Source organism: Mauremys mutica, chromosome 16 (assembly GCF_020497125.1).
Source record: "Mauremys mutica isolate MM-2020 ecotype Southern chromosome 16, ASM2049712v1, whole genome shotgun sequence".
Lineage (NCBI taxonomy): Eukaryota > Metazoa > Chordata > Testudines > Geoemydidae > Mauremys > Mauremys mutica.
The window spans coordinates 27593671-27664295 of NC_059087.1; the positions used below are offsets into that span (position 1 = coordinate 27593671).

Here is a 70625-nt window from a genome sequence, read left to right on the forward strand (position 1 = left end):
GGACGAAAGTCGGATCCTTGTCACGGGGTAGCCCTTGAAAAATGCTGCCTAGCCCCCTCCTTTGCAGCATCCACCATGAGGCAGTTAGGTTGGTGATGGCAAAACAAAGTCCGAGTCCTTAAGGGTGCACAATACTTGCTGCCCTTTTGCATGTTGGTGGCACGGGCTCTGCCAGGCTGTCTGAGCTGGATCCACAAGAGCCTCTTTAACAGGCAGTGCCACTCTGGAGGGTGTTGCTGAGTGCCTGTGCTGCTAGTCTTTGACATCCTCCAGAGGGAGCTGTAGTGCACTCGCTACCCTTCTAATGAGGCCCTGAAATTGTTAGCGAGAGAAAGAGGGGGAAGCATGAGTGCCTCATCCAGCGGTGACAACAAAATGGGACTTTCAGGGGTGACTTCCACATCTGCCCTTCAACATCTCCTACCTTGAAAGGGTAGAGGGAGGATGTGGAACCCCAGTCTCCCTAAGGGACAGTACCAGTATTTACTGGATTGTTGCAGCTAAGCAGCCCATGGGTCCCAGTATCAGCATTGTGGGGGTCTATAAGGGAGCAGAAGTTGTATACAGGGCTGCTTCCACCACGCCTGATGAGCTGCAGAGTCCTCACTGTGTGAGGGCAGGTTCCTACAGGGCGATGTAGGAGAACCTCAAACAGAACAACGGTGTCCGCTTCTTTTTTCTCAACATCTTCCTGTGGGGGAGCTGCCACTGAGGACAGAGGAGAAACCTCTGCCAGGGAGCGGTCACTTAGAGACTGAGATCTTGGTACCATGAGATGCTCAGTACCTGACAGCAACTGGGACTCTGGTTCATCCGACACTGAGCGATCCATCAAGTATCAGAACTGTGGTACTGGAAAAGACCCTGGTACTGACACTATAGCTGAGGTTGCCAATAATGAGCATAACACAGGCTTTGTGGATGTCAAACACCGCTGCTTGCTTGGTACACAGGGTCCAGGCACCCCCAGCTGAGCTTGCATCAGTAGCTATGACTAGTGTGTCACAGCACCAATGGCTGAGCAGGACGCTTCAGTGCATGGGGGGTAAGCGTGGGCTGAATGGGCACCGGTAGCTAGAACGTTCCGATCAGGGCTTGAGGGGGACACGCACATGCACACCCATAGGGCTGGTCTACACCGGGGGGTGGGGAAGCGATCTAAGATATGCAACTTCAGCTACGTGAATAGCGTAGCTGAAGTCGAAATATCTTAGATCGAGTTACCTACCGTTCTCACGGCACGAGATCGACGTCCGCGGATCCCCCTGTCGACTCCGCTACTGCCATTCACGTTGGTGGAGTTCCGGAGTTGACAGGAGCGCGTTCGGGGATCGATATATCGCGTCTAGACGAGACGCAATATATCGATCCCCGAGAAATCGATTGCTACCCACCGATACGGCGGTAGTGAAGACATACCCCTAGGGATGCTACTCGAAGAAGGGGGAGCACTTGAGTGGAGGGGCAGAGAGTTTGGGAGGAAATTGCGGTGAAGAGCCCAGGGCAGTGGATTAGGGGAAGAACAGCAGGGGGGGGGGGTTGTGGGGGGGGAGGGAGGGAGCATCAGCAATTTGTGGGGTTAGTGAGGGAGGGGCTGGAGAAGCACTCAGGGTGGAGCAGTTTAGGATGATGTTTGTGGCTGGCTGTGGGGTAGGGGGAGGGCTATATTTGGAAGTGTTTGAGTTTTGGGTGAGCCCCCTGATCGATTGGGGAGCACATGCCTAAGGGCTGGGCTTACAGGGAGTACACGCAAGGACAGAGCAGGACAATACTTGATGTTTCAGCTCAGTGGCCAAAACAAAAAAAAAACAACCCAATTGCTTCAGTTTTTCCATCCCAAAATGAAAAATAAAACCCCCCAGTTTCAGGTCACATGAAACACTGACCGGGGATTCAAATCAACATTTTAAAACAAAACATTGATTTAAATTGACATTTCATTTAAAAATGTCATCGCACAACATTGTTTGGAAAATGTCAATTCAAACTGGAACATCAAAACTGGACATTTAAAAAACGTCCAACCAAACCCAACCGTGACTTTTCCAAACATGTTCCAGGTGAAACTATTGGCTGATCTGACCCAGATTAGTGAGTAGGTGCAGTGCCCCCCCCCCCCATGGACTTTTTGGGGCATATTTACTATTCACCAAATTTTTGTTTGCCCCCCTCTACTCCAGCAGGAACTTTGTGCAACACCTGCTGATTCATGATCAGAACCCTTAGGGTTCACAATAGTGTGACTCACAAATCAGGCTCTTCAAAATCCTGAGATTTTAAAAGCGTCAGGCTCTGCACATTGACCTTCTGGTGTTTCCATCCCAGCCTGTAGGAGCCACTCCAGCTTTTTCCCCCATGCAGCAGGGCTAAAAACTGACTCTTGTTTTAAAGGCTGGCTGAGAGGCTCCTAGATTCACAGGAGTTCAGGAGCTGGGGTTTCACGGAATTCATCACAGATCATGAGACTCTCACTAACCCTGAGACACAACCTTTCACTCTTGTCTCTCTCACCAACAAAAGTTGGTCCAATGAAAGGTATTAACCCCCCCACCGACCCCATCTCTCTGATGTCCTGAGACTGACATGGCTACAACACTGATAACAGCCTGAGTCAGCCACACTAAACAGCAATTATAGGTGAGGCCTTGATAGTGGGGAACACCATGGTAGGGATGCAAGTGGGGCCCTCGGCTTCAGGGTGAGAACCACTTGCAGGGAGGGGTGGTTTTGTGATCACCAGGGGAAGCAAGCCCTCGCCCAAGGACGTTGCTTGAAGACTTGTGTGCCGAGGGGAGGAGGAGCAGGAGATGTGTGAGCAGCAAGGAGTCTTATGGGCAGGGAGACAATCACCAGCTGAGGGGGTAGACTAGCCCCCAGCCCCACAGGATCCCATCCCAGGTGAGTACCCACAGCCCAGGGAGGGTGGGCAGTGCAGCTACAACCTCCTCGGGCCTGAGCCTGAGCTGGGGCCATCACGCAGGAGCTGCAGAGCAGGAAGGGGCCTAGGGGCAGAGCCATGCCTGGCTCTTTGGGGAGGCAGATCCCCCCCTGCCCTTGATACCCACCACCCACAGAGCCTCTGGCAACCTCCGAGGGGGAACAATTGAGGGTAGCATTCCTAGGGGTTGCAGCAGGGCTAATCCGCTGAACACCTTTCAGGCAGGGGTGGCTACTCAAATCCTGGAGCAGGAGAATCAATGAGGATTAAGAGCCAGGGCTGCTTTCTCCCTTCCCTTATGCCTTGACAAAGGCAGCTCTGCACATTCTGGGGCTTTTAATGAAAGAAAGCTGCTTTAGCCTCCTCCCTCTCGTGCAGAGGAAGCTTCAGGAGCCAGGAAACCATTTCCACATTGCTTTGTTTCATACCCTGCTTGGCAGCACTTCAGCTAGTTGATTCACAAAGGGGAGGCAGATACCTCTCCTTGTTCCCAGGCACGCCTTAGACCCCCCCCCGCCCCCCCCCGGCCTGCAGCAGGGAAGGCAGGACGCCCCTTCTGCATCTGTGGGATCCGTTTTATGCCCCGGGAGCAGGTGCCAGCCGCAGCAATGGGCCCAGCAGGTACAGAGTCATTTTAAAGGACGCTCTGTGCTAGTTCTTCCAGAGGCAGCAGGACAGCTGTTTGAATGCCTAGTGCCCTTTCCCCCACCCACCTTTCAGTTGCACAGGACCCTGGACCCCCAATTTCCTCCCACCCTCCAAAACCAACCTGCATTTGAGTGCCTGCCCTCTGGGCTACTCCCTTGGGGGCCGAGGCAAAGGCTCAGAGCAGATTGCTAAGAAGTACTCACCAATCCTCCGCTAATGGACCGTGCTAGCCCCAGCCAGGACTGCTCTAAGCCAGCCCTGGGGGCAGGTCCTTCTCCCCTGCAGCCCAGGCTCTCCGGCCGAACAAACAGCAGCGACGCAGGTCTGGGAACGGGGGTCGGTTTAATACAATCTCAGTTCTTTTTTCAAACCCGGAGCTCCAAGACAACCCAGCAGCACAGACAGCTGGGCCACCTATCAAACCCCCAGTTCTAACAGCAGCACATACCGCCCCACCCCACCAAATTACCGCATTCCCAAGCACGGTGCTTCCCCTTGTGCTGCAGTCAGCACCCGCCCTTCCTCCGTCAGCTGCAGGACAAGGGAAGCGCCGGCTGGGTGCAGTCTGTGCCCAGAGACCAGCCGCACTGCCCCCCAGACTCTGTTCACAGCCAGGTTGAGCAGCCGGTGGGAGAGGCATCACCCCCACCCTACATACACATTCCAGCAGCTAGGCAGCCCCTGGGCTCGAGTGACCAGGCCTACAGGCTTTGGCTGGTGAGGGCAGGGGGGAGGCTTTGCAAGTGTCATGGACTGGAGTTCCACCCCTTGAAGGCAGCTGGCCCAGCCAGCAGAGGGAAATCCAGCTCAAGCTCGTCAAACAATCTGCACATTAGTGATCTACAACCCCCATCATACCCCCTCACAGAGCAAAGTCCACCCTCAGCTGAATCCCCACCCCACCTTAGACAGCTAGGCTGGCCCAGCCTGGGGAGGGAAGGGGGGCGGGTGATGAAGGCACTAGCCTGAGAACCAGTCCTGGCTCTACTCGACTCGTTCCTGTGTGACCTCAGGCCAGTCACTTAATCAGTTTCCCTATCTGTAAACCAGGGACACTCCCCGTGGTGAGGCCACAATTCAAGAGGTATGTAACCCCTAGCACCGTGCAGGCCACAGAGCTGCCTGGATGGAACCTCCCCCTACATTGTGAACAGCCAGCACCCACCGTCCTCACCTCACCCTGGGGAGCACCCAACTACAACTGCTTTCTGATGACAACCTTTGACCCCGGGGCATGCCATCCATCCTCCTAGAAGCCAGCAACAGGATCTTGCCAGCTCCAGGAAGATGGATGGAGTCACAAGTGGGTGGCTTTGGCCTGCAGTGACATTGAGAGTCCCACCCATCGCTGCTCTCCCGCAAAGCCCTGCCTTTAACTGGGGGCCCTTCTGCAGTTGTATTAAATCCCGGAGAGGCAACGGTGTCCTAGGGCAACATTTAACTGCATGGGTGTAAGCACGTCCTTAAGGAAACGGCTGCTCCTGAACCATCCCACATGGGCCTGCCCCATACTGGAGGGTCACTGGTGCAGGTCAGATAGTAATGCACTAGAGAATGTCTTTGCCACGGGAGAAGGCCTCTGCGGGGAGGATGGAGATTGGTGGAAAGGGGTAGTTGGAGAAAAACAGCAGCAGTTCTATTAGAAAGCCGCTAGGTCTGCCTGTCTGGGACATTTGCTGCAGCATGGCAGCGGTTCTATGTCTATATCCCAGCCCAAGGCAGGGCAGGTTAGTGGCTTGGATTACAGAAGAGGCTGCCAGTGATCAGTCTTCTCTTGAACTCACTCCAGAGGAGCTCCCGCTCGCGTTTGGCTCTCTTCATGAAGCCCCTGTTTTCCAGGGCCCTTCTGGACAGGTACGGCAGCACTTCGTTCACAGGGCCGTAGGGAACGTATTTGTAGACGGGATAACCTGCTTGCCCTGAGGACAGAAATCAAGGTAACTTACATGATACAGTGGGCATGAATCTGTGCTAGTGCAAATCAACCCCACTCCATCGGCTGCTGAGACACCAGTTCACACCAGCTCAGGATCTGGCCTCCCAGAGCAAGACTTTGGAACTGCTCCTAGTGCAGCTAGACCAGAGGTGGGCAAACTACAGCCCGCTGGCCACATCTGGCCCACAGGACCGGCCTGCCTGGCCCCTGAGCTCCTGCCTGGGGAGGCTAGCCCCCGGCCCCTTGCCCCACTGTCCCCCCCCCCACCCCACAGCTGCACGGGCCGTGCTCTGGGTGGCGGGGGTTGCGCGCTCCTGCCAAGCAGAGCAGCAGCGTGTCTGGCTCCGGCCAGGCGGTGCAGCTGCCAGACATGCTGCTCTGAGCAGCATGGTAAGTGGTCCAGGGGGTAGGATAAGGGGCACGGGGTCCCTGGGGCCAGTCAGGGGACAAGGAGGTGGTTGGATGGGGTGGAGGTTCTGTGTGGGGGGCGGTAAGGGGACTGGGAGGTTGGATAGGCATGGGGTCCTGGGGGGCCTATCTGGGGCAGGGGTGGGGATAGTACTGGGGAAGTCAGGGGACTGGGAGCAGGGGGTCCCGGGAGGGGGCAGTTAGGGGACAAGGAGCAGGGGGCAGGAAGTGGGAGGGGTCAGATAGGGGGCAGGGACCAGGCTGTTTGGGGAGGCACAGCCTTCCCTACCCGGCCCTCCATACAGTTTTGCAACCCCAATGTGGCTATTGGGACAAAAAGTTTGCCCACCTCTGAGCCAGACCACCTCCATGGCCTCTGGAAGTTACGCACTGCAGAGAGGACTCTCGTTTCAATGTCCCAAGCAAAGGAATTTGCACCCTGGCCTTGAGGCAGCCCAGCGGGAAAGAGCCACCCTACATGACCTGCTAACACCATTTCTTCTCATTCCTGTGTTACACCCCACCACGTTCACTACAGTCTGACTGCAGCACGTTGAACCCTTTCATGCTTCATGCAGAGACCGCAAGACTGGATGCAGGGAGGAGTGAGAGCAGCCCCTATGGGGCGGAGGGACAATTCTGGAAGTGCTCTGAAGGTACCAAAGGGACTTGAGAGAATGGTTCAGACTCCAGTCTGAACCAAAGTGACTCTCCCCTGAAGCAGAGCAGAGGAAGATGAGCCATAGAGAACATGTCTCAATCATTCAGTAGTCCTGAGAGGCAGAGAATACCCAAGTTATGACATAAGCTTGGTCTTTTCCAGCCAGTGCCAGCAGGCCAGTGACTTGGCTGAAGGAGACTGGAGGGGCCAATCCCCCCTCAGCTCACCAAGGAAACTGCTGTGATTCCAGTGGGATGAAGAGCAACAGCCCAGCACTGCCACTGCATTAGTGACAGGCACGTGAACCGTTACCGAGCGCCTTGGCACTCCTCACCTGTGCCAGCCCAGGCAGTGCAGACAGCTCTGTCCCACACGCGGCTAACGCAAGGGTGGAGCAGCGCCGGGCAGATCTGCAGTGCCACGGGCAAACCACACCACACCACAACTCCACTCACACGACATTCCCATGCAGATTTAGTTCCACAGTAGCCACAGCATCATGCATGTTTCCTCCTCTTCCCCGTAGAGATAGCAGAGGAATGCTGGCGAGCGCTAACATGCTGCAGGAGGATGGGATTTGATGCCATGGCTACTTACACAGGCCAAGGGGGGAAGAAACCACTTGACTCAGCTCTTCCAATTGTCCCACAAACTTTAGTGATTCAGAGCAGCCAGTGGTTCCACCATGAAGGTGCAGCAGAGCTCCTGAAGCCAGGCCAGTGGGGACACAGGTATTGCCAGACTGGGTCAGCACTATGTCCCACTAGGCCAGTATCCTGCTTCAGGGCAAGGTGCGAGACACCTCACAATAGGTAGTGATGGGATAGGCACCTGTCCCAGGGGAGTCCGTGAGCTCCAACCCAGAAGCAGGGGGGTTGATGTCTTTTCTTGAGCTTTTTAAATTTAATTCAACTCCTCTGGCTATGTGTTACCCACAGAAGTGTCCAACAGCCTTTGAATGTGGCTAAGTTCTCTGCCTTAATACGCTGTGGCAGTGAGTTCCACAGTCTCGTTACAGCTAGAATGAAATGTTTTTTCCCCCCTAGTCTTTGAATTTGTCACCTTCCAATGTCATTGTCTTAGCACCAGAGCAAGGAAAATCCAGAGGACAAGCACACAATCTCCCTTCTCTAGATCAGTCATTTTATACACTTCTATAGTGTCCCTTATGTATGCATCTCCTTTCATAGGAGACCAGTGCCCGTCTCTTCCATCTCTTCAGCCAAAGCTTTTCCTGCCTCTGGTCATTGTCACCTGGCTCTGTGCCCTTCTGATGGTGCAATATCCTTTGAGATCGGGTGAAAGGTACAGAACGCAGGACCCAGATGCGCCAAGCATGGATTTGTATAATGACTTATGACTATATTCTCCGTCCTGTTTCTTATGCGCCTTAAGATCTTGTTGGACTTGACCACAGCCGTGCACTGAGCAGATCTTCAGTGAGCTGGCCACATACACCGGCCCATCCTGAGTTCACACAGTTCGTTACAACATGGCAAGGTGCACAAGCTAGCGTGTCCTCTCCTGCATTGCTCAGCACTGAGCTGCCCTCTTGCCTGGCCTAGCCAGGCCCCTCGGAAGTGCGACCGCGCTCATGCTTGACTTGACTAACCTAAGTTAGGGCCTCTGCAAATTGCATCACTTTGCTGCTTGGCTCCTTTCCCAGATCATTAAACCACGCGCCACAAGCAGCCTCTGGCACCTGCTCTTCACTTCTGGCCATGATAAAAGCAACTTAATTCCCCGTTTTTTTTAACTCTCAGCCAGTTTCGGATCCATGATAACACCTAGCCTCCTACCTCATGACTCGTCTCTTTAGTAATCACGCATGAGAGATCTTGTTCAAGGCCTTTTAAAAAAAAGGCAGCCAGCTGGCTCTCTACTCACTGACTGAAAACAGCACAGCAAACCCCACCCCTTCCCTCCTCGGGCCCACCAGACACTTACCCAGAGGGAAGGTGATCTGGTCACACATGCCCAGCAGCTGCCCGAAATACACCTTCTTCTCAGAGGGATGAATGCCAAGCTCTGCCATTCTGCAATGGAAGCACCACACAGTCACACCAGGAGATGCCCAGCAGGAAGGGGGGAGGGATAGCTGAGTGGTTTGAGCCTGCTAAACCCAGGGTTGTGAGTTCAATCCTTGAGGGGGCCATTTTTGCCCCAGATCCCTAAATCTGTCAGGGTACTTGGTCTTGCTGTGAAGGGAGGGGACTGGACTCTATGACCTTTCAAGGTCCCTTCCAGTTCTAGGACATAGGTATATCTCCATATAATAATAATAGTAAAAGGAAATGCTACACTAGAAGGACAGAGTGAGCTGGAGGAACAGTGAAGCAGCCTCTGGTCAGGGAATCCTGCTCCTTTTCCAGAGGTCTATTGCCCACAGGCCTGGATTAACAACTTCCCATAGGGTAAAAAAGTAGCCGACTGCAAGAGAAGCATGGCAGAGTTGGGTAACTAGTGCCCATCCCCTCAGAGTGCCTGGCACAGCTCTTCCCTGGAACAGCTGCATGCCCTCACCCATGCATCTGCTCAGCACTTAGGGCTGCCTGGAACAGTTTACCACCCCAGCACATCTTCATCCGGCCGCTGTGCAACATCTGCAGTCACTAGCCTTCATACTCCCACTGATACAAAAACCCAGGAGTCTGGCATTCAGCACCGGTCTGAGCTAACAGATTTATACCCGCAGGCCAGAAAGGTCACTGCAGAGCAAGCAAGGAAAGTCCCTTCTTGAAAGCTGCTTCTGCCAGGGTCTGACATATTTGCCAGACATTCCAGGACCCAATTCCATTTCTCCTAACTGCACAAGAAGGTACATGAATTCCATTCCATTCCATGCACAGGCCCTCTTCCTTCCAGCCCCTTTAGAATTATAGACTCTCAGGGTTGGAAGGGACCTCAGGAGGTATCTAGTCCAATCCCCTGCTCAAAGCAGGGCCAATCCCCAACTAAATCATCCCAGCCAGGGTTTTGTCAAGCCTGACCTTAAAAACCTCTAAGGAAGGAGATTCCACCACCTCCCTAGGGAACCCATTCCAGTGCTTCACCACCCTCCTAGTGAAAGTTTTTCCTAATATCCAACCTAAACCTCCCCCACTGCAACTTGAGACCATTGCTCCTTGTTCTGTCATCTGCTACCACTGAGAACAGTCTAGATCCATCCTCTTTGAAACCCCCTTTCAGGTAGTTGAAAGCAGCTATCAAATCCCCCCTCATTCGTCTCTTCTGCAGACTAAACAATCCCAGTTCCCTCAGCCTCTCCTCATAAGTCATGTGCTCCAGCCCCCTAATCATTTTTGTTGCCCTCCGCTAGACTGTCTCCAATTTCTCCACATTCTTCTTGTAGTGTGGGGCCCAAAACTGGACACAGTACTCCAGATGAGGCCTCACCAATGCTGAATAGAGGAGAATGATCACATCCCTTGATCTGCTGGCCATGCCCCTACTTATACAGCCCAAAATGCCATTAGCCTTCTTGGCAACAAGGGCACATGGTCAGCTCATATCCAGCTTTTCGTCCACCGTAACCCCTAGGTTCTTTTCTGCAGAACTGCTGCCTAGCCATTCACATTTCCCTAGCTCTGGCCAGCCCGTTCCTAGTGCTGTCGGATGCTGTGCAAACGTCACCCACACATTTCTGCTGCCACCGCTCAATGTCTTCTTGCAACAGCAGCCCCTGCTATCTCCATCCTAGGCTCCCACGCAGCTGCTCTGCTGCAGCCTCACCTCCCACCCTATTCAAGGCCTGGCACCCACTGCTCTTGCCATGCTGCCACCTACCTGCGAATGGTGAACTTCACCGTGTCCTCGTTGTGCGATGCCACCATCACTTTGACTTTCTGGCTGTACTTGATCTCCTCGAGAACGTAGTCCAGGCACCTGCAGGACAGATCACATGTGGGCACAGGGAAGTGCCCAGGGCACCACCTCCTCACCCCAGCATCCCAGCTCTGGCACCCCTACCTCTGGTACATCTCGTTGGTCTCTTCATATGTAGGGTTGAGGGGATCCTCGTAGCCGATTTGGGCAGCTCGGGCATGCTCCTGCTCCATGTACGCGCCTCTGACCAGCTTGGCCCCGAAGTGCCAGCCCTCACGGCGAGAGAGCTCCACATCTATCGTCACGTTGTCATACGCCTCCTGCAGCGGAAAGACGGAGCGGTGCCATCCGCAGCCAGGAGCAGTCGCTCCCTGCACTGATGTGCTGTCCGGGGGCGGGGGCGCGCGGGGGGAGGGGTGTGGGGAGAACAGGAGCAAGGCTCCAAGCCTGCTCCTGGAGTTCTGCCCTGAGACTGAGCTGCCATTGAAGCACCCGCTCCTCCTGCAGCGTGACCCATCTCCACCCCACTGCTTGCCACCACTGCTTGGAGCGCTGCCATCAGCACTGCATCTGGAGCCCTTCCGGCATGCAGGCTGCACCCCGCACACCGCTGGGCCCCAGCTCCCCTGCCCGCAGCTCACACCGGCCAGACCTTCACCTTCAGGTAGCACTGGAAGGTGTTAAATACGACAGCCTTCTCCATGTTGAACTTGCGCTGCATCTCCAGGGTGAGCCGGCTGATGGCTGGCTGGAAGTAGGTCTGCTCAGCGTCCACCATCAGCCTCACTCCCAGCTCCAGGGCTCTCTGCAAGGGGAAGGACACTCCTCAGGTCAGGCCACAAGCAGCGAACAGGTTCTGCTCAGGTGAAGTCTGCAGGGCCAATGCCGAGCCCACTGCTGTGTGTAGTACTGCACAGGTCCTGCAGATGGCAGCACTCTCACCTGCAGGCCAATGCCTCCAGGGAACACCTGCTAGAAGAGCCCTGTGACCCTAGCCCAGCAGCGAACAGCCACTGAGAGCACCGAGGCCATGCTGGGGTATGGGTGAGCAGGTCCATCTCCCTCCCCGTGGGGCCAGGGCCCACTCTACCTCTCCCCGGCTCGGAGAACTTCCCACCAAGACCCCCATGATGGTACAGGCAGGGCAGCTCCTAACCGTGGCCAGGACGTCCATCCTCTGCAGCATTCGCTTCATCTGCAGGTCCTCCTCTTCGGTGAAGTGCGAGAGCAGAGGCTCCAACTGGCCAGTCTGAAAGGAGAAGCACCAGACAGCCTCAGTGCTACCCCACCCCTGTGGCCACAGCCTGGGCATTACAAACCCTAAGCCCTCCCTCCCTCACCCAGGGTGCAGAGCAGGACATGGCACAAGGCATCAGGACCAGTGCTAACCCCAAGAGCCCATGCAGCTACCCACTCCCTCCCCAGGCACATGGGACAAGCATCGTGTGCTGAACTGTCTGCATCAAAGTGCAGTGGGAGGGGGCCCAGATGGGATCGGGTTCCTAGGAGTACCAGCATGCTCCAGACTAAGGGGCAGCCACCCAGCCCCATTCACCAACCCTGTGCACCTGCCACCTTCGACTGGGAGCCAGAGCTGCTGTTCCCCAGATGTTACAGAAAGGGTGTAGAGGGTGAGGTGCCTGGGGTCATGGCAGCTGCTAACTTGCCAGGGCTGGGGAAGCAGGATGGAGCCCCACAAGAAGCTGTTTGAGAGAGGAGAACCCTTGCACCCCTAGCCCTGAACCTGCCCTGGTTCCATGCCAGGGGAACGGCTCCACCGGCAGGCCTGGCTGAGAAGCCTGGTGAGTGTCCAACACATTTCTCTGCTCAGGCCAGCCCAGCAGCACTGGGCTGTGCAGAGGTGGGGCTGAGGTGGATGCTCAGGCTTCTCTCCCTACTCCACCTCCTCATCTGGGAAGAGCAGATTAGAGCACAGCTCAGCTACTGAAACCCACAAGCCCCAGCTCCCTTGCTCTAGCAGGGACATGACTGCAGCGTTGCTATGGCTCTGAGCTGCTGGAGCCCAAGAGGCAGCAATCATAGAATCATAGAACCTCAGGAGGTATCTAGTCCAACCCCCTGCTCAAAGCAGGGCCAATCCCCAACTAAACCATCCCAGCCAGGGCTTTGTCAAGCCTGACCTTAAAAACCTCTAAGGAAGGAGATTCCACCACCTCCCTAGGGAACCCATTCCAGTTCTTCACCACCCTCCTAGTGAAAAAAGTGTATTAATATCCAACCTAAACCTCCCACACTGCAACTTGAGACCATTACTCCTTGTTCTGTCATCTGCCACCACTGAGAACAGTCTAGATCCATCCTCTTTGGAACCCCCTTTAAGGTAGTTGAAAGCAGCTATCAAATCCCCCCTCATTCTTCTCTTCTGCAGACTAAACCATCCCAGTTCCCTCAGCCTCTCCTCATAAGTCATGTGCTCCAGCCCCCTAATCATTTTTGTTGCCCTCCACTGGACTCTTTCCACATCCTTCTTGTAGTGTGGGGCTCAAAACTGGATGCAGTACTCCAGATGAGGCCTCATCAGTACTGAATAGAGGGGAATGACCACGTCCCTCGATCTGCTGGCAATGCCCCTACTTATACAGCCCAAAATGCCATTGGCCTTCTTGGCAACAAGGTCACACTGTTGACTCGTATCCAGCTTCTCGTCCACTGTAAGCCCTAGGTCCTTTTCTGCAGAACTGCTGCCTAGTCATTTGGTCCCTAGTCTGTAGCAGTGCATGGGATTCTTCTGTTCTATGTGCAGGACTCTGCACTTGTCCTTGTTGAACCTCAGATTTCTTTTGGCCCAATCCTCTAATTTGTCTAGGTCCCTCTGTATCCTATCCCTACCCTTCAGCGTATCTACTACTCCTCCCAGTTTAGTGTCATCTGCAAACTTGCTGAGGGTGCAGTCCATGCCATCCTCAAGATTATTAATGAAGATATTGAACAAAACTGGCCCCAGGACTGACCCTTGGGGCCTCAGAGAGGACCCTAGAGTCCTCTCTCCATCCAGGGCAGATGGATTCTAGTCACCCCTCCCCCCAGGCCTGCTCCCATGCAGGGCTCTGCTTAGCCTGGGAGTGCACCTGCACACACCACCATGTACATCTGACCAACCATCTCTTCTATCCAGTTCAAGTTCTGTCCTCAGAGCCCAGCCTGGCATCAACCAAGGCCATTTCATCCTGTTACTGCCCTCTGGAGACAAGGGCCCTGCCACCGGCTTTACTCCTACCCATCTGGCAGCTAGCAACATTCTACCATCACCCACACTGGCACTGAGTATTGACAGGTGCCTCACCCAGTCACCCCTCCCTACCACTACCAGCTCCCGATCGCCACCTGAGCATCACTTCAATGCAGAAGACGCCTACATCCATGTCTGCTCCTGTAGGGCTCTCTTCACTTCTGCCCGGCCCCAAATTCAAGTCTTGGCTTAGCCAGAGATCTCTCAAATAGCACTCCCCCGAATGCCTGTAACAAGCAAGCAGAGTGCTTCCCAGATGGCTCCTGAAGGTGGGGTGCCCACAGTCATGTCCTAGGTCTTTGGCCCTTTCATTTGCAGACAACCTTAATTCAGTACTCCACCACGAAACAGGGTTGTGGTCATCTTCCCTCGCCTCCAATGGCTCCGTTGTAGCCTACAGGTGAAGGTACTTGCTAGGTGAGGCATAGGTGTAAGTTAAGGCAGTAATGCAATGAGCTTACAAGCCTCAACAACTGTAAAACAGTAGCTTAGCTAAACTAATCAAGGCCCAAGGCCTAAAAAGCCTTACCAGGAGTAGCTAACTGAGAATAACCCTAGATCATAAGACAGCACAAGGCAGAGTGCTGTAGGGACTAAACTGCTGTAACCATGACATGCTAGTTGATACCATCTTGGGATATTTTTAGTCAGGGACATCAGCAGATGTCTGACTCCAAGAATGTCATGGGAATTATCTGACATCTATGCTAACAAGCTTGAGGTAAAAGACTATGGGAGAAGGGCACCCAATTAGTAGGGGGAGGAACTGAATATGCATTAGGCCTAGTGGAACTGAATATGCTGAAGCCCCTCCTGAATATGCATTAGGCCTAGCGGTGTCGGTATAACACAAGTTGTATCCCAGCTTGTGTGGCTTGAGAGGTGTGGCTCTTGAGGATGGTGAGGGGGAAGATGAGGAAGATAACTAACACCCGAGGCGGTTTTTCAAAGGATGGTGAGAGTCTATGGATGCTCAGCTCCATCTGTATTATCTCTAGCTGCCTCACAGGGTTAGTGTGTTTGTGGCTCTGGACTCTATTAATAAAACTAGAAACAGTGCGATGGCTGAAGTGCGAGTGTGGCAATCCTGCCTCCTGTGGCTCCCAAACCAGGAACTCTGATAATACCAGGCCTGATCCTGGGTCAAGAACCTACCAAATTCTAGCGTGGTAACCAGGGAAAACAAATTGATCTAATCAATAGCTCAGGCAACAATTCCCTCTTGGATTTTCTTCTGCATGGCTCAGTTCTATCAAGTTCAGTGTGTCCCACCCGTGGCTCCTCTTCCACATTCAGCCAGCACACCTCAAACTTGCAATGACGCATTAATAAGAGGTCTGACTTCTCTTACCTGCCAAGACCCGAGCTCAGGCCCTCTGAGCATTTCCCCAGCTAGTGCTAGTGTCACTGACCAAGGGGAGGTCAGGAATGCAGGTCCTTGCAGCCCAGTGCATGGAGGGATGCAACAATACAAACTCTTAGCCCTCCTAACCCCTTTGTGATGATGGAGAAAGAGGGTAACCTGGTGCTGACGGGTGAAGACCCCAAGGGGAGAGAATTTATGGTGCATGGCGTAAGTAGAAGCAATGGGATGCAATCAATTTATCAGACAAGTATCAGGATGAAGTGCCTGACAGGAAGCGCCTCCCGTGTGACTGGCTGATCCCGGATACTTGGGAGTTTTAGAACTGACTGGCTAAAACATCGGCAGGCCTGATGCATGGTGCCCCCTGCCCAGTCCAGCACAGTACCATGGAGCTCTCCAGCTGCAGCGTCCCATGCCATTACCTGGGAGGAGCTCTACTGCTCAGGAGGGTTCCCTTGGGGCTCTCCCTGGGCCAAAATAGTGCTGCTCACCCACCTTCGTGTTTGGTATGAGCAGCAGTTTGGAGAGCTTCGTTCGGCTGTCAATCAGGCTGTTCCAGTCCAGCAAGTCCACAGTGCTGCAGCCACAAAGACTCGTGTTAGGGCCAGCTCCAAGCAAGCTGCAGACTGGCCCCAACCCCAGCAGGCCTCCCCAAGGCGTGTACCAGTGAGGATGGATTAGTGACCCAGAGCCCACTGCTGCCCATCATGACCCATCTTGGGGGGATTTCAGCAGAGCTCCCTGGGCATAGGTCCTGGCACTGGGATTGTCCTTGGTCACAGGGAGCCTGGCAGAGCAGCAGGAGCTGCATGGCAACTCTGGCTACTTACCCAGGCAAACTCTTCCACCCAAGCCACTCCGAGAAGTAACATGCCCCTCAAAATGCCCACAACAAACAGGGCCACCACCGCTTCTTACCCCTTCCCAGTGCAGCTCCCCGGCCTCTGAGAAAGGCAGCCTCTCCCAGGACCCCTGCCCCAAGCCATTGCTCTAGGATTTGGGAAGCTCCCCTCTCTGCCTCCTACCCCTGTCCCTCTCTGGCAGAGCACACACTGGCTGAAATGGAAGCCTTTGGGACCCCTCCACGTGCTCCTTTCTGGGGCACCCCCACCCCTCCCCACTCTGCAGCACATTCCGGGAAGGCCAGAGGGTCAGGCTGGCTGCGGCCAGGAGGGAGCTCACCCAGACACGCCCAGGTCCTCGCCGGTGAACCAGTGCTGGCTCTCCGCTTTGGTCGCAATCCCAAGGTTCGCCAGGGTCTCCTGCAATGAGAAAGGAGCAGGTCAGAGTCCCTGCTGCCACCTGCTGTCCCCAAACGCTGCAGTGAGCAGCAGCCCTGCTGCTTTTGCGCTGCAGGCCTGGACTCTACCCTGAGTCGTGACCCTGCTCCGAGGCAATGGCTGGGGTGGGACCGTGCCGGTTCCCACACACCACACAGCCCCCATGGGGTCAAAGGCACCAAACAGCCACTCAGTGCTTCCCAGAGGGTTCTCCCCTGGTGCTGAGCCATGCAGGCACATGCACCAGCAACTGGGACAGACCTCACTGGTACCAGCACAAGAGGGGCTCCTCCCATTGCTCTGCCTGGAAGGGGCAACAATGGATCTCAGGAGACTTATGGTGCACTGGGACCTATGAAGGGGGATGGGGATTGCAGCGCAACCCCAGCCCAGGGGAAGGACTGGGGGAAATGCACAGAAATGAGCTTACTTGGCTAGGGAGGAACAGGGCATGCATTTTACTGGCTGCTACATCACGCTCTTTCCGTCACTGGGCATGGAACCAGAACGATGCTCCTCCCAGACTCTCACTTTAAGGCCAGAAGGAACCATCCTGAACATCTAGTCTGAGGTCCTGCTCATCACAGGCCATAGAACCTCCCCCACTCACTCCTGCAATAGACCCCTCACTGCTGGTTGAGTGACCGAAGTGCTCACATCATGGTCTAAAGACTTCAAGTTACAAAGAATCCAGCGTTTACACAAGTTCAAGCCGGCAGGTGACCTGTGCCCCATGCTGCAGGGGAAGGCAAAAAACCCTCAGGGTCTCTGCCAATCTGACCTCCAGGAAAATTCCTTCGACCCCAGATATGGCGATCAGCTAGACCCTGAGCATGGGGGTGAGACCCCCCCAGCCAGACGCCTGGGAAAGAATTCTCTGTAGGAACTCAGAGCCCTCCCCAGTGCTTTGATCCAAGGCTCCGAGGTGTTTCACCCCCCCCCCCCCGAGAAAGGTGGGGGCACAGTCCCCCAGGAGGGTGATGCACCCAGGGCACGAGCAGCACAGATGCCCCTGGGGCAGAGTTGGGGAGGCAGCTCCTTTGGGAGCGCTGCCCCTAGCTCACCTGCAGCTTTTTCACCTCCAGCCTGGTCTCCATCACAGCCAGCCCGGCCTTGCCCTGCTCTGCAGCCATCTGGTGAAAGAACTTCCTCCACTTCATCAGCACCTCCGAGAACTGCAGCTGGGGGGGCAGACCGCAGGGTGAGCTCCCTGCTCCTCTCCCCAGCCGGGATGGCTCAGAGCTCCCCCACCCTGTGATTGTATCCTAGGGGTGCTGGGCACTCTGCCACGCCAAGTGAGCAGGCCTGGCCCTGCTGGGCACCCAACCGGACAGTGCTGGCACCTCCCACTACCCTCCTAGTAAAGATCAAGGCCCCTAAACCTGACGCTAGGCAGGGGGTCCTAGTGAGCTAACCTAGGATTTAGCTAGATCTCCATCCTCAAAGCAAGAGGCAAGCTCAAGCCCTTCTACATCAGGCGAGGCCTGGGCCAGACATCAGGGGAGCTCTGACTCTCCAGGGATGGACTGAGGCCCAAGCCGCTGCCCTGACCGGGATACCGGCCTCCCCAGGGTGTCAACTGAGCACCACGGACAGACAGTCTGTAAGCATGTGCCTGGCATGCACCCGATGGGAGGGACCATCCTGCCTGGCACCCAGCTCACTGCACTGAGCCCAGGCAGTGGGGTGCTGCCTGCGATGAGCACAACGAGGCAGATCTGGTCCCCAAAATCCCTCATCTAGTGTTAGGGGCCTCTGTCCTCTCACACCAGAGCCGCCGCCTCTGCAGCTCCTGCCACGTGGAACAGTCTCCAAGTAACTCCCAGAGCCTGTCTGAGCCTGAGCACCCCTCCCTCTGCTATCACGTGGGGGCCCTGGCACTGAGAGTCAGTCACTCACCAGGAACTGAGGCCTCCCTAAAGCCGTCAGCTTAATGGCCGAAAAGCTGTCCTCGGAGCTGCCACCTAAACAAAGGCAGAGAGAGCTGAGGCGGCTGCAGCATCCAAACTCCAGGGCAGGTAAAGGAAAGCAGCCCAGGGCAATCCAGAGAGGGAGGAGGAATTCAGAGAGCCCATGTGAGCTGGCAGATCTGCCCTCCGCCCCTGCTGGGTACCCTCCAGAGACCGCAGCAGGAGGGCACCCGGAGAGCCATGGCCCACCGATGGCAATGCAGCCTGTTGGGGGAGGGGCACAGGGCCAGGTGCTCCCAGGGGGCACAGCCGACAGGGGCACTCTGGGGGTGGCATATGCAGGGCGCCTACCTGAGGCCTCGATACAGCGCAGGAACGTCTCCATGTGCTGGTCACACTTGGTTTCGTCTGCGTAGAAGTAGGTGCGGGCACTGATGACCCTGTCCCGGCGGTCCCCGAACCCCCGATGCACAAGGTACTGCTTCTCTCTCTGGGTGGCACCTGGGGACAGGTAGGGGGAGCGTGCTGCAGACACGGCAGAGGGGAGATGGCCAAGAGCCCACATGTCCCTGGAACAAGCCCCCTTACTCTTACCAAGCCCTGCCCAAGCCTCTGTGGGGATTTCTCCCGCCCTAGGAGAAAGTCCCAGGGCTAGATTTTCATTGGGTCGAGGTCCTTCTAGAAGAAGATCTGCTCTACCTCAGCCACAAGCCAACGGGCTGGATGCAGGACTCATGGGGTGGGATTCCCTGGCCTGTGCTATGCACAAGAGCAGGTTAGATGTTCCAGCCTTAACACCTATGTGAGAACCCAGCAGCTGCCCGATCTCAGGGATCTCCGCTTCGTAGCAATGTGAGCCCCCGAGGCCCCCCCAGAGCAGTTTAAACACAGTCTGTGCCTGGGTTTTCAATTTATGAGCAGATCAAGGTACTTTCCACCCAGTGGCCACTCGAGCCCCAGGCGTTTCTGCACAACAAGGGTGTGAGGGCCAGAGCCCTGGAGCATGCTGGGGAGGGGATGGTCTGGGCTAGAGTCTCAATGGATCTGTGTCCAACTAGGATGTGTTAGGAGCGGTTGTGTCACTCACCCCCCGTCTCCTTCTCAGATGCAGAGGTACAGGAGCTAGAGGAAGGAAGCAGATGGTGAGACAGGCACCAGGGCAGTCCAGGAGCCCCCCTGGGACTACAGTGCACCCCCCTCACAACCAGCTCGCTTGGCTTCACAGGGGTCAGCTCCCTGTAGCCAAAAGGCCAGGTCTCCACGAGCCCCATATCCTTCCTGTTCTTCACTCTGGCAATGGCCATTCACAGAAGCGCTTCCCTCGGCCTCAGGGCCCAGAGCACTTTGCTGGCGGGGAAGGGGATATGTGCAGCTACCTCCTCCCACCAAATGAAAATCAGTGGGACCTTCAGTGCCTTGGAAAATGTTAGCTGAGATTCCTACCCCACCCCATGGGGCAGCCAGCTCAGAGGTGGAGAAACTGCCATAGGTGAGGAGAGTAAATTCCCCTCACGAAACTGCAGGGGAACCTGGGGAGCCAGAACATCCACACTCTAGTTCAGCTGGACACTGGGGCAAATGCCCTGACTTTTGTGACAAGTGTCACACTGATAGAAGCCCTCACCTCCCTCCCACAGGGTCTGCATACCAAACAGCACCAGCCTGAACCACCCTGGGCTGCTTATCCCAAAGCTTTACCCTGTGCCAGCAAGTTACTGTTCATTTCCCAAGCACTGACCCAGCCCTAGTTCTTCCTCCTGCCTCTGCTTTTCTTCTGCATTATTTTCAATGCCAATCGCTCAGACAAACAAGTTTGTCTACATGTACAGGAGATAATGCTGCCTGCTTCTTATGTACAATGTCACCTGAAAGTGAGAACAGGCATTCGCATGGCACTTTTGTAGCTGGTGTTGCAAGCTATTTATGTGCCAGATATGCTAAACATTCATATGCCCCTTCATGCTTCAGCCACCATTCCAGAAGATATGCCTCCATGCGGATGATGCTCATTAAAAAATAATGCATTAATTAAATCTGTGCCTGAACTCCTTGGGGGAGAATTTTATTTCTCCTGTTCTGCTTTACCTGCATTCTGCCATATATGTCATGTTATAGCAGTCTCGGGTGATCATGACCCATCACGTTTGATTTAAGAACACAAAGACAGTACCAATGTGAGATTTCTAAGGACAGCTATAGCACTCGACCCAAGGTTTAAGAATCTGAAGTGCCCTCCAAAATCTGAGAGGGATGAGGTGGGAAGCATGCTGCCAGGAGTCTTAAAAGAGCAACACTCCGACATGGAAACTACAGAACCCGAACCACCAAAAAAAAAACCCTTCTGCTGGTGGCATCTGACTCAGATGATGAAAACGAACATGTGTCAGTCCACTCTGCTTTAGATCATTGTCGAGCAGAACCCATCATCAGCATGGATGCACGTCCTCTGAAATGGTGGTGGAAGCATGAAAGGATATGAATCTTTAGCACATCTGCCACGCAAGTATCTTGCGACACCAGCTACAACGCCATGTGAACGCCTGTTTTCACTTTCAGGTGACATGGTAAAGAGGAGGGCAGCATTATCTCCCATGAACGTAAACAAACTTGTTTGTCTGAGCAATTGGTTGAACAAGAAGTAGGACTGAGTGGACTTGTAAGTTCTCAAGTTTTACATTGTTTTATTTTTGAATGCAGTTTTTTGTACATAATTCTACATTTTTAAGTTCAACTTTCATGACAAAGACTGCACTACCATACTTGCATTAGGTGAATTGAAATATATTACTTTTGTTTTTACAATGCAAATCTTTGTAATAAAAATATAAAACAAGCAGTGTACACTTTGTATTCTGTGTTATAATTGAAACCAATATATCTGAAAACAGAAAACATTCAAAAATATTTAAATAAATGGTATTCTATTATTAACAGTGCAATTTATCATGACTAATTTTAATCTCGACAGCCCTAATTTTAATGCACTTTTTTAGAAAAACCTAGTAAACTAAATACAAAAAACTACAAGTCCCATCATATGCAGCAAATGTTCTTTCACAAGCCATCAGCAAGGCTGGAAGGCACCCTTTGGTGAGATTTTGATAGGGACAGCGAGAGGGACCGCCCTCATGCAAAACTCCCTCTGGTCAATTTGACTCTCTCCTCTTGGCCAGAGGCAAGGCAGATTAGCATGTAAACAAGTGGCTAGGTCTAGCATGAAGCTGAGGGAAGGACTGGTGGGGCCCTGGGGTCAGCCATGGGTCCTGGTTGGTTTAGAAGTGGAATGAAATTCCATATGAACTAGCTACAAAGCCGTCCAATTGCAGCGAGCGCAGCAGCACGGGGTCCCCTTGCTGAACTCAGCGTTCTGCATGCTCTCTGCTATGGCCACTGGCACTGCCGAGTGCAAGAGCAATATAGGCAACACCCCACCTGCCTCTGCATTAGGCACCAGTTCAAAGGGGGGCATTAATCTGATTGTGGCAGTGAGTGGAGGAAGCACTGGCAATTCAAACAAGCCAGGAGAGCTGCAAGTACCAGCACCGCCCCTGCCAAGGGAAAGCTGAAAGAGAAGAGTCAAGAGGCAGCATTAACAGACAGAGGTACTGCCTGGAGAGAACAGCCACAGAGCTGGGAGCAAGGGACATGTAATACAGCAAGGCAGAGTCCTCCTACGAGTACGGCTGGGGAAGGGACATGCCAGGGGTGGAAGGTCCCAGATTTCATCTGTGAAGCCAATTTCTTAATTTCACTAGAAACAAGGACTTTTCAACATGCAGACACTAGGCTGGTAGGACCAGCCTACACAGGTTGTGTCCCAGTTCAGAGACTGATACAGTTAAAGCCATGCAACCGCTCAGTACAGGTGCAGTGATCCCCATACAAGATGCTCAGTGCCGTAAATTTAGCAGAATAAGCACCTTTTACACAGGCTTCACTGTACCCACACTAAGGGGCTGCACCGGCTTAACTGTATGTGCTTTCAAATCTGTACACTGTGTAGCCCAGCCCTTGGGATCTCCAAGCACAGCTGTGCTGCTAGAGGCTTAGTCGCAGGAAGTGAAACGGGCCCAGCCTGGTGTCCCAGTGCCAGGCTGAGTGAAACGCAATCCGGACCAGCAGCAAGAAGTTCACTGCTGGTTTGTTAACATGGGAGAGCGCGCTCATGTGTCGACATGCCCACCTGGTCAACATTCCTTCAGCATTATAATACAGTGCGGCTTTTCGGTTTCTGGCCCGGGTGTGTAAAGTATTAGTCAGAATGGTGCATTGATAGAACAGGTTTTGCCTTTTAATAAAGCCAAAAAGAAGAAAATCCTTTTCCCAGCTGAACAAACAGACAAGCGCCCGGCAACAGCCTGCTTTTTGGAATGTTAATCCCGGCCAGCAAAGCCATCACAGCAGATAACCCAGACTTGCTTAAATATTTGCCCACAACATCTTATAGGATGGAGCAACAAAGGAATAAACCTTGTCAGGAGAGAAAAAACATCCCGTTTAATAGAGTGCAAAGCAGCCTACTGCGACACCAACACACCCTGCACCGGAACAGCCAGCTCCGTGCACACTCAAGACAAGACTAGCACAGAGATCCAGCAGGGTTTGGAGGAATTACACACCTAACACCAGCACCCCTCATCTCCCAGGGCTCAGCTGCAGTGGTTCAATTCCTTCCCCACTTGTGAAATCCTACAGCCCAGCTCTGAAGGGGGCAGAGCTAACATGTATTTGGATCTCCTTGGGCACAGTGCCCCACAGCCTGGGACCACCCTGGGAGAGCCTCCGATCCAGTGCCAAGAGCATCACGCTGGCTTCGGAGTCTGTGCCATGATGAGGGCGGTGGTCTCTGGAGTCAGAGAGAACCAGGTGTTCTGGAGGCTTGGCTGCAGCCCAGCAGGGGCTTTAGAGATTAGGACCAAGCCAGCGACCTGAACCTGGAGTGGGCAGGGGTGGCATTCTGGTGCCACGTGCCTTGGGGCTGCCGTGAACCATGCAGGCTACAGTTAAAGTGGCCTGGACTGATGTTCCTAGTTACAATCATCCAATCTCGGAGTGACACTCAGGGTTACTAGGTTCCCAGCAAGAGGAGCAGCTGGAGCTTCCTAGGTAGCTGGAAAACGGGCAGCCATTGGTATCGCTGTGTGGCTCTCGGGAGGGGGGTGGGGGGGAGATGAGTCTATTAGTATCTTGAGGCCATGCCTGTGGGAGGCCCCCCTCGTGCGTACCAGGCACCCCAGAAGTCACTGGATTCCCAGACTCGCTGGACACTTTCTGCTGTCTCTGGGCTCGACTAACCATTGCCCGGCACCTTGTGCAGCGGGTGTGATCTGCTACCAACCAGGCCCACAGCACTAAGAGCACAAGGGAATAGTGAACTAGGCTCTTGTTTCTTACACAGCACCAAGAACGCTGTCAGGACTCAAAGGGCTGACCCAGCTCCCCTGGGAGCCACAGACCCTAGATAAACAGCCCAGGTTACAAAGCACTGTCCACACGCAGTCTTTGATTTGGCTCGTGGGTTAATTCTGACCACTCTGCTTTGGTGAAAGCCTCATGGTGAGGCAGAAGCTGAAGTTGCTCATCTGGGGAGAAAGCATGTCACTGTTGCTCCAACACAGACAGACTATGCCATAGTGTTCTGGGCAGAACTCTGCACACGAGCGATGGCCCAAGTGGATGTCACAAACATGGGAATGGCTGGAGCCTCAACTTCATGTTTTCCAAAACAGAGGATGCAAAAACGGGCACCATGAACTGAGAAAAATTTAGCATGGAATTTATGAAAAGTATTTCCACGACATTTGCCTCGCTCTAGCACTGAGCACCCCGGCAGCAAGGGCAGCCGGTTGTGTGCTAAGTGAACGGAGAGTGCTAGCCGACAACTGCTAAACACAGATCAATTTCCTTAGCTGTGGGGCTCCCGTGCAGAGCAGGGCTCCCTCGATCATCACACTTCACTGCACAGCCAACTTAGCCACACGTAAGAGAGAGCACCACCATTACCAGCTTAGCATAAGCCACGTGCCAAGTGAACTTGGTACGTCCAGCTGGTGACTGTCAAAAGTCACGGCTTTACCAAATCAAAACTAAAATTTCATCAGAATGCTCGAGATGTCCTTGGCAGTGAGAACCATCTCGTGTTCAGCTTTCTGCCCCAGCCAGCTCTGCTGTGTGCCTGGGCTGGGGTAGTCTCAAGGACTGGTAAAATACTCCCCTTCCCCCACCCACAGATCCTTGTTCTCAAGCAGCTGAACTTCCCCCCCCCAGCTTACACAAAGGAATTCTTACAGCGTCAAGGCTGGACACTTTTTACTCAAAAATGACGTTTCAAGAATTCTGAATGCCTGAAACCTGGGGCTTAGCGTGGTACTCAGTGACTCACACGAGTACCCGCTAGTCGACACTAGAAGCCCTACATCGGCACAGCTACACTGATGCTGCAATGCGTCTGGTGAAGACGCCCTATGCCGATGGAAGAGAGCTCTCCCATTGTAAGCTCTCAGGCCTTTTCTGCAACCATACTAGGAGAGCAGCAGCCATGAGCCAAGAAGCAAAGTCACCTCCTCACATTTTATCTACATTACTTTAAAACAATGTAATATCAGGCTTTTAAGAAGGCAATCCCGTACTAACAGTACCCACCACCAAACAGATCTTAGGGTGCCTAAAGAAAACTTGCTTGATAGTATTCTGTCTAGCAAGGAATCACTTCTCAACAGCTGTGGTTGTGAAGTCTCTATTTCATTATTTTGTCTTGTCTATGGTCCCTGCTTCCCTGTTCGTCTGGTTCTTTGTTGCATAACTAATTTTGCAAGATTTAAATCAACTAAGGTGGTGGGGTATGACTAGGCAAAGAATTGTTTTGCAATATGTTAGGATTGGACAAAACTGCGTAACGTTTTAGTAAAATGATCAGCTAAGGCAGGGGTGGCCAACCTGTGGCTCCGGAGCCACATGTGATTCTTCGGAAGTTAATATGCGGCTCCTTGTATAGGCACCGACACCAGGGCTGGAGCTACAGGCGCCAACTTCCTAATGTGCCGGGGGTGCTCACTGCTCAACCCCTGGCTCTGCCCCCACTCCACCCCCTCCCCTGAGCCTGCCATGCCCTAGCTCCTCCCCCCTCCAGAGCCTCCTGCACACCATGAAACAGCTAATTGGGAGGTGCAGGGAGGGAGGGGGAGGTGCTGATCGGCGGGGCTGCCAGTGGGCAGGAGCCACTGGGAGAGAGAGTGTGTGTGTGTGGTTGGGGGGCCGCTAACACATTACTGTGGCTCTTTGGCAACGTACATTGGTAAATTCTGGCTCCTTCTCAACCCAGGGGTGGCCAACCTGAGCCTAAGGCATAGCCAAGCAGGACTCCAGTTTCATTATATAAACTGGGTTCCAAGGAGACTGTTGGGGCAAAAAAAGGAAAAGGAAAGACCTGGAAGAAGAACTCGCCTCCAAGAGACAGCCCAGAGCAGGGCTGCTAGAATCCTATGCACCACCCTGACATGCAGTGTAACCCCTTTGGGGTTTAAGGAGCATGGCCCCTTTAAATCTTTTTCCTAGGGGGGAGGGGGACAGTGAGAAAAAAGGAGGGAAACTCCAGGGGTGGAGCTGGAGCTCCAGGGGAGAGAGGGGGCAGCCCGCAGCCCTGGCAAAGGAAGCAGCAGAGAACCTGCCTGGAGCCTGGGAAGGGCAGGGCGGCCAATCGGGACCAGCCCAGGACAGGAGCCAGGAGGAATCGCCCAAGGACAGGATCACGGCTGCCCAGAGGTGCGTGGGGCTGGTGACTCTGCACTGGGAACAAGCTAGTTAAGTGGGGAGGGGGTCACTCTGTGGGGCTTTGCAGACAGCAGCAGGAGAGGGCACCGGAGGGGTTTGCTGGGGAGAGTTCACTGGCACCGAAGACGACCAGGAGCACCCAAGACTCACCACCGGACTGGAACTTTGCTCAGGCCTCCTGAAGTCTGTGTGCAGACACATTGCTCAGTGCCTGCCCTTCCAGACTGTGCTACCACTGGCCCCGTGGGGCCTTGGTTTGGATGCAGCCCTGTTTTACCGCTCCCCCTATATTTCCCCTTGTGGTATTTCTCCTCTCATCCCTCTGTAAATAAATACCTCCCTTTGTTCTATCCATTGTACTTTTCCTGTGGGTGTGGGTGTTCGGAATAGACGCCCCTGGGGTGGAAGGGATTTCTCCTGCTGCATTCCTGTACGCGCCTTCTCTTGGCCAGAGCTGCCTGCAGAGCAGACTCCATCTTGGCCACGAGGGCGCTAAAGTTACACAGCAACAAGAACTCAGGTGAGACTGATCTTGCCTGGCCAACAGGTAAAGTCTGCCTGCATGATCAGGACCAGTGAGGACAGCATTGTATTCTTAGCATGTGTATTCTGCTCTGTGATTGTGAACAGAGGGAGGTTAAGGATATTTCTGTGCAAGACTTTCACTGATAAAAAGGTCCTGCAAACCCACAGAAGAGCACACCTTGATCCCTGGGAACTAGATAAAGGCGGGTGCCCTAGAGTGTGCCAGTAATACCATTGGCCTAATAAATCCACCTCTGCGAGACCTCGCCCGATGACATAGCGCAGTCCACGCTGGCACTTAGGTAGGTGTAACTTACACTGCTTGCGGGGGGGCGGGCTTATTCATACCCAAGCAACACAAGTTATACAGATGTAACCTGTCGTGTAGACAAACCTTCAGGATGGGTTTGGTGTAACACCACTTATCTGGAGTAGCTTCTACCGAGGTCAAGTTTGATCTCAGAGAGTTAGTTGGTAAGTCTCAAGGGAAACATTAAATCTGATTAATGCTCCATCACTAACAACTTTCACTGAGAAGAAACAGATGCCAGGAAGTTAATGAACATTGCTGTACAGTTACTTAGGCCATGCCTACACTAGCGAGTTTACAGCAGTACAAATCTATCGCTGTAATATTGCTCGTGTAGCCGCTCTATGCTGACAGCAGAGAGCTTATGTCAAACAGTACAACATGTCGCTCAGGGGTGTGAAAAATACTCCATGAAGCAGCTACTGCACGGATACCTGGATCAGAGACATGACAATTCACTACAAAGGAGCAGGCAACAATCCAAGAGCAGAGTGCAGTACGGGGAGACTATTTGATTCCTGTGACAGCAACACCTGCACCCTTGCATAAGACTCTGAAAACAAGCTGTTTGCAAAGCAACCTGCTGGAAACAGCAAGAGAGAACTGCTACAAGGATGAGTCAAATCCATCCTCCTGCCATTAACTCAGACACCACATGCAAGGACACTGGCAGGTGGGCATGGCTACTTTTACAGGCCTGTGTTAGTGACACTGTGCAGTTACTTATTGCATCTCCTTAGCACAATCCATTGCCAGGACACATCACAGCTCTGCACAGGGCAGAGCCAAGACCGGATATGTGTCTAATTGGGGAAAAGCACAAACAGCTTGTTAGATGTTCCTTCACAGCCACCTTTGTACCAAGTCTGCGAATTCCAGGTAGGGCTGCTGCCAACGCTGCTGGTGAGCTGAGCAATGCCCACCATCTCACAGCCAGTACATGCCAACCCCCCACTCTCCATAGGGGGCCAGAACAGACTGGGGCAGCAGACATGCCGTGGATTGAAATCCTTCTCCCCCGACCAAGGCTCAGCCTCCCCTCCTCTTCCCCACTTCAGCCACATACACAGGACCCTGGAGAGAGAGGAACCAGTTTTCCTGAGTAATGTGAGGTGGAAGGGAGGGAGCAAATGCATGAGTTCCCAGCAGGCCAGATGCACGAAGCTGCCCAGGACCAGGCTCTATGGAAGTTGCTTGGAGTCCACCAGGCAGTGGACAAGGTGTCCCCAAAGTGTCCTCCCCACCCATCCCATGGGGAGGTATCAGAGCAGCACCTGTAGCAAACACCTACAAGAAGCTCAGCAGGAGAATGAACTGTGGCCCCACCTGCATCCATTTATCAGGGTAAATAGTGTTCCTGAAGAGGAATGGGGGTGAGAGTGAGTACAGTGCACTCTTAGCTGCTTTTGGGTCTTTGGGCAGCTTCCACAAGGATTTCTGTGGGTGCCTCAACAGCTTCCTGTCCCCAAAGACTGTCTGGCAAAGCAGGTCTGTGGCTCACCCCTGCAGAGAAAATAGGACTCAGGCCTTCCCAACCGTCCCTGCCCTGCATAAACACTGTTCTGAACAGTCTGAGACCCAGCACCTAGGAATCTAGGGACACAAACCTTGCAAGAAATTGTCCTTTTGGGGCAGAACTCGAGTACACCTCTGAGAGGATGGGGCAGGATCCCTGCAGCAGCTCCAAGAGGCAGGCAGGCTAGATCTGCCTGCAGGGGGTACCCAAGCTGAGCCTTCTGGGAAGCAGCACAGAACTTGGCAGCTCCAGTGCTTACCTAAAGGCTCTGCCTCTGTGACAGCCAATCAAACTGAAGGGGATGGGCCCTATTGGCCAACTGCATTCCCAGGAAGAAGGGCAAGCCCTTGGCAAATTTGAAAGGGTACATTCTGTCCAAGGCACTTGCAGGCGGAGGCAGAGGACAATTTCCCTTCAACTGCACCAGGTGCTCCATAGTAATCTAGTCCTCGCCCACTACCAAGGTCACAGCAAACTATCCCAGGCCAGGCCTGAGGATTCAGCAGCACTGAGCCCACCTGCATGAAGGGAGGACATAGACCCTGTGCACTGTGGTTCAGAGCACATGCTGTGTTGGCCCAGGTTCCATTCAGCACCACAGGCCAGAGACAATCCAGCTTTGCCAAATGCAGCTCTGATCCCACAGCAGAGGCACAGATCAGAGCACTGGGTCACAGGTTCTGGACTGGGCATAACATGCACTGGGCCTGAATTTCCAAATGACCAGTGATTTTGGGGATCCAACCTGAGACAGCTTAGGGACTCAATTTTCAGAGGGTGGGTGTTCAGCACTTCTTAAAAATCAGAACCTTTGAAGGCATCTCAAATTGGGTCCTCAGAAAAGAGGCTCTCTCCACACAGGGGAAGGAACATGTAAATTCTATACCCCCACCTCTCAGTCTCTGGGAAAGGGCATGCGGGTGGGATGCTGTCCCAGAAGGAAAATGCTCAGTAGCACACCAACTACACAATCCTTTGGAGGAAGGGGTGGCTGGCTTTTTGGTGCCAAAGCAGAGTGGTGTCAGCACCTGGGAAGCTAGAAATCTGATCTGTATGTTCTCTTTTCACACATGGGCTAGTCTGAGGAGAATATGACCAGAACAGGAAGGCAAGGTCAGCACGTCCATGCAGGGCAAACTACAGTGTGAATGAGCGAACGATTTGAAATGACTGCAGTGAACGTGTAACAGCCTGAACCGGTCTCCCAGGTCACCAGCTCAAATCTTAACCTGAAGGAAAGTTTGAGGGAGAACAAAGGAACAGTGATGACGAAGCTGTCATGGGCCTGAAGCAAGGCCAGGAAAGGAAAACAAAGCAAAGGGACCAGAAGACAGAACAGAAGCAGCCAAATCAAGACTTGGCCATCACATTTGTTCTGGGGTGTGCTTCTTCCCTGGGAAAGCTCAGCACAGGCACAGCAAGCTCCAGCCATTCCCTTTCATAACGAGGCTGCCCGGGCAACAAGGCCTGAAAAAAGGAGCTTAACTCACACTATCAGATAGTTCCTTCTGCTGTGCCAGCAGCAGCCCTGGGATAACAGAGGTGAGTAAAAAAGGGGAAAATCCTCACTGGATGGTTCCCCCTTAGGTAACACCCACTACTGGAGGACAACCTGCTGCCTAGTTCATCTCACCCCACACACTAGCTCTGCCCCGCTCTCAGCACTCCCTGGGACACCTTTCTCCATCAGGAGGTTTGAAGAGCCAAGCTCTATCTTCTTGCTCCCCTCATGAGCCACAAGAGCTCCCCAAAGGTGGTCCCAGTTCTGATCTCAGGCTTTGGGAGGCCTGGTGTGTATTTATAGCCATTGCCCAAAGCTTTGCTTCTAACTGCCTGCAGTCTGCAAACTCGCAGTTAGAAGCGCTCAGATGCTTACTCCATTTCCTTACGCTCCGCCTCCTCCGGTGTCAGATCCTCCTCCACGCTGTAGTCCAGCACCGAGCCCACCCCAAACGCACGGTTTCGTTGGATCAGGGGTTTGATGGCCTCTTGGTCCTCGCCAGCCACAAACTGCCCATAGAAGGTCATCTTCATCAGCTTCTCAAACAGATGCTGCCCCAGCAGCTTCCTGCTGAAGTTCATCAGCTACAAGACACAAAGCCCGTGTAAGACACCGCTTTCTTCGGTGCAGGCACCTCCTTGCCCCACCACACCTGGGGTAACAGCTCCGCATTAGCTCTCAGGTGAGGAAACAGTGCTGGGGAAAGCCAAGACCCAGACACACCAATAGCCGCAGGGCCATGGAGCAGCCTGACCTCAGGGGCCAGCCAGTGCTGGTCACACCAGCACTCTGGCCTTAGCTGTAGGGACACCAGCCCGCTCTGCCCTACACAGGGTCCAAGCCATGATCCCCATCTGGACAGAGGGAGGGAGACGAGGGAGGACCCAGGAACCAGGTCTCCGCCCCGTACTCCAGGCACAGGGCCACCCGCTGAGACGCGTTAAGTTAATACTAAAGACAAGATCCTACCGGCCCCTGACCCCCGAGCCTCGCTCCAGAGAAACCCCGGGGCCTGTGTCGGGGGCATGGGGGGGGGGCGGCAGAAGGCATCAGTTACACGCAGGCTCGAGGGGTCCCCTGGCTGACCCGGGGGGGTCCCCGTCGCTTTGTCCTGCTGCCAAGCGCCTCTCCCCAACTCCCACCCCGGGAGACGCGCGACCACAGGCGCAGCCCCAAGGTGCCCGGACCCCCGGCGGCTCCCAAAGCCCCCGGCCCCCAGCTCGGCCCCGCGGGGCAGCAGCCGAGCCCCGGCGAGCCGGCTCCGAACCCCCCCGCGCACGGGGCTCCGCTCACCTGCCGGCTCCGCGCCACCAACGGCTCCAGCGCGCAGAGCCGCAGCACCACCAGCGCCCGCACCAGCTCCGCGCTGCTCTTGCTGCGAAACGCCTCCCGCGGGTCCCCGAACTGCACCGCGGGCGGCGGCGGCTGCACCCGGCGCGTCCCCCGCGGGCCGGTCCCGCCGCGCGCCGAGCCCCGCTCCGGAGGGGGAGGCGGCGGCGGCCGGGCCGCTTCCCCCGGCTGCTCCTGGCGGGCGGCGGCGGCCGTGGAGCGCAGGCAGCGGGGGGAGCGCAGGCTGGAGGCGGCGCGGAGCGCCAGGGGCCGGGCAGCGCTCGCCATAGCGTGGAACCCTCCGGCCCGCGCCGGCCGGAGCCGGTTTAAATAGCGGGAGCCCCGCCCCCCCCGGAGCGCCTCGCCCCCATAGTGCTTAGCCCCGCCCCCTACCCGGAACGCCCCGCCTCCTTAGCGCTTAGCTCCGCCTCCTACCCGGAACGCCCCGCCCCCTTCGGGCATTGTCCCGCCCTCCCTGCGGCGCCCCCTGCCGCCTGTTGGTGCGCTGAGAGAGCAGAGCGGGCCCCACTGGCAGAGTTCTGAACGGCCCCACGGCGCGGGTGGGGGCTGGACTCCATGACCCCTCCCCTCCAGTCCTGTGTCCCTAAGGGGCTTTGTGTGATACAGGCACCTATTGCCCCGCCATTAGCCTCCCCTCCCCCATATACTTGCTATCCGGTCACCCTAGTCCCTATGTCAGTCCTAGCCTGCCCCCAGGGACTGTGACCCAACCTCCCCCCATCCTGCCCTCAGAACTGTGCCCCAAGCCCCCCAACCTGCCCCCTAAGGGTGGTGGCACAAACCCACCCTATCCTGCCCCTAGGGACTGTGCCCAACAACCCCTCTTAACCTGCCCCTAGCAGGGCGGGTGCAAGGATGTTTCGCGCCCTATGTGAAACTTCCACCTTGTGCCCCCCCGAGCCCTGTGGCAACTCTTTGCCCCCCCTCCGCCCTGAGGCGCCCCCCCCCCGCTCACTTCTGCCCCGCCTCCTCCCTGAGCCGTCGCCGCTCCACTTCTCCTGCCTCCCAGGCTTGTGGCGCCAATCAGCTGTTTGGTGCCGCAAGCCTGGGAGGGAGAGAAGCAGAGCGGGGCGGCGTGCTGATGATGTCAGAGAAACCAGAGAGCAGCTCCCTGGTCACATTTCCATCTCCCCAGGCTGTGAAGGCCTCAGTGCATTATGGAGCATGAAAGTCGATGCGCCCAGGGGTTTGCAGTGAGCCCGGGATCCAATGGCCACGCATCGTAGGAACAACTCAGCGAGCTAGGATCTTGCCTGGTCCCCCTTCAGCTGTCGGGAAAGGTGCGGCCGTTGCAGCCCACCATGCTCTGCATGTGCCCAGTACGGCTTTGCCTTCCTTAATCAAACCCAGTCTTCTGTACAGGAGAGCAAACGGCCTGGGGAGGCCTGGGCGTTGGGCACTGAAGTGAGGGTGTTTTGCTGTCGCTCCATCAAAATTAGAATTTTTTAAGGGCCTTTTCCCAACCTTGCCACAACTCAGAACCAATCAAAGAATAATACACAACAACACACGATGCACCTTGGGCACAACCACAGCTGATAGCTCCAGCCCCTAAAGTGTATGGAACCAGGGCTAGGATGGAGGTTGCTCCAGTTGCACCAGCAGCCCCTGCTCCAATCACCCTGCCTGGCCAGACGCAGTAACACGCCTCAGTGGTGTTACCCATGAGGAGGGAGGGGAGGAAATCCCCAGCAATCCAGGAGGCAGGACAGGTGACTGGTGACTGGAGCAGGGTAACCATGGGCCAAAGCAAGTCCGGGCGGCCTTTCTAAGCTGGTGTCAGAGGTTGGGGCTGGCCATCGCCTCTGAGTAGAGCTGGCTTGTCATTGACTGGCATTCGAATTTTTGGACCTGTTTAATACATTTTCAATGCTGGTGGTCCTGAGCGTGAGTGCTAGATGGGGCAGGGAGGAGTGGGGGCATGGGGAAGTGCTGGGAGGAGAGGAGTGGAGATATGGGAAAGAGTGGGGGGTGGGGAGATGCTGGGGGCAGAGTAGGGGGAGGGAAGGTGCTAGAAGGGGCGAAGAGAAGGGGTGGGAAGTGCTGGTGGGAGGAGGGGGAGGTGTTGGCGGGGTGGGAGGTGCTGGGGGTAGGAGTGGGGAGGTGTGGAAGGGGCAGGGAGGAATGCGGGGTGGGGAGGTGCTGGAAGGGGTGAGAAGGGGGTGGGGAGATGCTGGGAGGGGCGAGGAGGAATGGGGGTGGGGAGGTGCTGGGTGGGGTGAGAGGTGCTGGGAGGGGTGGGAAGAGTGGGGGGTGGGAGGTGCTGGGGGGAGGACCAGGGAGTGGGAGGTGCTGGGAGGGGTGGGAGGTGCTGGGGGAGGAGCAGGGAAGGTGCTGGGTGGGGTAGGAGGAGTGGTGGGTGGAAGGTGCTGGGGGGAGGAGCAGGGGGAGGTGATGGGTGGGGTGGGAAGAGTGGGGGGTGGGAGGTGCTGGGGGGAGGACCAGGGAGTGGGAGGTGCTGGGTGGGGTGGGAGGTGCTGGGGGAGGAGCAGGGGGAGGTGCTGGGTGGGGTGGGAAGATTGGGGGGTGAGAGGTGCTGGGGGAGAACGGGGGGTGGAAGGTGCTGGGAGGATTGGGAGGAGCGAGGGGAGGTGCTGGGAGGGGGGAGGTGCTGGGGATGAGTGGGAGAAGCGGAGGTGCTGGGTGGGGCAGGAGAAGTGGGGGGGGAGGAGCAGGGGGAGGTGCTGGGGGAGGAGCAGGGCTGGGGCAGGAGGAGTGGTGGGGGGGAAGTGCTGGGGGAGGAGCAGGGGGAGGTGCTGGGTGGGGTGGGAAGATTGGGGGGTGGGAGGTGCTGAGGGGAGAACCCGGGGGGTGGAAGGTGCTGGGAGGGCTGGGAGGAGCGAGGGGAGGTGCTGGGAGGGGTGGGAGGTGCTGGGGGAGGAGCAGGGGGAGGTGCTGGGTGGGGCAGGAGGAGCGGTGAGGGGGAGGTGCTGGGGGAGGACCGGAGAGGAGGGTGGGAACATAAGAACATAAGAACATAAGAAAGGCCGTACCGGGTCAGACCAAAGGTCCATCTAGCCCAGTATCTGTCTACCGACAGTGGCCAATGCCAGGTGCCCCTGAGGGAGTGAACCTAACAGGCAATGATCAAGTGATCTCTCTCCTGCCATCCATCTCCATCCTCTGACGAACAGAGGCTAGGGACACCATTCTTACCCATCCTGGCTAATAGCCATTTATGGACTTAGCCACCATGAATTTATCCAGTCCCCTTTTAAACATTGTTATAGTCCTAGCCTTCACAACCTCCTCAGGTAAGGAGTTCCACAAGTTGACTGTGCGCTGCGTGAAGAAGAACTTCCTTTTATTTGTTTTAAACCTGCTGCCTATTAATTTCATTTGGTGACCCCTAGTTCTTCTATTATGGGAATAAGTAAATAACTTTTCCTTATCCACTTTCTCAACATCACTCATGATTTTATATACCTCTATCATGTCCCCCCTTAGTCTTCTCTTTTCCAAACTGAAGAGTCCTAGCCTCTTTAATCTTTCCTCATATGGGACCTTCTCTAAATCCCTAATCATTTTAGTTGCTCTTTTCTGAACCTTTTCTAGTGCTAGAATATCTTTTTTGAGGTGAGGAGACCACATCTGTACACAGTATTCGAGATGTGGGCGTACCATGGATTTATATAAGGGCAATAATATATTCTCAGTCTTATTCTCTATTCCCTTTTCAATGATTCCTAACATCCTGTTTGCTTTTTTGACCACCTCTGCACACTGCGTGGACATCTTCAGAGAACTATCCACGATAACTCCAAGATCTTTTTCCTGACTCGTTGTAGCTAAATTAGCCCCCATCATGTTGTATGTATAGTTGGGGTTATTTTTTCCAATGTGCATTACTTTACATTTATCCACATTAAATTTCATTTGCCATTTTGTTGCCCAATCACTTAGTTTTGTGAGATCTTTTTGAAGTTCGTCACAATCTGCTTTGGTCTTAACTATCTTGAGTAGTTTAGTATCATCTGCAAACTTTGCCACCTCACTGTTTACCCCTTTCTCCAGATCATTTATGAATAAATTGAATAGGATTGGTCCTAGGACTGACCCTTGGGGAACACCACTAGTTACCCCTCTCCATTCTGAGAATTTACCATTAATTCCTACCCTTTGTTCCCTGTCCTTTAACCAGTTCTCAATCCATGAAAGGACCTTTCCTTTTATCCCATGACAGCTTAATTTACGTAAAAGCCTTTGGTGAGGGACCTTGTCAAAGGCTTTCTGGAAATCTAAGTACACTATGTCCACCGGATCCCCCTTGTCCACATGTTTGTTGACCCCTTCAAAGAACTCTAATAGATTAGTAAGACACGATTTCCCTTTACAGAAACCATGTTGACTATTGCTCAAGAGTTTATGTTTTTCTATGTGTCTGACAATTTTATTCTTTACTATTGTTTCAACTAATTTGCCCGGTACCGACGTTAGACTTACCAGTCTGTAATTGCCGGGATCACCCCTAGAGCCCTTTTTAAATATTGGCGTTACATTAGCTAACTTCCAGTCATTGGGTACCGAAGCCGATTTAAAGGACAGGTTACAAACCTTAGTTAATAGTTCCGCAACTTCACATTTGAGTTCTTTCAGAACTCTTGGGTGAATGCCATCTGGTCCCGGTGACTTGTTAATGTTGAGTTTATCAATTAATTCCAAAACCTCCTCTAGTGAGACTTCAATCTGTGACAGTTCCTCAGATTTGTCACCTACAAAAGCCAGCTCAGGTTTGGGAATCTCCCTAACATCCTCAGCCGTGAAGACTGAAGCAAAGAATCCATTTAGTTTCTCCGCAATGACTTTATCATCTTTAAGCGCTCCTTTTGTATTTTCATCGTCAAGGGGCCCCACTGGTTGTTTAGCAGGCTTCCTGCTTCTGATGTACTTAAAAAACATTTTGTTATTACCTTTGGAGTTTTTGGCTAGCCGTTCTTCAAACTCCTCTTTGGCTTTTCTTATTACACTCTTGCACTTAAGTTGGCAGTGTTTGTGCTCCTTTCTATTTGCCTCACTAGGATTTGACTTCCACTTTTTAAAGGAAGTCTTTTTATCTCTCACTGCTTCTTTTACATGGTTGTTAAGCCACGGTGGCTCTTTTTTAGTTCTTTTACTGTTTTTCTTAATTTGGGGTATACATTGAAGTTGGGCCTCTATTATGGTGTCTTTAAAAAGGGCCCACGCAACTTGCAGGGATTTCACTTTAGTCACTGTACCTTTTAACTTTTGTCTAACTAACCCCCTCATTTTTGTATAGTTCCCCCTTTTGAAATTAAAGGCCACAGTGTTGGGCAGTTGAGATGTTCTTCCCACCACAGGGATGTTGAATGCTATTGTATTATGGTCACTATTTCCAAGTGGTCCTGCTATAGTTACCTCTTGGACCAGCTCCTGCGCTCCACTCAGGATTAAATCTAGAGTCGCCTCTCCCCTTGTGGGTTCCCGTACCAGCTGCTTCATGAAGCAGTCATTTAAAGTATCGAGAAATTTTATCTCTGCATTTCGTCCTGAAGTGAAATGTTCCCAGTCAATATGGGGATAATTGAAATCCCCCACTATTATTGGGTTCTTAATTTTGATAGCCTCTCTAATTTCCCTTAGCATTTCATCATCACTATTACTGTCCTGGTCAGGTGGTCGATAATAGATCCCTACTGTTATATTTTTACTAGAGCATGAAATTTCTATCCATAGAGACTCTATGGAACCTGTGGATTCGCTTAAGATTTTTACTTCATTTGAATCTGCACTTTCTTTAACATATAGTGCCACTCCTCCCCCTGCACGGCCTGTTCTGTCCTTCCGATATATTTTGTACTCCGGAATGATTGTGTCCCATTGATTGCTCTCAGTCCACCAGGTTTCTGTGATTCTGTGATGGGAAGAAAGAAGCTTTACTGACCTGGCTGTTGCCACCCCCAGCTTCCCAGCTTCCCAGCGGACGCGCCATGTCAACATCAGGCCTTGATTGCCCTGGGCCTGAGAGATCTTCTAACCCAGGGTTGGGCACACTACGGCCCGCGGGCCACATCCGGCCTGCGGGACCCTCCTGCCTGGCCCCTGAGCTCCTGGCCCGGGAGGCTCGCCGCCGACCCCTCCCCCACTGTCCCCCCTCTGCCGCAGCCTCAGCTCGCCCTGCCGCTGGCGCAAGGCTCTGGGCGATGGGGCTGCGAGCTCCTGGGGCAGCGCAGCTGCAGAGCCCAGCCTGACCTGCTCTCTGTGCTGCGCGGTGGCATGGCTGGCTCCAGCCGGGCGGTGCGGCTGCCTGACCTGCTCTCTGTGCTGCGCGGTGGCGTGGCCGGCTCCAGCCGGGCGGTGCGGCTGCCTGACCTGGTGCTCTGTGCTGCATGGTGGCGTGGCTGGCTGCAGCTGGGCGGGGCGGCTGCCTGTCCTGGTGCTCTGTGCTGCGCGGTGGCGGGGCTGGCTCCAGCTGGGTGGGGCGGCTGCCTGTCCTGGTGCTCTGGGTGGCGCGGCTGTAGCGCCACCAGCCACCAGTGCTCCAGGCTGCGTGGTAAAGGGGCAGGGAGCAGGGGGGGAGTTGGATAGAGGGCAGGGGAGTTTGGGGTGGTGGTCAGGGGGTGGGGGTGTGGATAGGGGTCGGGGTGGTCAGAGGGCGGGGAATGGGGGGGTTGAATGGGGACAGGGGTCCCGGGGGGGGGCAGTCAGGAAGGAAGGGGGGTTGGATGGGGCAGCAGGGGGCAATCAGGGGCAGGAGTTCTGGGGGCCATCAGGGAACAAGGGGGGGTGGATGGGGGTGGGGTCCGGGCCACGCCTCCCTCCCCTGGCCCTAACCGGCCCTCCCTACAATTTCCAAAACCTGATGCGGCCCTCAGGCCAAAAAGTTTGCCTGCCCCTGTTCTAAGCACATCAGGCCAGAGAGGGAACCGATGCCCTGCCCACCTCCAGCAGCTCCAGCGGAGCCCTGTGCAGCCCCTGGCCTGAGAGTCCGGGTCCCTGCTGTCCCCCCACTCTCATGGCTCACTTCTCTCCCGCACCGTATTTCTCCTTTCGCCTCTGAGGGGAGTCTGGCTTCCTCCCCAGGACGGCTCCCCCTTGTACCAGCGCTGTGAGCAGAGAGGCAGCCATGGCAACGCTGCAGCCAGCCGGGCAGTGAGTACAGCTTGCAGGGCTCGCGGTGGCTGGTCAGGGCAGGTGCTGGTTCAGCGCAGCTGCCAGCGGGAGCCAGCACCAGGGGCACAAGCTGCTTTCCCGCCGGGCTTCCTCCCTCTGAACACGCTCGTCTTGTTTCGTCTGAGAGGAAATAGGATCGGACACTGACAAGGCAACAACAAAGGCCCAGCAAACAGAGGGTGCCCCTAACTGCTTAATGCTGGGTCAGCAAACAGGAGCTTTATCACCATCTCCTCCTGTGCTGGGCTGGACACCCGCCTTATCCACATAGCACAGGCAAGAGGAAGGGAGGAGGAGGGGAGGGGGCTGCAGGCCCTGGGGGATGAGAGGGCAGCATTGCACCGTCTATTCCACGGACCCCCGTGCACAGCCCACTCCTGTTCCTAGCGACCAGGCTGCTGCTCAGCACAGAGACCATGTCAGACAGAAAGGTACCAATTAGGGTCCCCAGTTTGGGTTGAACGTATTCCTGGAGGTTTCATCCCATGACATTAAATATTAATCTTTAATTCCTGGAGACTCCAGGCAACCCTAGTACCAGTGAATGTCCTTTCAGTTATCTGAGCTCCCCTGCATTCACAAGGAGCGTGGCCTATTGGTTAAAGCAGTGATCAAGCCCTGGCTTTGCTGTGTCACTAGCCCACTCCGCTGTGGGTGACACTCTCCATGGGCACCCGTGCTCACTGGCGGATGAGGTGGTGTTAGTTCTCCAGTGTTTGTAAGCCGCTCTGAGATCCTGGAATGGAAGTCGCTCTAGAGTTATGATTCTATATGATTATTTTCAAACCTACTGGGCTCGTTTCCAGAGGAGCCCTGGACTGGCTCTGAATCATGCTCCTGGTTCCCCATAGAAATATGTTGTGTATCCAATGGAAAACTGCAAACGCAGAGAGATTCTGGGAGCCCCAGTGACATCTAGTGGCTAGTTATGCTAATCACATGTGTATGAGGCCATGTCTACAGGGCAGCCTATGTTGGCAAAACTTATGTGAATATTCCACCCCTCTGAGCAACATAAGTTACACCAGCACATGTGCACAGTGCTATGTGGGCAGGAGAGCTTCTCCCACCAACATAGCTTATGCTGCTCATGGAGGTGGTTGTATTATGCCAATGGAAGAGCTCTCTCCCATCACCAGACGCGCTACAGTGCCTCAGCTGTACTGGTACAGATGTGCCGCTGCAGCACTGTACGTATAGACATGGCCTTAGAAGGACCCCTCTCTTAGGCAGAACCGATGAAGCAGTAGCAGAAATGACCTGCAAGTATTTGTTTGCATTTGAAAGCATATTTTGATTAGACAGTGGTTGTGTTAGAAATAGTCTGCAGTATTTTTAATACTAGCTCCCCCCCCCCCGCGAATTTTTTTATGGAGTTGTGAAGTTTTTACACTTGGCAGATTTTGATTTAAAAAAAAAAATTAATTTTAAATATATTTTTTGCCTGGAATGTCCAAGTTTGGTCACCAGAGGGAGCTTGCAATACATGAGCAATTTTTAAAATAAACAATTTTTCCTTCCAAACAAAGCAGAAATATAGCCATCATTTTCACAAATCATTTAAGAATTAATAGTTATACCTAATTGTTGAGGTTTCACGGAAATATTTTGTTAAATTCATATTGTAGAAGACTGGAGCCTGGTCTACCCTTAAAAATTAGATCCACTTCGCTACATTGCTCAGGGCTGTGAAAAATTCCATACCCTGAGCACCACTGGAGACACAGCTAGGTTGATGGAATAATTCTTTCAGTGTAGACATAACCCAGCGTTTCCCTCTGTAAACACCTTTCCATGCATTCCCACGATGTGTCCCTAGGAGCGAGCTACAGAGCAGGCTTTTAATTGCTTTATGGAAATAACTCCTTTGAACATCATTACTGCAAGGGGGTTAAACACACCAAGTCCTGCATAGTGGGTTGAACTTGAGGGTACAAAAGATTCAAAACATTGTGGTTTGTGATAAATCCAGAAAGCCGAGGTTGAAAATAAAAAACCCAAACCCAACATTTTATTTGATGTTTTAAAATAAACTAGATTAAAAAAGCGGCAAAGAGTGCTGTGGCACCTTACAGACTAACAAATGTATTGGAGCATGAGCTTTCGTGGGTGAATACCCACTTCGTCGGATGCATGCTACCCCTCTGATAGATTAAAAATAAAAGTCAGAATCTGACCCTAACATTGTTCCACACCTAACACTAGCACTAGCCCTAACCCTACCCCCAGTCCTCACATTCCTGTGCATTCTAGGAAACACATGGTTATGTTTTGTACCTGGAAGAAACAAGCAGAACTCTAGTACTTCCTTCTATATTGTGATTAGTGCCCTGTCAGACCCTAACATCCATGACTGCAATGAGGCTAATGTCATGGACTTAACATATGCAGTGTGTCAGTCCCATCAAGCAAAAACATCTCATCTCATCTCATCTCACCTGTTCTGTTCTGCCCCCCGGTCTTCCTCTCAACCTCCCCTCCTACCCCACCACCACCACCGCACTGGGCTCTGGCAGCTGAACCCCCAGCTTAGCAAGTGCAGTTCAGCTGAGGGTGACCTACGCAATCAGGACAGGCCAAGCACAGTTCTGCTGCCCTTCACTTGTACAATCAGGATAACAACATTTCATTCCCCTGCAGTCTATTAAAGTGATCTGTCACAACAGCCAGAATTGATCACTTAGGCAACACAGTTCTGTCAGCTGGATACCTAGACAGAGGGGGTATGTTTGTGTAAACACAGGCTGGTCCTGAAGCCTTTCCCCTCAGCTCATCATTAGCTGTCATGGTAGAGCTCATTCAGACCTGGCTTACGCCGATAACTGGACAGATGAAAAACATCACCAGCATGACCAGACTCTTCTGCTTCCCTCCATATTGCATGAGTGCCCTTCGAGCGTTCACATCCCCACATATCCCAGTGGGAGGAAGCTGATGTCCTTAACATGTCCTGGGAAAACGTGCCTCTTAGAGTGAGAGACTCAAGGAGATCAGTCTATTTAGCTTAACTAAGAGAAGGTGAAGGGGTCTAGAAGTACCTACATGAGGAACAAATATTTAATAATGGGCTCTTCAGTCTAGCAGAGAAAGGTTTAACGTGACCCAGTGGCTGGAAGCTGAAGCTAGACAAACTGAGATTAGAAATAATGTGTACAGTTTTGGCAGTGAGCGTGTCGGGAGTTGGCTGTGTGCTCTGGGCTGGCAGTACTGCCTAATGGTGATACTCAGGGTGCAATGCCTAACTGTGAGAGTCTAAGGGTCACTTTACATAAGAACATAAGAACGGCCAGACTGGGTCAGACCAAAGGTCCATCTAGCCCAGTATCCTGTCTGCTGATAGTGCCAATGCCAGGTGTCCCAGAGGGAATGAACAGAACAATTAATCTTCAAGTGATCCATCCCCTGTCGACCATTCCCAGCTTCTAGCAATTTCAGTTCAGGGTAGTGTCGCCCACTGGCAAGAGCCCAAAGGCCGCTTTGCCTAGCAGCAATAGTTTGGGGTAGTGTCCCCTGCTGACGAGAGTGGGGAGATAGAAGAACCTAGCTGGGCCCAACCTATTCCACTGGGTTCCAATCCAGAGCCTTTCAAAACAGAGGCCTTTGCACAGGGCTCAGGGTGCGAGACCACTAAGTCAGTGGTCCTCAAACTTTTGAGGGTCACCCCCCCTTGCCCCTGTCCTCACCCTCCTGCCCCCCTGTAAAGGAGGCCAGGAGTGGGCTGTGGATACGCGGGGCATGGACGGGGGTAAGGGCGCTGAGGCTGGGGCTAGAGCTGGGGGTGGGTCAGGGGTTGGGACCAGGGGCCAAGGCTGGAGGTGGGGGCAGGAGTGGGGAGCCGCACTGAGGGGAGCCAGGGATGCAGCTGGTGATGGGACCAGAGCAGAGCTGGGAGTGGGGAAAGGCTCCACCGCGCACCCCTGGACATTACTCTTCTCCCCCATCTCTCCTTGTTGACAAGCGCTGACTCCTCTGTCGGCTGCTGTTCCCTCCACTCCCGCTCAGTGAAGGACCATCCCCCTCGCCACCACCAGAATGAGCAGGGCCTTCTGCTTGGCCAAGCTCTAAGGGCACATCGATGTGTCTAGCCAGGGGTGTGATTTCCATGAGATAGACCCATAGTAGCTAGCGCACTGAAAATAGTAGCGTAGCCACAGCAGTGTACTTGCTAGCGGCACCAAGTACAGACCCATCTGAAACCCGGGGTTCATACTCAGGCAGCTAGTCCCTCCTGCCACTCGCGCCACAGTGGCTACTCTCTATTGCAGCACGCTGGCTCAATCAGAGGCAGTGTGGCGATGTCTCCTTGGGCTTGAAATCACACGTCTGGCAGCCCTTCATTTCCTGTCTCTTCGAACAGAGCCAGCCATGGAGCTACAGAGAAGCACCATCCCTGCTCTCCGATCTCCACTTATCCCGTGGATACAATGGCACTTGCCTTTCCAGATGCTCCAGGTATCTGGCACGGGATCGAATCCTGGAGGACAAGGGCCCTCGCTCCTCTGGGGAGACAATTGAGCATGAATCTCTCCCCATCTCCCTGGGCTGCTCAGCCACACCTTGCTGATGGTACCACACCAGGGAAGAATCTATTATTGATGGCCTGAGAATCCATAAAATTTAAGGAAACAAAAATGAATGCAAGATAAATAGGCGGGAAGCGGATTTAGTGCTGGAGGAGATGACAGTTTGGAAGGGAGGGAAGGCACTTCATGCATATTTCATAGGCTGGTGCTCAGCAGAGGGGCTTTTTGACACAGCAAAAACAACAGATGGCAACAAGTTATGGCAAAGACTCACAGCACCTGAGAGGGAAATTTATGAGGTGAAAATTTCGCCTTCTGCATTTTAGTAAAAATGTCAAGCAGGCCTTACAGGAGATTTCCCTGCAAACGGCTCTGGTGCGGCGTATGCTAATGGACTCCCTATCTGAGCCAGCAATGGGTGCCTCAGCAATGGGCTGCGGGTGGTGAGGGCTTCACACTGGGGGACGGCCTGAGGGCGAGCGCTCTGCTGCCTGTGGCCTTTCCACTGGGATTCTCAGCCTGCATATTTCTGCCGGACCACATAGAGCAAGGTCTTGGTGCAGGCTGTGCATACGGGCTTGTGCATGGCCCTCAGAGCCAGAAAGCACACAGCCAGCCGGGCATCTGCCCTGATCCAGGCAGAGAGAGCTGGAGGAGGAGGACGGGTGGGGGATTGAAGGAGAGGGCACGTGTGCAACTGGACAGGCAGAAGCTGCTGTGTTGGGACTTGGGGCAGCTTTTCCCACTTGCCCCCGAGGCCTGGGCCAGAGGGCTGCTCTGCAGACCAATAACAAACCATAACGGCAAACAATAGCCCCCACCCTCCCCCATCCTCTGTGAGTTATGAAGCCTCCCAGACAGCCCCAGTTGGCATCATGCCCCGGCACCATGAGTGCTCAGGGCAAAGCACAGAAGCACCAAGGGACCCTCAGAGGGCACATCCCCATGTGGCTGCAGGGGCAGCTGGAAGGCAAGCGGGGGTCTGCTGTCTCCATGCACAGCAACCTGGGGGGCCAGCCAGCGCCTGGGGGCACGCCATGGTTCTGCATTCAGTGGCCATCATGGTGCCCTGTGTCCCATGTGAGGAGGCCAAGTAGCCAGGGGCGGCTCTAGAAAATAGGCTGCCCCAAGCAGCCGTGCGCAGCGCCGCCCCTTCCCCGGTCCCGCGGCCGGTCCCCTCTTCGCGCGGCTCCGGCTGAGCTCCCGCAGGCATGCCTGCGGGAGCTCAACTGGAGCCGCGGGAAGAGGGGACCCGCCGCAGTCATGCCTGCGGCAGGTCCGCTCGTCCCGGGCTCCGGTGGACCTCCCGCAGGCATGCCTGCGGCAGGTCCACCGGAGCCAAATGCCGCCCCCCAGGGAAAGGGCCGCCCCACGCGCCTGCTTGGCGCGCTGGGGTCTAGAGCCGGCCCTGCAAGTAGCCAGCTCCTGGAATGCTCTCCCAGTCCGTGCATTCTGCACCATGCACCGGAGAGCAGCAGGCCAAGGCAGGTGGGCGAGTTGCTGAAGCCAGTCTTTAGCCAGAGGCGGCGGTCTCAGCGCATTGCCAACAGGCCCTGGGGTGGAGGAGCGCTCTACCCAGCTGGAGGTCGTACTGCCAGGGGGCCTCTCTCATTCACTCCTAGAAGCACTGGGGTGTCTCACGCAGGGCATGTGTCTCTTCCCTTGCTGTTAAAGCAGCTGGAGGCAGGACAGTCTAACAAACTCCCTGCTTCCATCAGATTTAGACACTCCGAGACCAGCTGCCCAGCCCCGGTCCTGCACGCTAAGCCCATGGCCCCTCTTCCAAGAGCCTTTCAGCATCCCATGCTCACCACATTAACCTCCTCTCCAGCAGCGCTGGGAGGCCTAGGCCAGGCCAGAGAGCAGGAATGACCATTGTAGCAGGAGTGGGAGGGTCTCTATGGATACGCGCCGCAGTCCCTCACCCCACTGCTCCTCCCCTCTCCTCGCCGGAGTAGTCTCGTGCCCCCCAGGGAGGGCCTTCCCCCCAGGTTGGGAAGTACCGTACTAGCCCTTGAATATGCTGGCACACGATCTGTTGCCCTGGGACTCTGTGAAGTCCAGCTGGCTGCATGCTTTCCCTGAGAATCAATCGCCCGCACTCTGTCTGGCCTGCATAGCCAGGCATTCCCCAGGGAAGAGCGCTGGATCAGAACGCTAGCAGCAATCTGCTCCCCCCCGCACCCTCCCCCGGTCAGTGCACTCATTCAGTACATGACACGAGAAGCGCAGTCTTGCCAGATTTCCTGTCCAAAGATTTGTGGTATCGGGAGAGACATATCTATGGATACAGTTACAGCCAGTGCTGCTGATGTGACTAACTGGATAGAAGCACTTAACCCCTCCAAATTCCTAGCAGACAGCTTTCCCTGGACACTAGGGGTGGCTCAGCACATCTCTTCTGTGTGCTGATTCCAGGCTGCCCTGACAAAAAGACGCTTATGCAGCCTGTGAAAACTGGCAATCCGGTGCTAATGCCGTGGTGAAAATGGAGATGCTAGAGATGGCGACAAAATACACCGGAGGGAGAAATGTGTTAGGTATAAACAAATGGAAAACAGCCCAAGGGCATGGGAAGCTGAGTGAACCCTGGTTCACATACAACGACGGCATTTAAAATCAACCCACACTCCGCCTGCTGAATCTGCTAGTGACAAACCCTGAACATGCTCCGCTTGCTGCTAGAGAGAATCAGGGAACAGAGTCTCCCTCAGGCCCTATCAGTACGGAAAGGGGCTGCCGCCATGGGCTAGCCAGAGTCCACAACCTCCTGGGTTTCCACTGAATGACACTTGGAAGGGACACAGGAAAGTTTGTTGCCCAAATGTTGCTGCTAGAGCCGATGTCGTGGTTGCCAGTCATCTGCATTTGCAACGTGATTGGGGTTTCGAGTCCACAGCTTGCCCAAGTGCAGAGGAGCGGGTTAGAACCTGTGAAGCTGAGCGGGAGATGGGCAAAGGCAGAGCCGGCTCCAGGCACCAGATGAGAAAGCACGTGCCTGGGGCGGCACATTGTAAGGGGCGGCATTCCGGCCAATCTTGGGGCGGCCAGCCCACCCTGCAGGGACACGGACCCTGGCCGGGCGAAGGGGGGACAGGAACTAGTGATCCCTGCCGCTCATCATGCCGCCGGGCTCCCGGGACGCGCCACTCCCCGCTGCCTGCACCGGCCTCGGCCTCCCGCGCTGCTCTGAGCCCGGCCTGGCCGAGCCGCCTTTAAACGAGCGGCTGAGCCATCACCTCCTGCAGCCCCTGGGCACCAGAAGGAGGGAGGGTTCTGCGGCGGCCCGGCGGGCAGCGGTGGCAGGGACGCTTCTGCAGCGGCCTGGCAGGCACCGGAGGGAGGGAGGGAGGGTTCTGCGGCAGCCCGGCGGGCACCGGAGGGAGGGAGGGTTCTGCGGCAGCCCAGCGGGCACCGGAGGGGCGGGCCCCACTGATCCTTGCACCATTTGCACTGTGCCAAGCCCCACTGCAATGCCGGCCCCGCGCGGAGGTCGCAGACCCCAGCCAGCGCTGCCTGTGTCGGCCCCCTCGGAGCCGCCTGGCCAGGAGAGGCACCCCAAGGCCGGAAGGGGGAGCCCCTCTCGTCCGGCTGTGAGCGGGCTGCAGCGCCTGGCTGCCCACGGGCGGAGGGAGCAGGCGGGTGCTGCCCTTCACCCCCTGTGAGCCGCCTTGACCGTCCTCCACGAGCTCCCTGCGGCTGCCAGTTTTTGTTTTTGTTTTGCTTTGGCAGTCCAGCCGCCTTTTTTTTTTTTTTGCCTGGGGCAAAGGTGCTGAGCATGGAGAGTTGTATGTGCTCTTCCTATCCAGGCACAAGGAGCTGGTGTTAGCAGGCACGTTATTTTGATTGAAACGTCACATAACCCCTCAGCATGAACGAGCTGCGAGCTGCAACCAGCCGCAGTGCTGCCCTTCCCCCCAGCAGGCAGGGTGCCCCTTGGTGTGCCACTAGGAAGGGCGAGTGTGGCCAATGAGCCCCCAATGCCAGGAGCCTGAGGCCCCAGGGCTTGCATAGATGCTAATGGGTCGGAATGGCTGTTTGAGGACTGTTACTAAAAATAATCACCTGACCGTCCATCAGAAAAGTAGCTTCTCTTTGTGGAACATTCCAGTTCCCTGCCCTGATGATCTCCAGAAATACCCAGAGGAGACCCCAGTGTCATCTGCTTTGGCAGACGCAGGCAGATCAACGCTGCTGGAACACCACCCAGCAGATCCCACCCTGGAGCAAGGGGCTGATGATAGTACTGAGTACAGAACGACAACCAGACCCGCAGGAGAATCCATGCCAGGTAAGCTCCTTTGCTGTAAGCTGGGGGAGGAGTGGCCAAGACAGAGATCTGGGGGAACCTGCAAGAAGAGCCGACATATCAGCAGCGCTGCCCAGAGGATTCAGGGGGCCTGGGGCAAAGCAATTTTGGGGGTCCCTTCCATCAAAAAAAGTTGCAACACTATAGAATGCTATATTCTTGTGGGGGCCCTTGTGGGGCCCAGGGCCTGGGGCAAATTGCCCCACTTGCCCCCCCACCCCACCCCCTTTGGGCAGCCCTGCATATCAGAGAGCTGCTGGCAAGGGTTTGGTTTTGAGAAATGCATTTCTTCAGTTTCATATTTGTATCGTGGGAGTGTCAAGAGGTGTTCCCCGAGTTCAGGGCACCAGAGCGCTGCACACAGTGAGACAGACTCTGCATGAAGAGTTCTAGACGAGACATACAAAGGATGGAAGAAAGGAAGGATTATTATCCCATCGCACTGGTGGGCAACTGAGCCACACAGAAATGAGATGACTTGTCTGAGGTCACACAAGCAGTCCTGGGCCAGTGCCGTAACCGCTAACCCATCATTCCTCTCACTGGACATTGCTGTTGATTTTTTCATTTGCAGATATCAGAGAAGCTGAAGTCTGTCCATAATCTGCCAATCACAGACTCCCATCGATAATGCGAACACCTACCAGCCAGCTATTAATGTTCTCAGGTGGAAATCTCCCTGGAGACTGTGACTATCTCTTTAATCTGCCGCTGCTTTACGCTGTTCTAATTCCATGGACTTCAGAGGACTAATTTTAAGGAGGAGGGATAGCTCTGTGGTTTGAGCATTGGCCTGCTCAACACAAGGTTATGAATTCAATGCTTGAGGGGGCCATTTAGGGAACTGGGGTAAAAATCTGTCGGGAGATTGGTCCTGCTTTGAGCAGGGGGTTGGACTAGATACCTCCTGAGGTCCCTTCCAACCCTAATCTCCTATGATTTACTCTAGTGTAGATAAGACCAGTATCTGGCTACGGGACTGTTCCAAATTCAATGTATTTTCTAATGGATTAAAACAGGCATTCAGTGACTTGCTTTCAGTGCAAGAAATAAAACTGAGTCAGACTCTTGCTGTGAGTCGCTGCAGGTCTAATATTGCTGAGCAGCCAACGGGAAATACCTTGGTGAATTCCCATCTCCGGAAAGGTCAAACCTCTGCAGAAAGGAGGTTGCATCTTAAAGGGCATCTGGGAAATATTTCAGAGCGAGGAAGTGAACATCAGATTTTCCCAGGTTGTTTTTATTGCGAGGGGCCCCTGTGGCATTCCATCAATTCTGAGAATCTGTCAGGCGGAGCTCTGAGCTGGGGCATCCTGGGGAAAAAGCAGGCCGCCGGTGCCGGCTGTGCATGGCTGCGGGCAGAGGGAAGAATTCCGAAGCAGTGAGAGACTAGAAAAGAACAAGTGTAAAGGTTTCTACAGGAGCAAGGCTGGGATGATAGCTGAGGAATAGATGTAAAAAGTCTTTTTCCAGGCTGGTTCCCTGGGCTGGTAGGTTGTTTACAGAGTCTGGATTTCAAAATGCCTGGAAGAGAATCAGTTCTATTTCAGACCCACGCAAATGATTTCAATGCCTCATGCTGAAGACAATTCCCAGGAAAGCAGAGGGAAAAAATCAACGGAGGAAAAGTCTCAAGTATGGTGCTTAGAGTCCCCAGCACAGGGAAGCTCGCAGAGCACCTGAGGGACTGAGAGAGAGGAAGCAAACTGCAGGAAGCCACCTGAACGCCCCCCAGCATCTGGGCAGGGCAGTCTGAGCCATGGAGGGCAGGGGCAGAGGCTGTTGAAGGCAAGGGGACAAGTGGAATGAAGGAGGGAGGAAATGATTCGAGCCATAGGAGGAAGTGGGGTGTGGGGACAATACCTAGGTGTGGGGAGAAGTTGGCCCAGCCACAGTAGCTGGAGCGTGCAACTTAAGACAGGCTGGTTTCTGCAGCCCGTGATTGCTCTGAGTCTGGGAGTCGGACAGAGCTCTGCTCCACTCAGGGTACATCTACATTTGAGCTGGGAGGTGGGATGGCCAGCTCACGCAGACATAGCCGCGCGACAGCTGCATGAGCTAGCACCTAAAATGGCAGCGTGGCCTTGGTGGCAGGTGCCCTGACTGCAATCCCTTCCGACCCCTGGATATGTACTCAGGCAGGGCCGGCTCTAGGCACCAGCAAACCAAGCACGTGCTTGGGGTGGCACAGTTTCAGGGGCGGCATTACTGTTATCTTTTTTTTTTTGTTGCTTTCGGCGGCAAAAGCCTAGAGCTGTCCCTGGAAGCAGCAGCGCGTCGTGCACAGGGGGTGCCCTAGGGCAGCTGTGGTTCACGCCGTGGGGGGAGCAGCACCCGCACCTTGTGGCTGGGCCGGGCAGGCTCCAAGCGGGGGACACTCGGGGTGGGAGCTGCCCCGTGGGGCACACGGAGCTGCCCCCCAGCGCTGCAGCCGGGGCTGAGCGAAGTGGCCTGAGCCGCCCAGGGACCGAGGCAGGGCGGCCAGAAGCAGCAGCAGCAGCAGCGGGGCCCAGGTCCTGCTCTCCGGGGCTCCGCTCCCTCTGGGGCTACCCTGCCCCGGCTCCTCAGCCCCCTGCCAGGGTGGTCCCCACGGCTCTGCCCTCCCGGGTCCCGGCCGGTCCTGGAGGTGGGAGCCCCGGCGAAGGGACCCCTGGGCTGAGGCGCGGCCTGGGAGCCCTGCTGCTTACCCCGACCCTGCCAGCACTGGAGCGGGTGGAGTCAGCACTGGTGGCGGGGAGCCCAGTGCTGGGGCGGCAGGGAGTGTGGATGGGGTGGGGGTGAGAGCCCAGTGCTGGGGCGGCAGGGGGTGCGGATGGGGTGGGGGTGAGAGCCCAGCGCTGGGGGGGACAGGGTGTGTGTGTGGGGAGAACCCAGTGCTGGGGCGGCAGGGGGGGGCAGGTGGGAGAGGGCACTGGTGGGGTGGGGGTGAGAGCCCAGGGCTGGGGTGGGGGACAGACAAAATTTTTTTTGCTTGGGGAGGCAAAACACTAGAGCCGGCCCTGCTCAGGTGCCTCGTCTGAGCAGCCTCTCACATTCGTAGGTGCTTCTGGGTCTGTCCGCGCGAGCTGGGAATCCCACCTCCCTGCACAAACGTGGACTGATCATCTGTGTTCGGCTCTGATTCGTCAGCATTGCCTAACGTGAGTCTCTGCAACTGCTTCCAGGTAGCTCTTGCCAGAGTCTCTGAAGGGGACGGTTTCCTACACGGCACACACTGATAGAGACTAATAAATGGACAGCTCCTCACCCCTTGCTACCAGCCAGGCTCCCTGCCACTCCCATTCCTCGTCTCCTGCCCCACCTCCCTTCCTGTTTCCCCATCATCCAGTTCTGCCTCTCCTTCCTTTGCCCAGCCCCGCTTCCCTTCCTGTTCCCTCTTGCCCAGCTCCTCCTCTCCTCCCATCCCCTCTTCCCATGTTGGTGCTTACAGATCATCACCCCTGAATCTTCTCTTGGGCTCCTTTCTCTCTCCCTCCAAGGCCAGTTCTCCAGACTGATTTCTGAACCATTCCCAATTTGTCAATGTCCTTTCTGAAGCGTGGACACAAGACCTGGACACAGTATCCGGTTATGCCCTCCCCAGGGCCTTATACCGAGGCAATCTCACCTCCCTACTGGTCCTGGATAGTCCCCTGCTAGTAGGTATATGGATTGTGTTAGCCCTCTTAGCCAAATCATGGCACTGGGAGCTCATGTTCAGCGGGTTTGCATCATCACCCCTAATCCTTTTCTGAATCCCTGCTTTCCAGAATACAGTCAGCCCCCATCCTGTCCCACACACCCCTAGTGTGACCCACATCCTTCATTCCTAGATATGTGACCTTGTGTCTGGATGTACTAATACACACGCTGTTCAAGTGAGAACAACTTACCAAGTGTTCCAAACTGCTCTATATTTGACCTGCCTGTATCATTATCATGCTACCGAAGTTGGTGTCATTAGCAAATTTTACTAGCAGTAGTTTTTAGGGCTGTCAATTAATCACAGTTAACTTACGTGATTAACTCAAAAAATTAATCACAATTCAAAAAATTAATCATGATTAATCACAGTTTTAATCGCACTGTTAAACAATTGAATATCAATTGAAATTTATTAAATATTTTTGGATGTTTTTCTACACTTTCTACACAAACGTATTGAAAGTGTACACTGCTCACTTATATTATTTTTATTACAAATATTTGCACTGTAAAAATGCTAAACAAAAGAAATAGGATTTTTCAGTTCACCTCATACAAGTACTGAAGTGCAACCACTTTATCATGAAAATGTAACTTACAAATGTAGATTTTTTTGTTACATAACTCCACTCAAAAAGAAAACAATGTAAAACTTTAGAGCCTACAAGTCCACTCAGTCCTACTTCTTGTTCAGCTAATCACGAAGACAAACAAGTTTGTTTATATTTATGGAAGCAAATGCTGCCCACTTCTTATTTACAATGTCACCAGAAAGTGAGAACAGGCTTTCTCATGGCACTTTGTAGCCAGCATCGCATGGTATTTACGTGCCAGATATGCTAAACATTCGTATGCCCCTTCATGTTTCAGCTGCCATTCCAGAGGACATGCTTCCATGTTGATGATGCTCGTTAAAAAATTAATGCATTAATTAAATTTGCGACTGAACTTCTTGGGGGAGAATTGTATGTCTCCTGGTCTGTTTTACTCACATTCTGCCATATATATCATGTTATAGCAGTCTCAGATGATGTCTCAGCACATGTTGTTTGTTTTAAGAACACGTTTGCTACATATTTGACAAAATGCAAAGAAGGTACCAATGTGAGATTTCTAAGGATAGCTACAGCACTCAACCCAAGGTTTAAGAATCTGAAGTGCCTTCCAAAATCTGAGAGGGACGAGGTGTGGAGCATGCGTTCGGAAGTCTTTAAAGAGCAATACTCTGATGCAGAAACTACAGAACCCGAACCACCAAAAAAGAAAATCAACCTTCTGCTGGTGGCATCTGACTCAGATTATAAAAATGAACATGTGTCGGTCTGCACCACTTTGGATTGTTATCGAGCAGAATCTGTCATCAGCCTGGACACATGTCCTCTGGAATGATGGATTAAGCATGAAGAGACATATGAATCTTTAGTGCATCTGGCATGTAAATATCTTGCGACACCGGCTGCAACAGTGCTATGTGAACACCTTTTCTCACATTCAGGTAACATTGTAAACAAGAAGCAGGCAGCATTATCGCCTTCAAATGAAAACAAACTTGTTTGTTTGAGCAACTGCTTGAATAAGAAATAGGACTGAGTGGACTTGTAGGCTCTAAAGTTTTACTTCTTTTTTTTTGAGTGCAGTTATATTTTGTACCTAATTCTACCTTTTAAAGTTCAACTTTCATGACAAAGAGATTGCATTACAGTACTTGTATTAGGTGAATTGAAATATACTATTTTTTTTCAGCGCAAATATTTGTAAAAACAATAAATATAAAGTGAGCATTGTGCACTTTGTATTCTGTACTGTAATTGAAATCAATATATTTGAAAATCAATATACATCAATATATTAGAAAACATCAAAATATTTAAATAAATGGCATTCTATTATTATTTAGCAGTGTGATTAATCGCTCAATTAATCACAATTGACTTTTTTAATCATGAGATTAATCACGATACATTTTTTTAATAGTTTGACAGTCCTACTAGTGTTAGATTTTCTTCCAGAGGAGTGATAAAAATATTGAATAGTGTAAAGCCAGAACCAGATCCCTTTGAAACCTCACTTGAAACACCCCCCATTGGTAGATGATTCCCCATGAACTTTGACATTTGTCAGGTAGCCGGGTCCTAATCCAGTTTTTAATATGAATGGCATTGATTTTGTACTGTGATATTTTTATTAGAATATCATGTGGGACTTAGTCAAATACCTTTCAGAAGTCCAAATCTGTTATCTCTACACCTCTTTATCAGGCAAATTTGCAATTTTATCAAAAAAACAATATCAAGTTTTTGGACAAAAACCAAAAAACCCCAAAACAAAACCAAAAAATCCAATAACAAAACAAAAAACAAACCAAAAAACCCAAAACAATACCTCAATCATGTTGATTACTTAATCTGCCATCCTTCTTTTTTACTGCTTGCGTCCAGCATCAGCCTTTCCTTGATTGTCCTTGCGATCAATGTCAAACAATGCGGCTATAGGCACCTGGATCACCCCATGTACCCTTTTAAAATATTAGCACAACTCTAGCTTTTCTTACACTCCTCTGGGCCTTCCCCACTACTCCGAGAGTTGTTCAATATTAACATAAATGGTTCACAAAAAGAACAGGAGTACTTGTGGCACCCAGGAGCGGTGCCAGGGTTTTTGGCGCCCTAGGCGGGGGTCCTTCCGCGCTCCTGGTCGTTGGCGGCAATTCTGCGGCGGGGGGGGGGTCCTTCCGCGCTCCCGGTCTTTGGGGCACTTCGGCGGTGGGTCCCGGAACGAGTGAAAGACCCGCCGCAGAACTGCCGCCGAAGACCCGGAGTGTGGAAGGCCCCCCCGCTGCCGAATTGCTGCCGAGGGCAGCAAAATGCCGCCCCCCCCAAATCCTGGTGCCCTAGGCGACCGCCTAGGTCACCTAAATGGAAGTGCCGGCCCTGGTGGCACCTTAGAGACTAACAAATTTATTTCGGCATAAGCTTTCGTGGGCTACAGCTCACTTCTTCGGATGCATAGAATGGAACACACAGACAGGAGATCTTTATACATACAGAGAACATAAAAAGGTGGAAGTACGCATAAATGGTTCAGAAAGCTTCTTGTCCAATTCTCTTAAAACTCTTGGCTGCAAGTGAACAGTCCTGAAGATTTAAAAATATTTAACTTTTAGCAGTTGCAGATATTTATTCTTTGTTGTTAGGCCACCCCTAGTATTCGAACACAGAACCCTTGATACATAAGGAAAGGCTATACCCCAAAGCCACTGTTAATCAGTCTTCTTATTTTGTAATCCCGCAGGTTTGAAGAATTCAATGGGTTCCTTTGTCAGGACAGACATTTGGTCTCCAGATAGCTCAGTGCTCCTTTTTTAAATGGCCGCATACACACCCAGAATCCTTTGCCAGTTACTCAGGGAACCTCTTTGATATACTGCAGAACTGACAAGCACTCCAGGATGTGTTTTGGACTGAATCTGGTAGAGGAACTGCAAACAGTGAATCCAAAGAAGAAGGAACATAGAGTAAAAAAGCTAGTCTGGTTGTGACCGGCCTGCTGCCTGGCTCCATTTAACAGAGCAGGAGCAGGCACTAAAATCCAATGAACTCTGCTCGGGGGGAGAGCTGGAAAGCAAGAGGCAGCTACAAACAGGTCCCAGCAGGGCAGGGAGACAGAAAACCAAATGCTGGCTGCCTGGCTACAGAAAAATGGCAAATTCGATGGCCCCAGAATGGCAGCATCCTCAAGGTTCCGATGGAGATGAATGGGCCAGTTCATCCCCTTTAGAGCTATTGTTTCAGGCTCTTTGCAGATTCAGGCAGGCATCAGTTAAACAAATTTCCTGTTCACGAGGTTATCTCAATGATCATAAGGGCTGGGAACAATTCTTTTTAAGTAGCTGGGTAAGAAAGGGAGAAAAGGGAAGGTGCTGGCAACCCTCTTAAAAACTGTTTGTGAGGATATGGCCAGGGGAAGCAGGACTCAAGACAGCAAAACCCAAGCTGCCTGGTGGAGGGAGAGCTACCTCCCTTTCCCCGTGATCCTTTTCTTCTGCTGGATTGGAGGGCACTGCTTCCCCATGGACAGCTCCCATCTCAGGCTCTGTGGTGAGAGCTGAGGGGAGAGGAAAGCCCCCAGACACTCCTGCTGGTCTCCGTAACAATGGTTCTTTCCCCAAATGAAAAGCCTTTATAGCAACCCCGGCATGGCTGTTTCCATCTCTTCCCTTACTTCCAACCATCCAGCATCCAGGGACTCCTGTAAAAAAACTAAACAGGGTACAAGTGAGCATAAAAGCCAGCCTGCTCAAATCCCAGTCTCCGAGAAGCCGGGCCAGCTCCTACCTTTCTTCCACCGTTGCTGTGCCCAGGAGGCCAAGCCGTTTGTTTTCAAAGGGAGAAGCCGGCTCCCAGGAGCCCTCTATAGTTCAGTAACAATGAGCAGTGGTGTTCTCTGGACACTGCTTGGGTGTTTAAAGGCCTCTCGGTGCATTGAGGAGGAACGTACGCCCTGGTAGAGCTCCCTGCTGGAATAACGGGGAAGGGACCCGTGCGGTCAGCGTGTAACGCTCTGACATGGCGTGTCAGATGGGCGCTGCCGGAGCGGACACGCAGCACTGTCTGACTCTGTGTGTTGTTATAAATACTGGGCCAGGCCTGGTGCGGCCAGGAGTCGGTGCAGCGTTAGTCAGTTAGCGATTGCAAGGCGGAGGTCGATTCATTGAAAGCCGGCTTTACCCTTGAGAACTCGGCTGTTACGTATTGATCACTGTAGTGTCTGATGCATCTAAAAATATACTCTTAATTACCGAGCCTCAGGAAGATGAGACAGCTCCCCGGGCAACCCCATCGATTCCTCAGCCTGCTGCGGATGCAGTAAAGCCCCTTTTGTTACAGAGCAGCTTTGATGTCCGGTTCAGAGCCAGCTCCTTTCACAGCAGCTGGACCCCCGCCTTACAGGTTGAGGGGAGTCGATGGAGGGTTTGGCAGGCCACGGCTGGCAGCGGGACTGCAACACTCTCTCATGTTGAAGTCTCACTTTCACTTTCTTTCTATTTACTGGAGAGGAAGTAACACCGAGGAACCCTGCAACATTTTCCCAATGGCAAACAAATTAAAAAGTCAGAGAAAGTACTTTCCCGCCTTCTCTTTTTAAAATTATCACCCCTTTTTCCACTGGAAGGAAGGAGCCGTTGTTTTCTCCCCACTTTATCTCATTTTTTTTACTCCTCTCCTCCCAGGGGGAAAAAAGGGCAGGAAAAATGAAACTGCACAAGAAAGTGGGATTGTCCCTAGGAAAATGAAAGGAGTTTGAAATCTGGCCTGTTGTACAGAAGGGTCCTGCTGGCTTTACAATCTAAGGCTCTCTGAATCATTTCCAAATGAAACAAAAAATCAGCTCAATATTTTCGTGACTAACAGAACTTTTTGCAAATCTTTGTAAATGACACCACGCTCTTTTCATGTGTCCCCACATTCGTGGAAAAGACGGGACGTTTTGCCCAGCTGATGGAGCAGGAGCTGGGGTTAGCAGGGTCATGCCGAGCTGGCCAAACCAAAGGGATGTGATGGGCCATTCTTCTTCCACCCCCAGAGCCCTTTTCTGTGAAATGCCGCAGGAACTCGTCCTCCTTGATCTCCGCATATGTGCAGCCAGCAGTGAGGCCAACCCTTGCGGTTCTGTTGCAACTTTATGATGTGTGTGTGTGGGGGGGGGGGGTGTATTTCTGATCTCCTGAAAACATGATGGAAGGCGCTAACTCACAAATTCTCCCTTATAAAATGGCTGCCGGCTCCCGTTCCTGTCAATGGCGCTGAGTGAACAAGACGCTGCCTTTCCCCTAGAGTCCGCTGGCAGGGGGAAGGGAGGCTGCCCTGAATAAAGTTGACTGCCACCTCCCCTTGTTTTCAGTGAGATTGAAGCCAGGCCTAGAGACAACATGGCTGCCAGTTTATGGGTCAGGGGCTGGACTGGACACAGGGACTGGGAGGGGCAGCAAAGATAGAAAATGAGGGGGAGCAGGCACTGGCAGGAGCAGGAGGAAGATTTAGGGGCTGCTGCGGAATGGGTGCAGGGGGATGTGGGAGCAGGGGGGAAGCCGAGGGGGGCAGGAGGATGTGGGGGCAGGGGGAGGCTGAGGGGGTGCAGAGGACACTGATGGGGCAGGAAATAGCAGGACGGTTGGCAGCTCCCCCAGCCGGGTGGCAATGGTGGGGAAGGGGAGCCCCCTCCAAGCAGCCAGGGGAAGGCCATGTGGCCATGTTGCCAGCTCTCATGAGCTGATAGTGAGTCACAGGATGTTGGCACTGCGGGAGGTGCTGTCACAATGACGCAGGTAGGTCCTCCAATCCCGTGATTGTCAGGGCTGGGCACATGGGCAAAGCTGTGTGCAACGGACACAGGGCTGAGGGCACAGACCTGCCCTGCCACTGAGCCCTGCCGTCAAGTATGGCCCTGGAGAGGGTCCGGGGGCAGCCGGAGGGGCGAGCTGGGAAAGGGGTGTTGTCGGGACCAGGGAAGAAGAGAAGCCCTGTGTAGGGGGTGGTGCTGTCCGGTGCCAGGGGGAGAAGTCCCAGGGCAGAAGGAGGCAGAGACATGGTTGCCTTGGGGTCAGGACAGATCCAGGAAGCGGAAGGCAGGTCCCCCACCTTGGGTGAATGGAGTCTCCATCCAAGTAGCCAAGAAGAGCGCGGGCGCGTCCGTGCAGATTACAGGTCGACTTTTCAACCTGACTTTCTCACTCACACACTGGCGGAGGCTAGAGGGGAGTTAACAAGTCAAAAGACCGACAAAAGCCTGGTTGGATTTCTTTAAAAATCTCATGATATTTTGGGCCAATCGCACGATTGGGGAGGGTCTGACACATGATTTTTGATCTCTTAAGGCTGGCAAAACTGAGTCTCCATCTCATCACAGGCATGAAGTGTTATCTGCCAGGTGGCTGCCTGAGACGCAGCAGCACCTGCCTGGGAAGCTGCTAGTTGAAGGAAACCCCAGGTAAGTCCGAGGGGATGTTGGTGGGGAGGGGGAGCGCTTAGCATGACTTCCCATCACAGCCATGTCACCCTCTGTCGAGGGCTTCTGCCCACAGAGCCTCCTGTCTGCCCATTGGCTTGGGAGTTCTCCCATACTCCTCACTGATGCAGGACACCCAAGAGTTTGCAGCTAGAGAAAGGCTTTACCTGGGTGGCAGACTTAGCCCCACCCTGTTGGACTCAGACCTGGCCACAGTAATCCAGAGACCACGGAGGCAATGTCATATCTTTTATTGGACCAACTCTTGTTGGCGAAAGAGACAAGCTTCCGAGCTCCCACAGAGCTCTTCTTTAGGTGTAATCTCCAGGGACAAACATAGCAAACAACACCATAATCGATGCATTCGTGACTTCCTGACCTGACTGGTGAGACATGTGCAGCTGGGGATGAAATTCCCAACCTTAAAATGGCTCCAGTCGTTCACAACGCTGCAGCCTGCCTCCTTAGCAACAGTTGCTGCTGAGCACACAACACAGTGGTGCTCTGCTTCCTACACTGGCTTCCAAGTGAATACGGAGCCAAGTTCAAGGCTCATCTGGTTGTCAAAGCCCTCTGTGAAAACAGCCCAAGCTACCTATGGGATCACTGCACCCTCCATGACCGTGGCCACGGGCAGCTGAGTACCATTGGAACAATGGGATTGTGAGACACAAGGGTGAGGCCTGGGGTGGGGCAGGGGGTGGCAGAGGTCTCCCAAAAGCTGAGTCCTGGCTTGGAACTCACAACAGAGCATGCATGAGGTTCTCATGTCACATCACCCTGCTTCAGCTCCCCTTTCCCACACTAACCTCACATTCAGACAAGGAAAGGATGATGGAGGGTAGGACAAATGTTGCCTCGGGTGGGTAAATGCCATAAAGAAACAGTGGCTTGAATGAAAAGTGACTGTGGCTGCTGGAAACCTGTGGCAGCCTGAAAGGCTGCTGTGCCTGGCTTTGTTCCTAGCAAGCATTTCCAATAGCAGTGTGCAAGCCATCAATCATCTGACAGATGAGCCTGGCACGGTTTTCTATCTCCATCTGCCTCTGCCCATGCTCCATGTACTCTGTCTCCAGATCTCCTCTATCTGCAACCCCGAGCTCTCATTTTTCTTCTGCAGTCTGTAGCATTATTATTGCATCCAAAAAACCCTGCATTAAAGAAACATTAAGGTTGAAAAGACAAACAGTCAAAAGTTAGGCAATGTCAGAGCTAAGGTTGCCTGTGCAACCTTAATTCAGCTCATCTGTGCATATGCGTTATGGTACAATCTTTGGTTACCTGAGAACACGGGACCCTGCCTCATTCAATGCACAGGATGGACATTGCTCACTAAATGGGCAGCTATTCAATATTTCATTTTATCCTCCACATGCAACGTGTGGCCCTAGATCTGATTGACTGCACATCATCCAAACTCAGCACTGAATACAGAATTGCTAATTGCTCATGGGCATTTCATGGTAGTATCTGAGCACTTCACAGATATTAGAACATAGAACATAAGAACGGCCATACCGGGTCCATCTAACCCAGTGTCCTGTCTTCTGACGGTGACCAAGGCCAGATGCTTCAGAGGGAATGAACAGAACAGGGAATTATCAAGTGATCCATCCCCTGTCACCCATTCCCAGCTCCTGGCAAACAGCAGCTAGGGACACCATCCCTGCCCATCCTGGCTAATAGCCATTAACATTAATTAACTTATTTTCTCAACACCCCAGTGAGGGGAGGGGATGCCATTATCCCCATTTTACAGACGGAGAACTGAGACACATGAAAGATTAAGGCCAAAATAGTCAAATGTTTTCTAACTTTGGTTACCCAGATTAAGATGCCTAGGGCCTGATTTTGCAACGTACTTAGCATTTTTATAGCACTTTCTATGTTGAAAGCACAGCTCCCATTGACTTCAGCTGAGTGCTCAGTGTCAAGCTGTCCTGCAGTGACTCAAGAGCGTGAGTACCAACCTCAGGGCAGATCACTGAGAACCAGGTCACAAAACCCCAAATTTGTTGTGAATTCTATATTTAAATTTCACTGACCAATTATCAAGTGTAAACTCCTTAGGCAATATAACAGCCTTAACATGGAGTCACAGACAGTCCTCCTTGGTTACTCTGATCTGACTTGCCACTCAGGTAAGCCTGCCTGTGTGATGGCTGGTCTATATACCATAAATCATAGCAAAATTCAGGGTACTTCCTGTCCCAAAGGACTAGTCACTTCCCCCATGTTAATTGCACTTTAGCGCTCACACCAAAAACAACACTTGTAGCCAATCCTATAATAAACTATAGATTTATTAATAGGAAAAGGATATAAGGGAGTTATTTACAAGGTTAAAGCAGGTAAAGATACATACAGAAATGAGTTACAATCTTAAGTTTGAAATGGTAACAGAAGCTTCCATAATAATCAAGCTCTGTACATCTTTTAGGGCTAACACAAACTAAGCACTGGGGATCTTTTGCTTATGCTTAGTAATCTCTTCCCCCCAGAATCCAAGCAGCATAAAGATACAGTTCCTGCTTGTTAGGGCTTTTTATTCCATTCTCCCCTTGTGCTTTGGGCTGCAAACTCAGCGGATGGAAGGAATTCACTTGCAAGACTCATCTTCATGGTAGGGGGAAGAGCAAACAATGAAGTCTTTTGTCCTCTTTAATGTTCCACTCTAGTCCATCCGGTGTTGATAGGCCTTCCTTGTTGGGCAGGACATAACAGCTAAATTTAGAGATCAGCACATCACACTACTTAATGTTTCTTTCCTGTCTGGTGAGTCATATAGTTATGGAGGCTTACAATGCAAATGCTCAAATATTACCTTACAATATGGGGTGTCAGGATCCTGCTATGTTCATCCCAGGAAAGGAGCAGTAGAGTAGTCCTCCAAACAACCTAGAGAGGCTGTGGTCAATTGGGGGAGGCTGCAAGGAGCTAGCCAATCAAAGGGTTGCAGGCTAATATAAAAGGAGTTGCAGTGCAGCACTGAGTTAGTTGCTGCTTGGAGCCTAAGGAGGGAAGATGGTGCTCCTGGCTGGCCAAAGAGAACTGCAGCACCATGACAGCTCAGTGCTGGCAGGGATTGGGGGGAGACAGAAAGAGCTCCTCACTGGCTGCTGGGCCTGAATACAGGAGAGCCCTGAGGTAAGGGTGAAGTACTGGTGAAGGCTGGGGCTGAGGGGAATTGTCCTAGGGAACTGAAAGCAGTTTTGTTAAAGGGACATGGTGGTGTGTGACTGCTGTTCTTAGGGTTCCTGTGCTGCGACCTGAAGTAGTGGGCTGGCCTGGGTCTTTTCCCCTCCCCACCCTGCAATAAGCCACTGGGGAAATGGCCTACAACTGGACAGTGATAAACCGCCAGAAAATGATCTGAACTGTTAAGAGGCCCAGCTGCAGAACTAGGCCAGAACAGACCAGGGTGGCTGAAGAGTCTCCAGGGAGATAGCCCTGGGTACATGCCCCTACCTGGGCCAGAAGCACTTAAAGACTTTGTTGGACTAATACCCTGGAAGGATCTGCTTGAGTTGTGTTTTGCACAGACTGTGTGTGACCTGGCCGGAGGGCTGTCACTACAAATTGCCAGAAAGTAGCCATCTAGCTGCACAGACTGAAAGAGGTGCAGACACACACCCGAACAAGAGGGCGCTCCATGAGAGCAATTTTAAACAGCAGAAATCCCATTATGGGAACCATTTTGACCCCCATGTGGGATTTCAGCAAGGTTAGAACCTTTAGATTTCAGCACAGACCTCTGCCATCTGAGCTAACTCATTTACTGCTAACAGTAGTAGGCTGTTATCCTCTATGTGGAACAGTTGCTAGAGGGGGAACAGACACACTTTGGTGTATTCAGTGTACAGTCATGCACAATCAGCTTGACAACAAAAGGCAGTGTTGCTCCTAAATCCCCCACCCCCCAAACCATTGCTCCTAAATCACCCCCCCCAAAATCCATCTCACCTGAGTGTGGTGGGGCTTTCAGTCGAGGCTATCTGGCCTGCCTGGGGATATAGACTAAAGCCCAGGAGCCACTTTCATATGAGCCAGTAACCTCACCAATTTGCAGGGAGGATGCAGGCCAAATCACCTGAATGCTGATAGTTCTTCAATGCCTTCACACAATTCCCTGGGAAAGCATTGTACAGCCGCTCAGTTTACTGCAGCTTAAGAACCATGGGCCATGCCCCTAGAAGTCCTGGTTTCATACGCAGGGGAGTGCAGCACCAGTGAGGACACAGTAACGCGAGTGTGGCTTTGCCGGGTGGCTGCCCGCACCTGGGCCAGGATAACCAGGGCTCAGACCTTGATACCAATCAGCCATGTTTACTCTGCAGTGAAGACCCCCCCCCCCCCAAGACTTCAGTGTCACAGAGGAGGTGGTCGGTGTTTGAGCACACACGGGCTGCATCCAGTCTCACTCAGTTCTTATTCTGCTGTGATTTAGGTGACATTCTAGTTTAAATCAACAGGGCTTTGCTTGGGTAACAATCGAGTGAAGCCCCAGCTGATCATAAAGCACATTCGTGATCATGTAAAACACAAAACAAGTGTTAATCTGCTCCTGAGCTTTAACCGTCCACTGATATATTTCATACCCTCTGGAGCACAGTTGCCAACTTTCACGCGGTAAATAAGCCCCCCGACTTTCACAGTAAGCCAAAAATCAAGCTAATCCCATTTCAAAACAAGCCAATCCCTACGAACCCCAACACTCTGTGACTAGATCCCCCCCCCCCGTGTGCACCCCTGACTCTCTTCCCTCCCCCCCCCAGCCCCTGCTTGCCCCCCGTCCCTGCTTGCTGGGAGCCGATTATAAAAAAAAATAAAAGCAACAAGCTACAAGCAGAAAACTAGCCAACAAGCAACTCACAAGCCAATTAAGCCCCAAACAAGCCCAATTTCTGTGGGTTTTTTTTTCCGTGGGTTTGGCATGTCTGCTTGAAGGCATGGACCATGAACCTGGAAGGGAACTCCTTAGTCATCAAGTCCAGTCCCCTGCTATTGCAGGCAACTCTGACAATGAGTTTTAAAGGAGCCATTTAGAATCAAAATAGTCAGTTTGTAGCACTGCTGTAATAGGGAGATGTGGCAGGCCCCACCCCACAGCTGGGGGTGCAGCTGGCTTCCCTCATAAAACTCCGTTGTAGCCCCTCCTAACTTTGGCTTGGAAAGTTTGGGAGATAAGCCTTAGCATTGCTCTAGCATAACAAATATTTCCATCAGCTCAAGTTGCCATGTTGCACCAGTGGTGTCACCAGCTATTTCATGCAGCCAAAGTCTGTGTGGGGGTTTCCTTGAGTGACGTAGAAGCATCCTTTGCTGTCTTGGCGTCATTGCGCCTTCTTTTGACACTTCTGCCTTGGATGGTGCCTCCTCCTCTTGACCTGTAAAGAGCAGCTCTGGGGAGGCATTTCTCCATCCTCCACTGCAAATATGGCATCTGCAGGGAATTGACAAGACTGGTGTGACGTTCCCCTGGTGTTATCTGGACTGGTGATCTGCTAGGTCACGCCAACCCTTGACTGTGGGAGCTGGCCTTACCCTGCTCTGCTGTGAGAACCCCCACTCCTGGGCTGTTCACGCACAGCCTTTGGCACGTAAGCTGCTTGGATTGTGCAACCGAATGACACTAGCCAATATCTCCGGTCCCAGACACAACCCTAGGAACCTCCGTCTTGCAGTGCCCAGTTATACCCACTAGATGCTGCAAGCTTATGAGTTCATCAGTTTAACAAAGAAATTGATATGTACCAGGCTTGTTCTCCCAAGGGGAGTCTCTGACACGCTGCAAACCAAAGGCACTGGTTCAGGTAGAATAAAAAAACAGATTAATTAATTATAAAAGATAGATTTTAAGTGATTATAAGTCAAAGCATAATAAGTCAGATTTGGTCAAATGAAATAAAAGCCAAACGCATTCTAAGCTGATCTTAACCCTTTCAGTGCCCTTACAAACTTAGATGCCTCTCGCCACAGGCTGGTTGGCTGCTCTTCAGCCAGGCTCTCCCCTTTGATCAGCGCTTCAGTCGCTTGGTGTGGTGTCTGTAGATGCAGGTGGAAGAGAGAGGAAGAACATGGCAAACGTCTCTCCCTTTTATCATGTTCTTTCTTCCCTCATGGCTTTGCCCCCCTCCCTTTCAGAGTCAGGTGAGCATTACCTCATCGCAGTCCCAAACTGACCAAAGGAAGGGGGGTGACTCCCTCGAATTGAACCTTTTGTTGCTGCCTAGGCCAGCGTCCTTTGTTCCTGTGAGGCTGGGCTGGGTTGTCCCATACATGCCCTGATGAGGTGTGAACTGCCCCTCTGTTCCTGGAGAGTTTTTGCCTGGGCTTGTTTTAAGCCATGAGGACACATTTTCAGCCTCATAACTATATACATGAAATTATACCCGTACTGTAACATTACTGTAACAATTACTATACCATCACTATAACAACAATGCTCAGTTCATGGGCCTTCCAAAGACACCCGACATGGCAAACTTTGCATTGGATACCACACAGTCATTTTAAAAGGATAAAATAGGGGTGCTGGGTGTTCCTCTGAGGCACAGAGAGTCACAACTGGGCCTTTAGATTGGCACTCCTTTAGCCTGCATGCACCGCAATGCTCTGTCCCCTCCACTCTCCAGCCTGGAATCAATGGTGGCAGCTGAAGGGAGGAATGAGAACCCCGATATTGAACACCCAGATTTTGGTTCCAAGCATCTGCCAAATCATTGTAATCCTGGAGGAAGAAATTCAGTTCGCTGCCTGCACAATCCATTAATGAGGTCATTTGAAACATAAATTCAAGCTATACTTTATAGAGCAAACGGTAAGTCCAGGCCCAGGCTTTTTGAAGACGATGTAAGGCATGACTGCAGGAATGAAGGTGCTGAGGAACTTAGGGCTGAATGGACAGGTTGGCACAGCAGAGACATTACACAGGATGCCCTAGAGCCAGGGGAGGGACCCAGGTTTGGTCAACTCTGTGCAGCGCATCAAGGAACTTGCAAAAGCAAACTGAAGATTGCTGTCCTTCGCTGTCCCCATAGTCCTAGAGTTTAAGGCCAGAAGGGACCGGCGGATCCTCAAATCCTGTGCAGCACAGGCCAACACCAGCACCCAGCACCCACACACTAACCCCAGCCACCAAAACGAGACCAAAGTATTACAGCCCTCATGTGACTAGACCCTTTTTTTAATTTGCAGACAGCTAACAGGACTTGAATGGAGGTGTGGACCCCTTTGGAAAACTTAGACATATTCTGTGGCTCCCAGGGGTCTGTGGATCCCAGGCTGAAAACCATTGGACTAGACTGTTCTGTGCCACAAGCACAGAGCAGGATGGACCAAGGCACACCCCACAATGGCAGGGCAATGATTACGTGAGAGAGACCCAGATAATGCTGGCAAGTGACCTGCACCCTCCGCTGCAGAGGAAGGTAACTCCCTCAAGGTCACTGCCAATTTGAGCCAGTGGGAAATACCTGCCCAAACCACAGGCGGTGATCAGTTAGACCCTGTGCAAGAAGCAGCCAGCCGAGCATCGGTGCCACCTAAGAGCCCTGGCCCTTCGGATCCTATGTCCCTTCTCCAGCCTGATGCTTCAGAGAAAGGAAATAATAAAATGATCCCAGAATATGTTGGGGAGAGTGGGAGGATCTCTACCTGACCGCTGCAGATCACCGGCTGAAACCCTGAAGCATGAGCTTTAGGAACATTAGACACACACTGGAAGTGAGCCCCAGAGCTGCGCCTCCCCACTATCATAAGCAACCCCATCATACAATCCCACTCATACATGTGTCCAGCTCTTGCTTATACCAAGTAAGTTGTTTGCTCCCACAACTCCTATTGGGGCTGTTCCAGATCCTCCCCCCTCTGATGGTCAGAAACCTTCTAATTTCCAGCCTGAATTTGTCTCTGGCCAGTTTATATCCCATTTGTTCTTGTGCCAACACTGTCCTTTAGCGTATACAGCGCTTCCCTTTCCCTGGTGTTTACCCCTGATATATTTATAGGGAGCAATCAGGTCACCTCTCAGCCTGCTTTTTATGAGACTAAACGAGCCTAGCGACTGGAAGAGGTTCATCAGTTAGAACCTGCATTGCCCTTATCAGTCTAGCAGATCTTCTCCGCCCCTGTTCCAGATGGAATTCATCTCTCTCGAAGATGGGTGATCAGAGTGGCAGATAGTGTTCCAGGTGAGGCTTACCAGTGCCTTGTATAGTGGCACTGATACTTCAATATCTCTGCTGGAAATGTCTCGCCTGATACAGCCTAGGATTGCATTAGTCGCATCCCACTGGTGGCTCAGAGTCATCCTGTGATCGATCCACACTCCCAGATCTCCTCCTCTGTCATTTCCAACTGATGAGCCCCCAGTGCGCAGCAGAAATTCTTATTAGCCCCTCAGTGGATGACCTTGCACTTTGTGCTATTGAATTTCATCCTGTTTCTGTCGTTTCAAGGCCATCCCTGTCTTCCTGTGCAATGTTCCCATCCATGTCGCAGACAAAGCGGCTGAGACTCCTTGAGTGCCTAGTGTGGGGGGACCATGTGTTTCATGTGCCTGCCACTAGATGGCACCGCAGCACTGCACTTTGCTGGGCGCTGGCTTTCCAGGAGCTGGGCCCGGACCCTGGAGGGGATTTGACTTTAGTCACCTCTCAAAGAGGGCGTGAGTGAGAGGGTCTTGCCTGGTGTGAACGGGCCATGCCCCGGCTCCCTCTGCTGCTGGGTGGGTTCGGCCTCCAGCCAGACGAAGCTGGCGTGAATGGCGGTCCCCAAAGCAAAGAAAATCCCTTTCTCCTATTTCCCCACCGCCTGGGCCGAGCTCTCTCCCCCTAGCTCTGTGTGACTCTTCCCCCGCTCACCCCTCGGGGCGCAGGGGTACGAACACCTCGCCGCTAGGTGGCAGCGCGCGGCCTCCCTCCCCCATGGACACCAGCACACGGCCCTTCACCCTACACTGCCAAGAAAAACCCGCCACTCAGACCCCGGGGCAACTGACTTGGGCTCACGGGGCTTGGGCGGTGGGCCTAGAAATAGCACTGCAGCACCGAATTCCGATTCCCTGCCCCCCTTCCACCCCCATGCAGGCAGGTGGGGCTCAGCAGCACTGAGATTCCCCCAGGGGAGGCAGGACCACAGGCCACATAGGCTCCCTGACCCCCCTCTGTCTGTCTCCTCTCCCCTCTGTCCCTCTCAGTTGCTCTCGCTCCTGCTCCATCTTTCCCTTCTCTGGCAGAGTGCTGTGTTCGGAGACACTTTTTATTCTAGTGTTCTCACGCCCCAGGCCCAGCTGTCTCCCTCGCACACCCCTCTGGACCCTATGCTCAGCCTTCGCGCCTTGGCCGCTGAATTTCCCACTGCTGTCCCAGAAGCCCCTTTGGAGCCAGGTGCTACTTCCTCTGCAGAGCACAGGATGGCGCCGGACCCTGCAACATCCATCTGCCAGCTCTGCCCCTGCTGCCCAGGGAGCCAAGCACTGGTCGGCATCACCTCGGCTATTCGGTTAAGGGTGTTTATAAAAAAAATTTGTTTGTGACAAAGTGCCCCCCTCTCAGCCTCCTGGGGTGTCTATGTGCTAGGTCTTGGGCCTGCAGGGCTGAGGCCACCATGCAGGCAAAATTGCAGAGGGCAGCAAAGTATTGATCTGCTGCCGCTGTTGGGGTGAGCGCGGACTGCTCAGGGATGGTTTATCCAGGGCAGCAGAACTGGAGCTGGTTCTCTGCAAATCCCCCCCTGAAACACAGCAGAGGGCCTGGAGAGAGCGAGCTGCGCCAGCCCTGCAGACCAGCATCCGGAGCCATTCCTGGAGCCTGCAACCGGCCACACAGCTTCACCGTCCTCACTCCTTCTCGCAGCGGAGCGGGTGTGCGTTCTGTTTTGCACTTAATCAGATCGATCTCTGTTTGATATGAAACACACAGTGCATCTAGCCCAGATTTCCCCCCCCCCCCACACAATGTCGGAGCAAAGCTTGAATATTTGGAGGTGTTTTAACAAAGTAGGTTGATTAGCTTCTGAGCTCTAATCAGTTAAAAATTGCTCCCCCCCCGTGCCAAGTCTCATGATTTTTTTCCAGGTCCCTCTAACTTAAAAACCACAAACTGTGGGCAGTAAAAGCCTGCACGTAGTGAGAGTGTGCAGGGATCTCTGGGCTCATGTCACTATTTTAATTCAGAAAAGGCAAACGTTAATAGTGTTCTTTGTAGTAACTGGGTTTGGGTGTGGCTCTTTGCCCACAGTTGTCCATATCAGCTATGTCCATTCTCCAGTGTGGTACATGGGAGCCTTTTAAATGGTTTAGGAGAAGGATGTAAACCTGCGTGTAGAGGTGCAGACTCACCTCTGCGGCGCCTCCTGCCCGTCTCTTAGGGAATTAGCTCTTTCCAGCTCCGGAGCGCCCTTTGCAGGCTGGTGCTCTGCCTGTCCTCTGGCCCCTGTGTCCCTCCCTGGACCCGGTGCCCTTTTACCTGGGGTGCTGCCCCTGACAGTAACCCCCTCAGTCTTAGGGTCTCCCCTCCCCAGGGAACCCCCACTCGCTATCCCCACCTTGCCTCAGTATACAGCTACTGCCAGTCATTGTCTAGCCCCCACGCCCTGGGGCAGACTGCAGTATCAGCCACTCATCATGGGCAAGGGTGGGTTTGGACCTGCTGCCTTGGCCTACCCCTGGGCTGCCCTTTGCAACCCCCAGTACCCATTGGCCTTCTGCTAGGCCTCAGCCTGGGGCTTTCCAGGCAGGAGCTCCCCGGCTCCTCAGCCTTTCCCCAGCCCTGCTCCACTCAGGTACTTTGCCTCTAGCTCCCTGCAGCCAGGCCCTTCTCCCTCTACAGGCAGAAGGAGAGTGCTGTCTTCCCCTGGCTTCTCTGTCTGTTTGGGGCGTGGCCACAGCTGCAGCCACTTCCGCCAATCAGCCCAGCCTAAAAGCTGCTTTCTCCAGCCATAGGCCCCTCCGAGGGCTGTTTTTAACCCTTCAGGGCAGGAGCGAGGGTCCACCTCGCTTCACTGCCATTTTATATAAGTGCCTAGTGATGTCCGTGCATCCCAATCTGGGGACTAGCAGGGTGTGTGGAGAAAGGGTTTAGCTAGTCAAGGGGAAGCTGGGCAGTGTCAGAAGATCTTCAACAAAATAGCAGGTACTTTGCAGAAGATCAGGACCCCTGTGAAGCTGCTCGGTCTATTCAGGAGAGAAGATCATCAGCAGTGGTGCAAGTAGAAATCATTTCTTGCCCCCATACTGCACTCACGGGAGGGACAAAGGAGGACATGTGACCTCCCCATGTGACTCCTCCCTGCCCCAAGCCCAGGGCCCCCACGTTCTCCCCATCCCCTCCGTCACCCCCCGTTACCTGTTTAAAATTTTACAACTGCATCTGTCAAACATGTAAAATGATGCTTTGGGCCCCTGGTGCCACCTGTACTTCCATGTGTCATTGAGGATCTGGCAGCACCCCAAATTGAAAATTTCTTAAATGAAAGAAGGACAACCACCCCATTTCCCTTAACACACTCTCAGTGCCTCCCTTATGTCTACACTAAGCTTCTGCCAGCCTGCCTTTTTCTAAGTACTGCTCTCCACCAGGCAGTAGGAAAGCAGAGATGCGGCACCATCTGGGTTTGATGGGAAAGAGTCATAGAACGGTGTGTGCCATGTGCATCTTGGGAGAACTACAACCCTCATTGTTGTATTATTTTCCTCAGCATGACATAGAGGAGGGGAAATCGAACTCAGCCTGGCAGAACGTGCATGGAACTGTCTGGGCAGATGAGCAATTGATCAAAATCACATTCTCTGATCTCTTGGGCCCAAATCCTGTTCCCACTGGGCTCAAAAGGCATTTTGCTGTTGAGTTCAATGGGAACAGGCTTCGACATTTGGCGAGGAAAGAACAAAACCGCTCAAGCAAGGGCCGTGTTGCTCATACCACAGGTATCAAAGGCTGCTGACTCATGTGAGAAAGTCAGCAGAGAGCTGAGCTTTGTCCATTGCAAGGGAGAAATCAGCAATCAATGAGGTAAGAACAGTCTCTGTACCAGATCCAACTCCTAAGTCCATCTGCAAAGGATCAAGGAAATACGAAGGCTCCAGATTTCCTTAAAGTCCTCAGTCCCCTGGTTAGATGCTCCCATTAGTAGATGCTCATAGTCCAGAGGCCGGAGCAGGCTGCTGTCTAGAGCTGGTTGGAAAAATTCTGACACAACTTTTTTTTTCATCAGAATTGGTCAATTTGGTGAAATCAAAATGCTTTCCAGTGACGGTTTGATTTTCCGATGAAGTTCCTCCAGGGCTTTCAGAATCCATGGCCCTGGGGCAGCCCCCTCGGCAAACTGCCTGGATTTGGGGAGTCCAGGGCTTCCAGGCTCCACAGGTCTGAGACAGCTCTTCAGGCAGACTGGGGATCCCAGGACTTGTCAGAAACTCCAGCGCTTCCAGGGTCCCCTGCCTCAGGACAATTCACATGGTGGGCTGTTCCAGAGCCACTGATCCTGAAAACCCAAGCTCCACTGGGTGGGCTGATGAGGAGCCAGGTGGGTTACCTGGCGGGACACCAGGTGGCTTCCAGGACTTCCAGGTCTGCAGCTCTGGCATTAGGGTTGCTACCTCTAAGTTACCAAAAAATGGGGACATCCAGGATGATCCTGAGCCCATAAACCTGGACAGCTGGCAGAACCTGTCCAGATTTCTCTGGGATATCTACCTCCGAAAAGGGATGATCCTGGGAAAACCAGTCTGGGGCAACTCACCAGGCAGCCTGCCTGCAGCCAGTGTGCCATTGCCT

The 70625-nt window shown here is 53.1% G+C and overlaps 1 protein-coding gene across 2 annotated transcripts; it reads right to left on the reverse strand.

The window, feature by feature from the left end:
* Positions 1-3909: 3909 nt before the first annotated feature.
* Positions 3910-31473, reverse strand: LOC123351093 (proline dehydrogenase 1, mitochondrial-like). 2 transcript variants are annotated; one of them, XM_044990277.1, is made up of 14 exons: positions 31138-31473; positions 30220-30428; positions 19310-19344; positions 18574-18723; positions 18212-18276; positions 17377-17493; positions 16215-16294; positions 15528-15609; positions 11573-11665; positions 11075-11221; positions 10561-10736; positions 10378-10476; positions 8539-8627; positions 3910-5505 (listed from the first exon to the last, which is right to left on the reverse strand). In XM_044990277.1, the coding sequence occupies exons 1-14, from the start codon at positions 31459-31461 to the stop codon at positions 5315-5317; spliced, it is 1857 nt and encodes a 618-aa protein (XP_044846212.1). In that variant the 5' UTR covers positions 31462-31473; the 3' UTR covers positions 3910-5314. The 2 variants fall into 2 exon arrangements, with proteins under 2 accessions (XP_044846212.1, XP_044846211.1); XM_044990276.1 differs by lacking the exon at positions 31138-31473 and adding an exon at positions 30814-30915.
* Between the last annotated feature and the right edge of the window lie 39152 nt (positions 31474-70625).

Bases quoted from the DNA above. Each gene is read 5' to 3' on its own strand.
- LOC123351093 (XM_044990277.1), bottom strand. From the start codon at position 31,461: ATGGCGAGCGCTGCCCGGCCCCTGGCGCTCCGCGCCGCCTCCAGCCTG. The intron at 17,494-18,211 runs GTGAGTGACTGA...CTGCCCCCCCAG, and splicing joins TAGGGAGGCCTCAGTTCCTG to CTGCAGTTCTCGGAGGTGCT. The intron at 16,295-17,376 runs GTGAGCTAGGGG...TTCTCATTGCAG, and splicing joins TGGAGGTGAAAAAGCTGCAG to GAGACCCTGGCGAACCTTGG.